A 72,089-nucleotide genomic window follows, 5' to 3' on the forward strand; every position below is an offset into this window, starting at 1 on the left:
GACATTCAACCCGCTGTCCATCATACTTCAACAAAATAGACTTACTGGACCTAATTACATAGATTGGAAAAGAAACCTGGACATTGTTCTGACTGCTGAAAGCTATAAATTTGTACTGACTGAACCTTGTCCTGATGCACCCACTGGTGAATCTACCCAAGAGGAGATTGAATATCATAAGAGATGGGTAAAGGCAGATGAGATGACGCGGTGTTACATTTTGGCTTCAATGTCAAATGTATTGCAACATCAGCATCAAGATTTACCAACAGCTTATGATATTATGAACAATCTCAAGGAACTATTTGGTCATCAGGATAGGGCTTCTAGACAAGAAGCTATGAGAAAGATAATGACAGCCACCATGCAAGAGGGTACTCCTGTAAGGGATCATATCCTAAAGATGATGGCTTATCTGAACGAGATACAGATCCTTGGAGGAGAAATTGATGGGGAAACCCAGATCGATATGATCCTCCAAACGCTACCTAGAAGTTTTGAGCAGTTCCGCCTGAACTATAATATGAATAAAAGGATTTATTCATTAGGGGAACTACTGACAGAACTTCAAGCAGCAGAAGGATTATTTCGTCATAATTCTCAAATTCACTATGCTGAAAATGGTTCTACTTCTAAACCGAAAGGAAAGAAGAAGAAGAAGAAACAAGCTGGCTCAGCAAAGAAAGTGAATAAATCTCAGAGTACGGGTTTTAAAGCTGGAGTAAAGAAGCCCAAGGGCAAGTGCTTCATCTGCAAGCAGGCAGGACATTGGAAGGCGGACTGTCCTCGTAGGAACCAAAACAAAGGTATATCTCATGCTCTAGTTGTTGAAACATGTTTAGCGGTGTTATTTACCAGCACCTGGTGTGTAGATACGGGAGCCACTGATCATGTCTGCAATTCCCTGCAGGGGTTCCAGGAAACCCGACGACTATCTGAAGGAGAGATTACCGTCTACATGGGCAATGCTACTAAAGTGGCAGCTGTTGCAGTGGGAGACGTCTACTTATCTTTTAGTAGAAATAGAAATTTGATTTTAAGAAATTGTCTTTATGTACCCAGTTTTAGAAAGAATTTAATTTCAGTTTCTAAACTATTTTTAGATGGATATTCAGTTTCCTTTAGTAACGATGTAGTTATTAAAAGAAATAAAGTGATTATCTGTTCTGGTGCATTAGTTGGCAATTTGTATACTTTAAATCTAATTTCTTCCACAAAGCATAACATGGAAATTTATAACTCATCTTCTAATTCTAATAAGAGAAAAGAACCTTCGGAAATGAACCAAGCATATCTTTGGCATCTAAGGCTTGGTCATATTAACTTAAGTAGGATTCAGAGGCTTATAGCGGACTTTTGAGTTCATTAGAGTTGGAAAATTTCCCAACTTGTGAATCCCGCTTAGAAGGAAAAATGACCAAGAGGCCGTTCAAGGCCAAGGGTATAGAGCCAAAGAAGTGTTAGAATTGGTTCACTCTGATTTGTGGTCCTATGTCTATCCAAGCAAGAGGAGGTTTTGAATATTTTGTCTCTTTCATAGGCGATTATTCAAGATACGGATACATTTACCTAATGCGCAAGTCCGAGTGCTTTGATAAGTTCAAAGAATACAAGGTGGATGTGGAGAAGCGATTAGGTAAAAGTATCAAGACACTACGATGATCGTGGTGGCGAATATCTCTTAGGAGAGTTTAGGAATTACTTATCGAGGTCGTGATTCAATCTCAATTGTATGCACGGAACACCCCAACAGAATGGTGTGGCAAGCGAAGGAATAGGACTCTTATGGAGATGGTTAGATCGATGATGAGTTATTCGGATTACCAAATTCGTTTTGGGGATATGCTCTCGAAACAGCAGTATCGTTCCGAACTTAGTACCTTCTAAATCAGTTTCTTCTACTCCCATAGAATTGTGGAATGGGCGAAAACCCAGCCTAAGACATATTCGGATTTGGGGTAGTCCAGCACATATGCTGATAAGTTAGAATCTCGTACAGAAGTTCGCGTGTTTGTAGGATATCCCAAAGGAACAAAAGGTGGTTTATTTTATAGTCCTAAAGACCAGAAGGTCATTGTTAGCACCAATGCCCAGTTTTTAGAAGAAGACTATATAATGGATCACAAGCCCAGTAGCAAAGTTGTTTTAGAAGAACTTAGAGAGGACACGTCTACTTCAGTACCAACAGTACAAGATGAAGTACCACAAGAGACTGCAACACGTGTCACACATGATACACAACCACAGATAGTGTCTCGTCGTAGTGGGAGGGTTGTAAGGCAACCTGAAAGATTCATGTTTTTGGGAGAGTCTTCGGACTTGATCCCGGGTAAACATGAATCTGATCCCCAGACATATGACGAAGCACTCCAAGATATAGATGCAGCATCTTGGCAAAAGGCAATGAATTCTGAAATAGAGTCTATGTACTCTAATAAGGTCTAGGAGCTTGTAGAACCACCTGATGGTGTAAAAGCCGTTGGATGCAAGTGGATCTACAAAAGGAAAAGAGGGACAGACGGGAAGGTAGAAACCTTCAAAGCTAGGCTTGTTGCGAAAGGGTACACTCAGAAAGAGGGAATCGATTATGAGGAGACCTTTTCACCGGTGGCCATGCTTAAGTCTATCCGGATACTCTTATCCATTGCTGCTCATATGGATTATGAGATTTGGCAAATGGATGTCAAGACAGCTTTCCTTAATGGAAGTCTTGAAGAGAACATCCATATGAAGCAACCAGAAGGGTTCATTGAAAAAGGCAAAGAGCATCTAGTGTGCAAGCTCAATCGGTCCATTTATAGACTAAAGCAAGCTTCAAGATCTTGGAACATCCGGTTTAATGAAGTAATCCAGTCATATGGATTTATTCAAAGTCCGGACAAGTCTTGTGTATATAAGAAGTGTAACGGAAATGTGGTGGTATTTCTTATACTATACGTAGATGATATTTTGTTAATTGGCAACAATGTCAAGGTATTATCAGACGTAAGGGTATGATTGTCCAAACAATTTGATATGAAGGACTTAGGAGATTGTGCACACATTCTTGGGATCAAAGTTATAAGGGATCGTAAGAAAAAAATGTTGTGTCTGTCCCAAGCTTCATATATAGATACAATCCTTGCTCGTTTTAGCATGCAGGATTCCAAGAAAGGTTTCTTACCTTTTAGACATGGAGTAGCTCTATCTAAAGAGATGTCTCCAAAGACAACAAAAGAGATAGAGGACATGAAAGCAGTTCCTTATGCTTCGGCTGTAGGAAGCCTAATGTATGCAATGCTATCTGTTTTGCCGTGGGCATGGTCAGCAGATATCAGAGTAACCCTGGACAAGGACATTGGACTGCGGTAAAACATATATTAAAGTACCTAAGAAGGACTAGAGATTATATGCTAGTTTACCAAGCAGACGATCTGCTCCCTGTGGGTTACACGGATTCAGATTTCCAATCAGATAGGGATAACAGTAAGTCTACATCAGGCTATGTGTTTACTTTAGGAGGTGGAGCCATTTCATGGAGGAGTGTTAAGCAGAAATGTGTTTCGGACTCAACCATGGAAGCTGAGTATGTAGCAGCCTCTGAGGCAGCTAAAGAAGCAGTATGGCTCAGGAACTTTCTAATGGACTTAGATGTGATTCCTGGTTTGCCCAAAATCATCACAATTTATTGTGATAATAGCGGTGCAGTTGCAAACTCGAAGGAACCACGAGCTCATAAGGCAAGTAAACATATAGAGCGCAAGTACCACCTGATACGAGATATCGTGAAGCGAGGAGAAGTTGTCATCGCCAAGATTACATCAGCAGATAACCTGGCAGATCCTTTCACTAAGGCCCTTCCGGCGAAAGCTTTCGATCGGCATGTGGAGGGAATGAGAATCAGATGTATGGTAGAAGATATGGCAGCTTAGTCATTAGTATAAGTGGGAGATTGTTAGAGTGTATACTGAAAGCCTAAGCTTTTGTAAACATTTGTTTTGAATAAAGAATCACATTTGGTCAAATTATCTACATTTGTTTGTAGTTGTTCAATTAATTTATATTGTAGATAACATAGCATGTGGTGTCACATGCAGAAGATAATGTTATCAGTACCTTATAAATTATAAACAGTAGCTCACGACCAAAATGGAAAGGAACAAACCATTAGAAGGTCGTAGTGTAATTAGGTATTAGTTTATCTTGACTATATAATTACACTAGTACATTCAGAGTGTATTGAGTAGGACCATTTGAGGTCATTTCTTTTATACTGACTTTATAAAGGAACAAAGACCTCGGTTATTATGGAAGTGTGTACTCTTAATCCTAATATAATAACAAGCATATATATTTGATATTTATTTCTTTAATTTATCAATGGGTGAGATTTAGTTCGATGAATCAATAAGTCCGATAAGTTGGGAAATGATATCACTTATAGTGTGTGTTGTTGATTATAGAAGGAAACTGTGTCCTAGAGATACTAGGTTGATAATGTCCCCAAGAGGAGCTCATAAGGATTGTCATGTTAAACCCTGCAGGTGGACTTAGTCCGACATGATGATAAGGTTGAGTGGTACTACTCTTGAACTTAGATATTAATTAAATGAGTTGTCAGTAACTCACTTAATTAGTGGACATTCGATATCTTAAACACAGAGAGACTAACACGCTCATAATAAGAAGGAGCCCAAAAATGTAATTTGGGATTGGTGCGGTAGTTCAATAATAGTTCTCTAGTGGAATGAATTATTATTGATAAAATTAAGTTGTGTGTTCGGGGCGAACACGGGATGCTTAATTTTATCGGGAGACCAAAACCAATTCCTCCTCTCGGTCCCTATCGTAGCCTCTTATTTATAGAGTACTATACCCACCTATACCCACCTTCTATACCCACCAATTGGGGGCCGGCCAAGCTAGGGCCGGCCTAGGTATAAAATTGGGTGGCCGGCCCTAGCTTGACCCAAGCTAGTAGGGCCGGCCAAATTAAATTAAAAGGAATTTTAATTTTAATTTTTATTATGTGGAAGAAATAATTTATTAAAGAGAATTTAAATTAAAATATCTCTCTTATAAAAGATCTACAAAAGATTAAAGAAAGAGATTAGATCTCTTTCCTTATTTGTAGATTGGTGAGATATTTTATTTTCTCTTTAAAATTATTCACTTGTTGATAAAATTAAAATTATAGAAATTTCCTTTTATCAACCATGAAGAGATTTTTGAAGAGAAATTTTATTTTTAAAATTTCCGGAAACAAATTAGGAAGTTTTAATTGTTGATTGAAACTTGTCCAATTTGTTCTTCATGATGTGGCCGGCCACTTGAATTTAATAGGGGAAATTTTATTTTATTTTTCTCAATTAAATCATGTCAAGGAAATTAAGGAAATTTTATTGTAATTAAATTTCCTAATTTGCCTAGGCCAAGGAATATAAAAGAAGGGGTGAGGGTGCCTTCATGAGACACAAACCTCTATTATTTTCTCTCCTTCTTTTGTTCCTTGGTGTGGCCGGCCATCCTTTCCCTCTCTTCCTCTTGTGGTGGCCGAACCCCTCTATTCCCTTGGAGCTCTTGTGGTGGCCGGATACTACTTGGAGAAGAAGAAGAAGAAGGAGAGGAAGCTAGCATCTCTTGGAGCTTGGTTGGTGTTTTGATTTTCTTCCTTGGTGAAGCTTCTTTCTTTGTGGCCGAACCTAGCTAGGAGGAGAAGAAGGTGGTTGGTAGTTTCTCATCTCGGAAGATCGTTGCCCACACAACGTCCAAGGTTAGAAGAGGAATACGGTAGAAGATCAAGAGGTTTTTCTACAAGGTATAACTAGTAATTTTTCTTTCCGCATCATACTAGTTATTTATGGAAATAATACCAAATACAAGAGGCTTACATTCTAGAATTTCGAATATATTTTTCGATGTTGTGTTCTTTTGTTTTTTCTTTTCCTTGTGATTTGATTGTTCTCTTTGGTTAACCTAAAGTTATTTTAGGAAATTAAATATTAGATTTCTATAAAAGGTTTTGTCTAGTCGGTGGTGGTTGCTCCCATATCCAAGAAGGCCATGTGCCTCGCCACATCAGTACTGGGAACCAATTATGGAAAATAATATTTAATGGAATTAATAACTTAAGGAGACTTGGGTCGAACGTGTTAAGTTCCGCAGGAGATCCAAGTCAAAACCTAAAAGAACAAATAGATTAAGTTTTGGATCAAACGTGTTAAGTTCCGCAGGCGATCCAAAATTTAATTTAAAAGAACACATGGTAGCTAGGAAAAGGTTCAGACCTTTGTACAAAATTTTTGTACAGTGGAACCTATAGGTTTTCCGAGTAGCAACCAACAATGCACTCATGATAGTTGTTTACTTGCTAAATAGAGTCCCGACGAACGTAATCTTAACTACTCCATATGAGGTATAGACTAGTAAGAAACCCCTCATATCTTATTTGAAGATATGGGGATGTCCTGCTTATGTGAAGAGGACTATATCAAACAAGTTAGATGCCAAGTCTGATAAGTGTTTATTTATAGGATACCCTAAGGAAACTAAGGGTTACCAATTCTATCACCCCTTGGAACAAAAAGTGTTTGTTTTAAGGCATGCTACCTTCCTAGAGAAAGAATTTCTCTTACAGGAAGCAAGTGGGAGTATGGTTGAACTTGATGAAGTTCAAGAGAATCTAATAAACACTAATGAGATGCCTAGTCAAGAATCACAACCAATTATGACACAACCTCCTCATAGATTAGGTAGGACACGCAATATTCTTGAGAGATATGGATCTCTTATAAGAGAATCGAATGATGTGTTACTCATTGAGGATAAGAAACCTATTGATTATGAAGAGGCTCTGAATAGTTCAGAAAAGGACAAGTGACTTACAACCATGAAGTCATAAATGGATTTCATGTACAAAAAACCAAGTTTGGAACTTGGTGGACCCACTTGAAGGCATTACGCCTATAGGGTGCAAATGGGTTTTTAAGAAGAAAACCAACATGGATGGTAATATTATTACCTACAAGGCAAGGTTGGTAGCAAAAGGCTATCATCAAAGGCAAGACACTGACTATGACGAAACTTTCTCACCTGTGGCCATGCTTAAATTCATTCGGATACTCCTGCCTATATCAGCTCATCATGATTATGAGATATGATAGATGGATGTGAAAATAGCTTTCCTTAATGGAAATCTGCTCGAGGATGTGTATATGACACAACCCGAAGGCTTCACATCTGTCAACAAGAATAAAGTATGCAAGTTTCAACGGTCCATTTATGGACTAAAGCAAGCATCCAGGAATTGGAATATCTATTTTGATGAGGTGATCAAACAATTTAGTTTCTCACAAAATCCAGAAAAACCTTGTATCTATCAAAAGGTTAGTGGGAGTGCAGTCATATTCCTAATATTATATGTTGATAACATATTGCTTATAGGAAATGATGTGCCAGTTCTACAGTTAGTTCAAGTTTGGTTGTCCAATATGTTCTCCATGAAAGACATGGGAGAAGAAACTTACATTCTCGGGATGAAAATCTTTAGAGATAAATCAAAAAGGTTGCTTGGTCTTTCACAGTCAACATATATAGACAGAGTGCTAAAATAGTTTAGTATGTCTGAATCTAAGAAATGTTTCATACCTATGAGGCATGAAATTCACCTTTCAAAGTCTATGTTCCCACGCACAGAAGACAAGAGAATTTGCACGGATAAGATACCTTATGCGTCCGTAATATGATCTATCATGTATGTTATGTTATGTACAAGACCCTATGTATCATATGCTCTAAGTGTTACGAGTAGATACCAGTCTGATCCAGGAATGGATCATTGGGTGACTGTCAAGATAATCCTTAAGTACTTAAAGAGAACTAAGGATATGTTTTTAGTTTATGGAGATAGTGATATGACCATACGCAGATATATACAGATGTTAATTTCCAAACGATCAAAGATGACTCCAAGTCGTAGTCTGGATTCATATTCATATTAAATGGAGGCGCAGTTAGTTGAAAAAGTTTCAAGCAAGACACTGTTGTAGATTCTACCTGTGAGGCGGAATACATTGCAGCTTTAGAAGCAACAAAGGAAGCGGTTGGGATCAAGAAGTTCGTTATTGAACTTGGAGTGGTTCCATCCATTGTTGAAGCATTACATGTTTACTGCGACAACACTGGAGTCATTGTGCAAGCAAAGGAACCGAGGTCTCATCAGTGATCAAAACAAGTGCTTCGTCATTATCATCTAATCAGGGAGATCGTTAGTAGGAAAGAAATATAACTCGAGAAAATTCCCACTGAAAGGAATCTAGCGGATGCTTTGACAAAATACCACAAAGAAAGTTTGAGAGTCACGTCTGTGCTTACGATTTAGGACACTATGGCGATTGACTTTAGGCCAAGTAGGAGTGTTAGAATTTGAGGGATGTCCTAAGTGTTAGAGTGTATACTAAAAGTCTAGCTTTTTGTATAAACATTTATTTTGAAATAAGAATCACATTGGTCAAATGTCTACATTTATATACTAAGTGTAGTTGTTCATTTAATTTATAATGAAGATAACATGGCGTGTGATGTCACACAGAAGATCATGCTACCAGTTCCTTATAAATTATAAATAGTAGCTCATAACAAAGATGGAATGGGATAAATCATTGGAGTGGATATAGTATAATTTGGTCTTAGTTTATCTTGACTATAAAATTACACTAGTATGCTATGAGTGTATTGAGCAGGACCATTTTAGGTAGTTTCTTTTTATACTGACTACATAAAATTACAAAACCTCTGTTATTATGAAAGTGTGTACTCTTAATCATGATATAATAACAAGCACGTATACTTAATATTTATTTCTTTAATTTATCAAAAAGTGAGATTTAGTTTGTTTATTCAATAGGCTCAATAAGTTGGGAAGTGATATTATTTATATAGTGTGTTGTTGATTATAGAATAAATTGTATCCTAGTAATCTAGGTTGGTGATATCACCTTGAGGAGCTCATAAGGACTGTCATGTAAATCCTGTAGGTGGACTTAGTTCGACATGATAATAAGGTTGAGTGGTACTACTCTTGGAGCTAGATATTAATTAAGTGAGTTGTTAGTAACTCATTTAATTAGTGGGCATTCGATATCTTAATCACAGGGAGACTAACGCACTCATGATAAGAAGGAGCCCATATTGTAATATGGGATTGGTGTGGTAGTGCAATAATAACTCTTTAGTGGTATGAGTTATTATTGATGAACTTGAGTTGGGTGTTCGGGGCGAACACGGGAAGCTCAAGCTCATTGTGAGACCAAAACCAATTCCTCCTCTCGGTCCCTATTGTAGCCTCTTATTTATAAAGTCTTATATCCACTTAAAGCCCAGCTTCTTACCCATCTTGATGTGGCTGGCCAAGCCAAGCTTGGAGCCCAAGCTAGGGTCGGCCAAGCTAAAGATTGGAGCCAAATTGTGGCTGGCCAAGCTTGGAGCCTAAGCTAGGTGGTCAGCCACATAAAAATTAAAAGGGTATTTTAAATTTTAAAATCTTTCCTTTCGTGGATGTCATGATTTTAAAAGAGAGTTTTTAAATTTTAAAATCTTTCCTTTTATAGCTTTCTACAAAGGATTAAGAGAGTGGTTTGATATCTTTCCTTATTTATAGTTAAAAGAAAGATTTTAATTTTTGATAAAACTTTCTTTTTTGTAACCATCCACATGTTTTTAAAAGAGAGATTTTAATTTATAAAATTTTCCTTTTATAACCAACAAGGGATTTAAAAGAGAAATTTTTTATTAAAAATTTCTTACCGGAAACAAATAAGGAAGTTTTAATTTTATGGTTAAAAACTTTCCTTGTTTAGAGCACATGTGTAGGGCCGGCCATGACAAGCATTAAAAGGAAGTTTTAATTTTTTGTTTTAAAACTTTCCTTTTTAGTCATTGGCAAGGAAAATAAGGAAGTTTTAATTATGTTTAAAACTTTTCTTTTTTTCCAAGACCAAGGATTATGAAAGAGATGGAGGGGATGCCTCATGAGATAACACATCTTTATTCCTCTCTTCCAATCCTTTGGTGGTCGTCCCTTAGCTTTTCTCTTTTCCTTTTGTTTTCTCTCTTGGAGGTCGGCGGCATCAAGCATTACTTTCTCTTAGTGGCCGGTTGCTTGAAGGAGAAGGAGAGAAGGAAGCTCTCTTGTCTAGCATCCCTTGGAGGTTAGTTGGTGGCAGACTCTTGGAAGCAAAGGAAGAAGCTTGGGTCGATTTCATCTTGGAAGATCGTCGCCCACATGACGTCCAAGTGAAGGAGAGGAATACAATAGAAGATCAAGAGGTCTATAAGCTATAAAAGGTATAACTAGTTATTAGTTTCCGCATCATAACTAGTTCATCTTTTGTATAGATCTTGAAAAACCAAACACAAGAGGTTATCGATTTTAGGTTATCATTTTGTTATCGATTTTATTTTTTGATTTCATGTTTTGATATTGTGTTTCTATTGAGGTTTCTGTAGTTAAACCTAGTTTACTGTAAGAAGTTAAATATCTGATTTTTTTGAAAGGCTTTGTCTAGGAAGTGGTGGATGATCCCATACCCAAGAAGGCCTAGTGTCTCGCCATGTTTAACCTGGAAGCCGATCTTTGAAATAGATATTTGATTGACTTCTGTAATATGGTTTAACTTAGAAAGATCACATCGGTTAAACTTGGAGTAAAATGTTAAGTATCGTTTCCAATCTAAGTTTAACTTCTGAAGGACAATTTGGATTAATAATGTTAAGAATCTTTGCAATCCAAATTTAACTTCAGTAGAGCACATGGGTAGCTAGGATAGTTCTATGCTTATATAAAATATTTGTACAGGGGAACTAGAATGGTATTCCGAGTAGCAACCAACAATTAGTATCAGACCTAGGTTTTACTTCTGTGTGTTTGGTTTTTAGTTTAATTATGCACATGTCATACATATTTTAGGCAGGATAATAGTAGGATGTGAAAATAGATTAACTCTGTGGTTGCAGGCTCCAACTATTATGGCCTATTGTGATTGTGTGTGATTGGACCCTCGGACATGTCGAGGGTATTTTGTGTGTGTGCATGATTGTATTCATTAAATATAGCAGGAGCTATATTAGTTTTAGGATTTTACATTTTGTTCGATCTAGACTTTATGTACATTCCTTTGTGGAATATAGGATCGATATATGTAAAATTTTATTTTTGTCGCAGATCGTATCCTTGCGAGGCGTGGTGCTATTTGAGGACCAGAGGCGCAGCAGAAAAGGAAGCTCGATGGACGTGACGACATGAGCCCTAGGGCTAGCGGCACACGGAGGACAGTGATGGAAGAGGTCATAATAGTTGGAAAATTATTTTTCCATATTTATTGCTTTTATTTGTTGTGGTGTGTGTGTGCATGTTAAAATCCTTATCCTAAATAACTAAGTGGGAGAGGGATTTATAAATAAATTCCATGGTCTCCATTACTGGTTTGTAAGTGTTGAAAATAAACTTGTGTGTTGGCTCTGAGTGCATTCCTCCACATCGGATGAGTTTGTTTGTAGATCACTAGATCAAAGTTCCTTTATGGATGATTATAGGAAATTATTTAGGAGCGTGTGATCTTCTCCATCTGAAGGGACAAAATTCTATTTAATGGATTAAGTATCAAGTAATGGTATACACTTAGGCGCATTTAATAGTATCCTCCCAATCGGAGTCACTGCTATTATTTGTGTGACCGAAGGAATACCAACAATTAATTTTATTTATCATAAAGTTAGGTTGACAAGAATAAAATTAATGGGTAAAACCTCCTCTTACAAATGTTTGAATTTGAATACATCCACACTATCGTGGCATTCAAAATTCACGGTGTTTTGAGGTGTTGATGAATTTAAATGATATTGTTTGAGGAATCAATATTATTCTAAATTCTTAAGTTTTGACCAAAACTTATTTTGTGATTCATAGGATGATTTTCAACCCACTTGCTATTATTCTAAAAGAGAACAAACTTACTGGTCCCAATTATATAGATTGGAAAAGAAACCTGGGCATTGTCCTAACTGCTGAAGGCTATAAATTTGTACTGTTAAAGGTCTTCCCTAATGAGCCTAATAGTGATTCTAGTGGAGAGGAGATTGAGTATCATAAGAAATGGGTCAAGCCAGATGAGATGGCGCGGTGTTACATTTTGGCTTCTATGTCAAATGTGCTGCAACATCAGCATCAGGCCATGACTGCCTATAACATGATGTACAATCTCAAGGAATTCTTCAGACACCAGAATCGGGCTGCTAGGGAAGAGGCTATGAGAAACTTAATGACAGCCACCATGTCAGAGGGAACACCCGTAAGGGATCATATCCTCAAAATGATGGCTTACTTGAACGAGATACAAATCCTTGGAGCTGAAATCGATGGAGAAACCCAGGTCGATATTATTCTCCAAACGCTACCCAAAAGTTTTGAGCAGTTCCGCCTGAACTACAATATGAATAAAATGATTTATTCATTGGCGGAACTACTGACAGAATTTCAGGTAGCAGAAGGGTTATTTCGTCATAATTCTCAAATCTACTTTGCTGAAAATGTTTCTACTTCTAAGTCGAAAGGAAAGAAGAAAAAGAAGAAACAAACTGGCTCAGCAAAGAAAGTGAATCGATCTCTAGGTATTGGACTAAAAGCAGGAGTGAAGAAGCCGAAGGGCAAGTGCTTCATTTGCAAGCAGTCTGGACATTAGAAGGCGGACTATCCTCGTAGGTAAGAGAACAATACTGGTGTTATCTACCAGTACCTGGTGTGTAGATACAGGAACCACTTATCATGTCTGCAATTCATTGCAGGGGTTCCAAGAAACCTGACAACTATGTGAAGGAGAGATAGCCGTCTACATGGGCAATGCTACGAAAGTGGCGGTTGTTGCAGTGGGAGATGTTTACTTATCATTTGATAGGAATATAACTTTGATTTTGAGAAATTGTCTTTATGTACCAAGTTTTAGAAAGAATTTAATTTCAGTTTCTAAACTATTTTTGGATGGATATGCTGTTTCTTTTGATGACAAAGTGGTTATCAAGAAAAATAGGGTAATTATTTGTTATTGTACATTAGTTGACAATTTGTATACTCTAAATCCAATAACTCCCACAAAGCAACAAATGAAAATTAATAATATATCCTTTAACTCTAATAAGAGAAAGGAACCTTCGGAAATGAACAAAACATATCTTTGGCATCTAAAGCTTGGGCATATTAACTTGAGTAGGATTCAAAGGCTAATAGCCGATGGACATTTGGGTTCTTTGGTGTTGAAAAACTTTCCAACCTGTGAATCTTGCTTTGAAGGAAAAATGACCAAGAGACCTTTTAAGGCCAAGGGGTATAGAGTAAAAGATGTGTTGGAATTGGTTCATTCTGATTTGTGTGGACCTATGACTATCCAGGTGAGAGGTGGTTTCGAATATTTTATCTCTTTTATAGATGACTATTCGAGATAAGGGTACATTTACTTGATGCGACACAAGTCTGAGTGCTTTGATAAGTTCAAAGAGTACAAGGTTGATGTAGAGAAACGCCACGGTAAAAGTATCAAGACACTATAGTCTGATTGTGGTGGCGATTACCTCTCAGGAGAGTTTAGGAATTACTTATCAGAGGTTGGGATTCAACCCCAATTGTCTGCACCTGGTACATCCCAACAGAATGGTGTAGCAGAACGAAGGAATACGGCTCTTATGGAAATGGTTAGATCGATGATGAGTTATTCAGAATTACCAAATTCGTTCTGGGGATATGCTTTAGAAACGACAGTGTACATTCTGAACTTAGTACCTTCTAAATCAGTACCCTCTACTCCCACGGAATTGTGGAATAGACGTAAGCCCAGTCTAAGTCATGTTCGAATTTGGGGTAGTCCAGCACATGTGCTGAAGGAAGATGCTGATAAGTTGGAATCTCGTACAGAAGTTCGCCTATTTATAGGTTATCCTAAAGGAATGAAAGGCGGTTTGTTTTATAGTCCTAAAGATCATAAGGTCATTGTTAGCACTAATGCCCAATTTTTAGAAGAGGATTATGTAATGAACCACAAGCCCATGAGTGAAATTGTTCTAGAAGAAATGAGAGAGGACACGTCTACTTTAGTACCAACAGTACAAGATGAAATATCACAAGAAACTGCAACACGTTTCACAAATGATACACAACTACAGGTAGTGCCTAATCGTAGTGGGAGGGTTGTTAGGCGACCTGGAAGATTCATATTTTTGGGAGAGTCGTCGGACTTGATCCCAGGTAAACATGAACATGATCCCCATACATATGACGAAGCACTCCAAGATAAAGATGCAGCATCTTGGCAAAAAGCAATATATTCAGAAATAGAATCTATGTATTCTAACAAAGTCTGTGACCTAGTAGAACCACCAAATGGTGTAAAAGCTATTGGATGTAAATGGATCTACAAAAGAAAAAGAGGGACAGACGGGAAGGTGGAAACCTTCAAAGCAAGGTTTGTTGCGAAGGGGTATACTCAGAAAGATGGAATCGATTATGAGGAAACTTTTTCACCAGTAGCTATGCTTAAGTCTATCCGGATACTCTTATCTATTGCTGCTCATATGGATTGTGAGGTTTAGCAAATGGATGTCAAGACAGCTTTCCTTAACGAAAGTCTTGAAGAAAATATCCATATGAAGCAACCAAAGGAGTTTATTGCAAAGGGCAAAGAGAATCTTATATGTAAGCTCAATCAGTCTATTTTTGGACTAAAGCAAGCTTCGAGATCTTGGAACATCTGGTTTAATGAAGTAATCCAGTCTTATGGATTTATTCAGTGTCCGGATGAGTCTTGTGTATACAAGAAGTGTTAGTTAGGGCCCTAGAGTCAATCATTTGATGATTGCTGTATGGACTCATTATATCATATTTCTTATGTATATAAAGGCATTTGTTTATGGTTATTATGCTTACTTATATTGGTGTCAAATAACTAAGTGTAATAGCGTCCTTGAGTAGAAGGTTCTTACCTATATCAATCGATTGGTTGAATCGATAGTGAGATGATATAGGGAACACTACTCTTAATCATTCCTACTCAAGTATTAACATTCAGGGACAATGTTAATACGATGAGACTAGCATGTAGGTCAACTCGATGACTTGATCTCGCAAGTCATGGATATGGAGATATTAAGTTGACACATGGGTATGCATTGGAGAATGTATACTGAATGACCCGTCATAAGAAAATATCATGGATCATTATATGAGTGTCATACACTTTCTCATGTGGCTATTAGTATGACTTTTAGTCCTTGGACCTGAAGTCACCATGGTTCCTTACATAAGGAGTTACATACTTTGGCTTCGTCAAACGTCACCCGTAACTAGGTGGACTATAAAGGCGATTACTAGGTATGTAACGAATTATACGGAGGGATGTGAGTGATGTAGATGAGATCTATCCCTCCTATATGACGGGAGTGACATCATTATTCTTGATAGAGTGAGACCACTAAGTGCATGGTCATGCCCAAATGAGTCAATATGAGATGTTGAGCTCATTTGATTTAGTGAGTCTACTTGGGATTCAAGATTTAGATTGATTAGAGGATGACACAGTCTATGCCTCATATTGATTAATCTAGATGTCTAGGATAGAAAGACACTTATCATATATTGTGAGGGGTCACAATTAGGAGTCACAAGGTGATGTTGGATCTCAAAATTCTTGTAACTTGGGTAGTAATGATGTGTTGCTAGATACCGCTCATTACCTATCCTTCTAAATGGGTTTAGGAGCATTGCCAACGTTACAAGAACCTATAGGGTCACACACAAAGGGTAATTAGATGGAGATTAGGTTCATATGATGAACCAAGAGGATTAGGTTCATGTGATGAACCAAATTGGATTAAGAGTAATCCAAAGTAAACTAATTGAGTTGGACTTAATTTGATTCATGTGTTAAATGAATCTAATTTGGACTTAGACTCATTGAGCCAATTTAATTTAATGAATAGAGATTCATTAAATTAAAATTGACTTGAACCAATGGTTAGATTTGATCAACCATGGGAGAGAAGTGGTCAAGTTTGACTTGAATTGAGAGGAAGATGAAAGTTCAAGTTTGACTTGACCATTGCCACCTCATTTGTGAGTTGGCATTAAGTGGACTAATTATGATGTGCCACATCATTAAGGCTAGCACATGTGTGTGCCACCTCATGAGGGAGATCAAGAGTTGTGACTCTTGATATCCCATGGAGGTTTAAAAGCCTTCTTGAAGTGGCCGACCACTTAACTCAATGGTGAGTTTCATTTGGTTTTTGGTAACCTCCTTCTTCTTCCTCTCTACCTTTCTTCTCTCCCTCTCCTCCACCATTGCTGATCCTCTAAGGTTGCTAACACATCTTTAGAGGTTCTCTCCATCGATTTGTTCATGTGGATACACATAGAGGGTTGTACACTTGACAACCTTGAGATCCGGCAAACCTTGGACGAGCGAGATTTGCGAAGGGCTTCACATCAAGGGTAATCTCTTTTCTTTGTAGATCTAGTGTAGATCTAGCTTAGAGAAACTCGTACACATAGAAAATTCTGTTTTATAACTTCGCACGGATCCGGTGGCATGGTATTCGGGATTTCCGCAACGCAAAAAGCGGTTTTTGCGGCTTGAAAAACCCAACAGTGGTATCAGAGCCACGTGCGAAGCATGTACGAGTTTCTTTTGTATTTTTATAAAAAATATCAGTTCTGTAACTTTCTGTAAATTTATGATTTTTATGTATTTTATGGGTATTTTTCTCGTAGAAGCGAAGCAACAAGTGTTTGAACACTTGTAGGCTTCGACTACCGAGAAATACCTTCCGAATCGGCAAGGTCTCGCCCAAAATGATTTGGGACAGCGGGCTAAGGCGCTGTAGGATCGCTTAGGAACACTCGCGATGGTTATATCGCAAGTAGGGGTGCTGCCCCTAACCCCGCAAGGGGCTTTGTTCCGCGATCGCGCCCGAAAATCGCTAATCGGGACCGCAGGGAAGTTGCGACTCATAAAATCATAAAAATATTAGAAAAATTAAAGAAATTTATGGAAATCACAAATTTAGAATTATGTATCATTTTGTGATGGTCATGGCCCAAAGAACCCAATTTGATTGGAAATATGTGTTGTAATTCATAATATGGCCTGCGCGTCATTTTGTGTGTTTGTGCGTATTGTACTTGATTCGTAACCTGCGCGTCGTGCCCTTCTATTTATATTTCTGTTGTAAAATATTTTTTAGACTCGAATGTAACTCGAGTTTCACCTTTTGTAATGTACAAAATTGGAGCGGTGGAAGGTCCACTCGAGACGGAGTTACGAGGAGGGTGCGAGCAACACATGACGGTCAAAGGGAGGAGCTTGAGGAAGCTATTGACCCTAGGTTGACCAACCGATCTTCTCATTGGCTTGAGAAGATCGTAGTAGGTCCATGACTAATCACAAAATTTAATTAATTGCTTGTGTGTGTGTATGTGATGCATTCTAGATTAGTAATTAATTAGTGCCTTAACGATTAGATTAGATCTAAATCGCGTACATGATGCACCTCCACGATTAGATTAGATCTAAATCGAGTATATGATACACATCGTCAATTAGATTAGATCTCAATCGCGTCAACTCAAAATGCCTACCATGTCGTGATACCCATCACTACCTCGATCACATGTTGTTGTTGAATCTGCCAAAGCAGAGCAACGCATATTATCTTAGTAGGGTGCGGAGGGACAATTTTGGTCCCGCCTATCAACGCATGGGTGAGTACAACTCAATTAGATCGAGTTTAACTATAGGCATTTTCCAATGGTTGGTAGATAGGTCAAAATCACATTTATATTAACTCTTGGGTGATTTAGCCAAAGCTAACTCAAGTTTTAATATACATGCGGATCTTGATCCTATAAACAAGAGTTGCATAGAGATGTAATTGGTAATTAGTTACCTACCGATCATACTAAGTCTTGGGTGATTTATCCAAAGCTAACTCAAGGCGTAGTATGATGTGGATCTTGTCCCGCACGAATTATAGCTAGTTAGAATCTAGTAAGTGTGGTTTGACCACGACCATGACTTGATTCTATAAAAATTCTATAATGTAGTGGGAGCATCATTTAATTAAAGGCCTAATTAGATGATTAATTAGAATATAATATTTATTTTTCTACTTTTTTCTGTTGTAGATTACCATGTCGTCAAACACAAACTCCTTCTCCCTACGTTCTGTCCTCGATAAGGACAAGCTCAATGGAGCTAACTTCTTGAACTGGTACAAAAATCTGAGAATAGTTCTCACTCAGGAAAGAAAACTGTACGTCCTAGAGCAGCCCATTCCCGAGGCACCTCCTGCCACTGCCACGCGAGCTGATCACGATGCTTACAAGAAGCATCAAGATGACGCATTAGATGTGTCATGTCTTATGCTCACGACCATGAACTCTGAGCTTCAGAAGCACCACGAGTTGATGGGCGCTTATGATATGGTTGAACATCTTCATCAACTATATCAAGGACAAGCGAGACACGAGAGATTCGAGATCTCTAAGTCACTGTTTCAGTGCAAGATGCAAGATGGGACTCCCGTAGGCCCATATGTACTCAAAATGATTGGGTACATAGAAAACCTACAGAGTTTGGGATTCCCGCTTGGCCAAGAGCTGGCCACTGACCTGATCTTGCAATCTTTGCCAGATAGCTATAGTCAATTCGTTCTAAATTATAACATGAACAAAATAGACAAGTCACTGCCCGAGCTACTTAGCATGTTAAGAACTGCTGAGCTCAACCTTAAGAAGGTTAAGCCCAATTCTATTCTGATGGTTCAGAAACACAAGGGAAAGGGCAAGCCCAAAGGTAAGGGAAAGTCCCAAGCCAAGGGTAAAGGCAAGGCACTGAAACTCAAAGGAGGGGTTGCCAAGGATGCTACCTGCTTCCACTGCAGTCAGACCGGACACTGGAAGAGAAACTGCAAAGTGTACCTGAAAGATCTTAAGAAGAAGAGAAGTGAGACTTCCACTTCAGGTATATATGTTATAGAAGTCAATCTATCTATTTCTTCATCATGGGTATTAGATACCGGATGTGCTTCTCACATTTGTACTAATGTGCAGGCGCTGAGAAATAGCAGAGCATTGACTAAGGGCGAGGTGGACCTACGCGTAGGCAATGGAGCATGGGTTGCTGCTATTGCTGTAGGAACTTATTCTCTATCTCTGCCCTCTGGGCTTGTACTAGAATTGGATGATTGTTGTTATGTGTCTGCTCTGACTAAGAACATTATATCAGTTTCTTGTTTAGACAAGAAAGGCTTTTCATTTATAATAAAGAACAAATATTGTTCAGTTTATTTAAATGATATGTTCTATTATAGTGCACCTCTGATGAACGGACTCTATATTCTAGACCTTGAGAACCCTATCTATAACATAAGTACCAAGAGATTCAAGTCAAATGACATGAACCAAACCTATATCTGGCACTATCGCTTAGGTCATATAAATGACAAACGCTTATCCCAGCTCTATAAAGATGGTTTGTTGGACTCATTTGATTTTGAATCATATGAGACATGCAAGTCATGTCTGCTAGGCAACATGACCAAGACTCCCTTTAGTGGACACAGCGAGAGAGCGACTGACTTGTTAGGACTTATACATAGTGATGTATGTGGCCCTTTCAATGTCGCTGCTAGGGGTGGTTATAGGTACTTCATTACATTTACTGATGACTTCAGTAGATATGGTTATGTGTATCTGATGACACATAAGTCAGAATCCTTTAAAAAGTTCAAAGAATTCAAGTATGAAGTACAAAACCAGCTTGGCAAGAGTATTAAAATACTTCGATCAGATCGAGGTGGTGAATACCTTAGCCATGAGTTTCCTGACTATCTAGCTGAGTATGGGATTCTATCCCAACTCACTTCTCCTGGAACACCACAGTGGAATGATGTATCCAAAAGGAGGAATCGTACCCTATTAGATATGGTACGGTCTATGATGAGTCACACAAATCTTCCTACATCTCTTTGGGGCTATGCTCTAGACACAACAGTCTTCATTCTCAACCGAGTTCCATTTAAGGCTGTAATAAAGACACCATATAGGATATGGACTGGGAGAGATGCCCAGGTATCTTTTATGAGAATTTGGGGTTGTGAGGCTTACGTTCGACGTCAAGTCTTGGACAAATTGGGACCCAAATCTGATTAGTGCTATTTTATTAGATATCCCAAGGAAACGAAGGGATATTACTTCTACATTCCCATTCAACATAAGATAGTTGTGGCTAAGACTGGAGTATTTCTAGAAAGGGATTTTGTTTCTAGAAAGACTAGTGGGAGTATGTTCAATCTTGAAGAATTTCAAGATGTGGACCATAGCACTGAAGCCTCGATGGAAGTTGAACTAGAACCACAAAGTGTTGTGGATGATATTGTTCCACAAGGAGTTGAGGAACCACAACCAGTTCAGGTAGACCTACCTCTTCGCTGGTCTGATAGGGTACGTCGTTAACCTGAGAGATACTCATTTCTCTTGTCTGACCATGATGACGTTGTGCTCATTGAGGATGAGTCTACCTCCTATCAGGAAGTTGTGATGAGACCAGATTCCAAGAAATGGCTAGAGGCCATGAGATCCGAGATGGAATCCATGTACACTAACCAAGTATGGACTTTGGATGATCCACCTGAAGGGGTCAAACCCATTGGGTGTAAGTGGGTCTTTAAGAGAAAGACTGACACGGATGGACTTATTTATATGGGTCATATGGTAGCTAAAGGTTTCAAACAAATTCATGGTATTGACTATGATAAAACTTTTTCTCTAGTAGCGATGTTTAAGTTCATTCGGATCATGCTTGCTATTGCAATGTACCACGATTATGAGATCTGGCAGATGGATGTCAAAACCGCGTTTCTGAATGGAAACCTGCTCGAGGATGTGTACATGACACAACCTGAGGGTTTTGTAGATCCACAGCATACTGGCAGAGTATGCAAGCTGCATAAGTCCATTTATGGACTAAAGCAAGCTTCTCAGAGCTGGAATCTTCGATTCGATGATGCAATCAAATAGTTTGGTTTCATCAAGAATGAAGATGAACCTTGTGTCTACAAGAAGGTTGTAGGGAACACAGTTGTCTTCTAAGTTTTGTATGTGGATGACATACTACTCATTTGGAAAGACATCCCTTTGCTGCAGTATATCAAGACTTGGCTAGGGACTTGTTTCTCAATGAAGGACTTAGATGAAGCATCCCGTATTCTAGGCATACAGATCTATAGAGATAGATCTATGAGATTGCTTGGCCTAAGTCAGAGTACATACATTGACAAGGTATTACTTCGGTTTGCCATGCAGAACTCCAAGGGATTTCTGCCGATGTCACATGGTGTGAGTCTTTCGAAGACTCAAAGTCCTTCTTCTAGAGAGGAGAGAGACCGCATGGATCATATCCCTTATGCTTCAGCCATAGGATCTATCATATACGCCATGTTATGTACTCGTCCTGATGTCTCGTATACTTTGAGCATGACGAGCAGATACTAGTCAGATCCAGGTGAAAGTCACTGGATAGGTGTCAAGAATATTCTTAAGTACTTGAGAAGGACTAAAGAATATTTCTTGTTATATGGAGGTGATGATGCGCTAGCTGTAAAGGGTTACAGTGATGTCAGCTTCCAAACTGGCCATGATGATTATAGATCGCAGTCTGGGTTCGTGTTTTATTTTAATGGTGGTGCTGTGAGCTGGAAGAGTTCACAGCAGTCCTACGACGCTTCCATCTCATTCGAGAGATTATCGATAGAGGAGATGTGAAGATTTGCAGAGTACCCACAGAGACTAACATCACAGATCCCTTGACCAAGGCTTTGGCACAAAGAAAGCATGATGGTCACACTAGGTCATTAGGCCTTAGAGCCTACACTGATTGGCACTAGTGATAGTGGGAGATTGTTAGTTAGAGTCCTAGAGCCAATCATTTGATGATTGTTGTATGGACTCAATGTATTATATTTCTTATGTATATAAAGGCATTTGTTTATGATTATTATGCTTACTTGTATTGGTGTCAAATAACTAAGTATAATAGCGTCCTTGAGTAGAAGGTTCTTACCTATATCAATCGATTGGTTGAATCGATAGTGAGATGATATAGGGAACACTACTCTTAATCATTCCTACTCAAGTATTAACATTCAGGGACAATGTTAATGCGACGAGACTAGCATGTAGGTCAACTCGATGACTTGATCTCACAAGTCATGGATATGGAGATAGCAAGTTGACACATGGGTATGCATTGGAGAATGTATACTGAATGACCCGCCATGAGAAAGTATCATGGATCGTTATATGAGTGTCATATACTTTCTCATGTGGCTATTAGTATGACTATTAGTCCTTGGACCTGAAGTCACCATGGTTCCCTACATAAGGAGTTACATACTTTGGCTTCGTCAAATGTCACCCGTAACTGGGTAGACTATAAAGGCGATTACTGGGTATGTAACGAATTATGCGGAGGGATGTGAGTGATGTAGATGGGATCTATCCCTCCTATATGACGGGAGTGACTGTCACGCTCCGCAAGTGTACGGAAATGTCGCAAGTAATATAAAAGATTATCGTATCCACAGGGACTGGAATAAGCACTAGAAATGTCTCAATGCGAATTAGCTAAACAACTATCCAATCGTTTCAAATGCAAAGTGAAGGTAAACAAATCTAATATTATAGATCAACAAACAAGAGTTTAGTGTTTTGGGTTATGATAAGGGAGATTCTAGGAGTTTCGATTTCTTGAATGTAAATGGTTCACCAATTCTTATCCCTCAATTGCCAAACACTTGTAGAAAGTTGTCGGTTCTCTCTTGCAATAGATAACCGGCTAAGGACTGAGAAATGTATCTAAATATGATCAATTAGACATGAACCTACGTTGTCCTTACACAGAAGCGCACCTATTACTATGCCTTCCTCGGATATCAACATAGAAGACCACAACTTATTAATCTATCAAGATACAAGAAACTAATCACAAAATCCATCATACTCTCTTGAATATTCCTATTTCCTCTTCAAGATTATCTCTCAAACGTCCTTACACGGGCTTGCACCTGTCACGTGGATCCCTCGGATGATCGAGTGAGAGTTTATCTTTACAAAGTCCACAAGAAATCCAAACAATCAATCAAGAATGAGAATTAAGCACAAACCACCATTAATCATTCATGATCTAATTGATATAAGCAAGACAATGTCATTGAAACAAGAAAATGACAAATCCATAAGAGATTACATCAATCCATCATACAAATACTTCCTTAATCATAGAATACAAGATCTACTCCATGAATCGAGGAAGAATATCCGAAGAAATGAAGATTACAAGCATTTCTTAAATCCCCAATCCAAGAAACCAAGAAAAGGGGGAAAGAGAAAACTTATCTACGAAGAAGCCTCGTCTTCGGATCCAATCCTCGCTCCGGAGTCGAAATCGTCAACTCCCTTAGAATCGCCCAGAAATCCTCCCAAGAATGGGAGGAAACCACCAAATCTTGCCTTCTCCCAAAGGGGGAGAGATCCCCTTTCAATTCATGAAGGAGGGTTTAAATAGAGGAGGGAATCGGGCGCCACACGGCCCCGTGACACGGCCGTGTGAGATTCACACGGCCATGTCCAGTTCCTTCTCTGCCAAAGCTGCACGGCCGTGTGACTCACACGGCCAGGACCCTTCTGCTCTCTGGAAATGCTACACGGCCGTGTGGTGCACATGGCCACAGCCTGCTTGGTTTCTGGAAACCTCACACGGCCGTGTAGATCCACACGGCCATGTAAGGCTTCTGCTCTGGTTGGCTTCAAATCTTGACACGGCCATGTGAGGTTCACACGGCCATGTCATCTTCCTCTTGTGTTGGTGCCAAACTCCACACGACCCGAGCTCCATACCAGTGCAGGGCCGTGTGAGATACACGGCCTGGTGCTTTCTCCCTTTGTTTCCTCCAAGGCTTGCCCAAAGATGTAGATTCTTCACCAAATCGACTCCTGTGTACAGAAAATGCACAAAAAGTAGATCTCCGAACCAAAAAAATAAATATGCTAAAAGGAAAGCTGAAAGTATAAAAATGCATAGATCAAGCATGCTCAAAGTATGTAAATGTGCGTAAAAACATGCATAAAAGAGTATATAATCTACGCACATCAGTGACATCATTATGCTTGATATAGTGAGACCACTAAGTGTATGACCATGCCCAAATGAGTTAATATGAGATGTTGAGCTTATTTGATTGAGTGAGTCTACTTGGGATTCAAGATTTAGATTGATTAGAGGATGACACAGTCTATGCCTCATATTGATTAATCTAGATGTCTAGGATAGAAGGACATTTGTCATATATTGTGAGGGGTCACAATTAGTAGTCACAAGGTGATGTTGGATCTCAACATTCTTGTAATTTGGGTAGTAATGATGTGTTGCTAGATACCGCTCATTACTTATACTTCTAAATGGCTTTAGGAGCATTGCTAATGTTACAAGAACCTATAGGGTCACACACAAAGGGCAATTAGATGGAGATTAGGTTCATATGAACCAAGAGGATTAGGTTCAAGTGATGAACCAAATTGGATTAAGAGTAATCCAAAGTAAACTAATTGAGTTGGACTCAATTTGGTTCATGTGTTAAATGAGTCTAATTTGGACTTAGACTCATTGAGCCAATTTAATTCAATGAATAGAGATTCATTAAATTAAAATTGGCTTGAACCAATGGTTAGATTTGATCAACCATGGGAGAGAAGTGGTCAAGTTTGACTTGACTTGAGAGGAAGATGAAAGGTCAAGTTTGACTTGACCATTGCCACCTCATTTGTGAGTTGACATTAAGTGGACTAATTATGATGTACCACATCATCAAGGCTAGCACATGTGTCTGCCACCTCATGAGGGAGATCGAGAGTTGTGACTCTTGATATCCCATGGAGGTTTAAAAGTCTTCTTGAAGTGGTCGGCCACTTAACTCAATGGTGAGTTTCATTTGGTTTTTGGTAACCTCCTTCTTCTTCCTCTCTACCTTTCTTCTCTCCCTCTCCTCCACCATTGCTGATCCTCTAAGGTTGCTAGCACATCTTTAGAGGTTCTCTCCATCGATTTGTTCGTGTGGATACACATAGAGGGTTGTACACTTGACAACCTTGAGATCCGGCGAACCTTGGACGAGCGGGATTTGCGAAGGGCTTCGCATCAAGGGTAATCTCTTTTTCTTTGTAGATCTAGTGTAGATCTAGCTTAGAGAAACTTGTACACGTAGAAAATTCTGTTTTATAACTTCGTACGGATCCGGTGGCATGGGATTCGGGGTTTCTGCAACGCAAATAGCGGTTTTTGCGGCCCGAAAAATCCAACAAGAAGTGTGACATAAACGTGGTGTTATTTCTTGTACTATACGTAGATGACATTTTGATAGTTGGCAACAATGTCAAAGTATTGTCAGAAGTAAGGGTATGGTTGTCCAAGCAATTCTATATGAAGGACTTGGGAGAATGCGGATATATTCTTGGGATCAAAGTAATAAGGGATCGCAAGAAAAGAATGTTGTGCTTGTCCCAAGTTTCATATATCGATACTATCCTAGCTCATTTTAGCATGCAAAACTCCAAAAAAGGTTTTCTACCTTTTCGGCATGAAGTATCATTATCTAAAGAGATGTCTCCTAAGACATCAAAAGAGATAGAAGGAATGAAGGCAGTTCCTTATGCTTCAGCTGTAGGAAGCCCAATGTATGCAATGTTATACACGAGACCGGATATCTATTTTACCATGGACATGGTTAGCAAATATCAAAGTAATCCAGGACAGGGATATTTGACTGTCGTAAAGCATATATTAAAGTACTTGAGAAGGACTAGAGATTATATGCTGGTTTACCAAGAAGATGATTAGCTCCCTGTGGGTTACATGGATTCTGACTTCCAATCAGATAGGGATAATAGTAAGTCTACCTCAGGTTGTGTGCTTACTTTAGGAGGTGGAGCCATAGAATGGAGGAGTGTTAAACAGAAATACGATTCAGGCTCAACCATGGAAGCTGAGTATGTGGCAGCCTCTGAGGCAGCCAAAGAAGTTGTATGACTCAGGAACTTTTTGATGAACTTAGATATGATTCTTGGTTTGCCCAAAATCATCACAATTTATTGTGATAATAGCGGTACAGTAGCAAACTCAAAGGAACCACGAGCCCATAAGGCGAGTAAACACATTGAACGCAAGTACCACCTGATACGAGATATCATAAAGCGAGAAGAAGTTATTATCGCCAAGATTGCATCAGCAGATAACCTGGCAAATCCTTTCACTAAGGCCTTTTCGGCGAAAGCTTTTGATCGGCATGTTGAGGGGATGAGAATCGGATGTATGGCAGCGTTTATAGCAGCATAGTCTTTTAGTATAAGTCGGAAATTATTAGAGTGTATACTAAAAGTCTAGCTTTTTGTATAAACATTTATTTTGAAATAAGAATCACATTGGTCAAATGTCTACATTTATATGCTAAGTGTAGTTGTTTATTTAATCTATATTGAAGATAACATGGTGTGTGGTGTCACACAGAAGATCATGCTATCAGTTCCTTATAAATTATAAATAGTAGCTCACAACCAAGATAGAATGGGACAAACCATTGGAGTGGTTATAGTGTAATTTGGTATTAGTTTATCTTCACTATAAAATTACACTAGTACACTATGAGTGTATTGAGCAGGACCATTTAAGGTAGTTTCTTTTTATACTGACTACATAAAAGAACAAAACCTCTGTTATTATAGAAGTGCATACTCTTAATCATGATATAATAATAAGCACGTATACTTAATATCTATTTCTTTAATTTATCAAAGGGTGAGATTTAGTTCGTTAAGTCAATAGACCCGATAAGTTGGGAAGTGATATTATTTATATGGCGTGTTGTTGATTATAGAATGAAACTGTGTCCTAGTAATCTAGGTTGGTGATGTCCCCTTGAGGAGCTCATAAGGATTGTCATGTAAACCCTGTAGGTGGACTTAGTCCGACATGCCAATAAGGTTGAGTGATACTACTCTTGGAGCTAGATATTAATTAAGTGAGTTGTTAGTAACTCATTTAATTAGTGGGCATTCGATATCTTAAACACAGGGTGACTAACACACTCATGATAAGAAGGAGCCCATATTGTAATATGGGATTGGTGCGGTAGTGCAATAATAACTCTTTAGTGGTATGAGTTATTATTGATAAACTTGAGTTGGGTGTTCGGGGTGAACACGGGAAGCTCAAGCTCATCGGGAGACCAAAACCATTCCTCCTCTCGGTCCCTATTGTAGCCTCTTATTTATAAAGTCTTATATCCACTTAAAGCCCAGCTTCTTACCCATCTTGATATGGCCGCCAAGCCAAGCTTGGAGCCCATGCTAGGGTCGGCCAAGCCAAAGATTGGAGCCAAGTTGTGGCCGACCAAGCTTGGAGACCAAGCTAGGTGGCCGACCACATAAAAATTAAAAGGGTATTTTAAATTTTAAAATCTTTCCTTTTATGGAAGCCATGGTTTTAAAAGAAAGTTTTTAAATTTTAAAATCTTTCCTTTTATTGCTTTCTACAAAAGATTAAGAGAGAGGTTTGATATCTTTCCTTATTTGTAGTTAAAAGAAAGATTTTAATTTTTGATAAAACTTTCTTTTTTTGTAATCATCCACATGTTTTTAAAAGAGAGCTTTTAATTTATAAAATTTTCCTTTTATAACCAACAAGGGATTTAAAAGAGAAATTTTTTATTAAAAATTTCTTACCGGAAACAAATAAGGAAATTTTAATTTTATGTTTAAAAACTTTCCTTGTTTGGAGCACATGTGTAGGGTCGGCCATGACAAGCATTAAAAGGAAGTTTTAATTTTTTGTTTTAAAACTTTCCTTTTTAGTTATTGGCAAGGAAAATAAGGAATTTTTAATTATGTTTAAAACTTTTCTTTTTTGCCAAGACCAAGGATTATAAAAGAGATGGAGGGGGTGCCTCATGAGATAACACATCTTCTATTCCTCTCTTCCAATCCTTTGGTGGTCGACCCTTGTCATTTTCTCTTTTCCTTTTGTTTTCTCTCTTGGAGGTCGGCGGCATCAAGCATTACTTTCTCTTGGTGGCCGGTTGCTTGAAGGAGAAGAAGGAGAGAAGGAAGCTCTCTTGTCTAGCATCCCTTGGAGGTTAGTTGGTGGCCGAATCTTGGAAGCAAAGGAAGAAGCTTGGGTCGATTTCATCTTGGAAGATCGTCGCCCACATGATGTCCAAGTGAAGGAGAGGAATACAGTAGAAGATCAAGAGGTCTATAAGCTATAAAAGGTATAGCTAGTTATTAGTTTCCGCATCATAACTAGTTCATCTTTTGTATAGATCTTGAAAAACCAAGTAACACCCATAGGATCCTTAGCAAAATTCTAGAATATTCTATCATGAATAAAGAATAAAGAAAAATATATATGCTTTAGTTGAATTTTTGCTCCTAGCCAAACACTTAAATAAATAAAATAGGAATAAAAATACATAAGGTCTAGGACTTGAACTCTAGATCTCTCATTAGATACCTGAATAAGATAACCACTAGACCAAGAGAAATTATTGCAAGGAAAGAGAGGGAAACCATAATTAAATGTAAGAAGAAAAGGCTCTTCTCTTAGAAGGAGAAGTGAGAGTTGTCTTCTCCCTCTCTAATGAAGAGATGCTCTAGAATATTCCTTTCTTACTCACCAAGAAGGGATGTATCTAGACTTTTCTTAATGATGAAGAGAGTAAAAGAAAGGAGGAAGAAAAATATATTTTTCCTTCCTCCTCTCATGATGAATAAAAGGAAGAAATTAAAATGAGTTGGCATTTTTCTCATTCACTCTCTTACTCCTCCCTCCTTCACCGTGCCCCCTTCTTCACCCATTCTTCTTCTTGCCGAGACCAAGGAGCAAGGAAGCTTCCCCTCTCTAGAAAGGATCCACAACAAAAGGTTAAATCTCTAAGGAAAACAAGCGCAAGGATGTGAGTATCCCCTCACTGCAGTACAAGTAGCTTCGGTTTTTAGAATGTTTTTCTCTTTCGAAACTCTAAAAACTTTTCTTGAAAGAAGATGGTCAAGATAAAGAATAGGTAGTTACTTAGGGTTAACAAGTGATAAGAGATGCTTCATGTTATAAAAAAAAAAAAAAAAAAAAAAAAAAAAAACCCTAGCTATATGGTTCGGCCAAATTGATTATAAGGCCTTAGGTCAAGAATTTTAGTTAGAAACCATACTAGTTGTACCTCTTTGTGATGTATGAATTTTTACATGTTTATAACTAAGGTCTTTATGCTTCATATGGAATGAAATGGTGGTAAACCCTACTGATATGGTTGGAAAAATTGAATAAATGGGTTAGGTTTAAGTTTTTGAACTCAAATATGCTTAGAACATGAAGTACAAAACCTTGTAGGCACTTAGATTAAATGGGCTTGTTATAAGTTTAAGTTTTATACTTCTTATGGAATAAAATGATATGGAACTCTACTGATATGATTCAGCCAAATGAAAATAAAAGGGTTAGGGTTAGAGTTTTGAACTCAAATAGGCTTATTTATGAAGTATGGTTCCTTGTAAGTACTTGTACAATATTCTATAGGTACTTAGATTAAATGTGCATGCTACATGTTTAAGTTTTATGCTTCCTAAGGGATAAAAAGACATGAAAGCCTACTGATATGTTTCGGCCAAATGAAAATAAAAGGGTTAGGGTTAGAGTTTTGAACTCAAATAGGCTTATTCATGAAGTATGGTTCCTTGTAGGTACTTGTACTATGCTCTATAGGAACTTAGATTAAATGTGCATGTTACATGTTAAGACTTATGCTTCTTATGGAGTAGAATGATATGAAATCCTACTGATATGTTTCGGCCAAATTGAAATAAATGGGTTAGAGTTAGAGTTTTGAACTCAAACATGCTTATTCATGAAGTATATTGCCTTGTATGTGCTTAGATCAAGTTTACATGCTATGTGGATAAGTTTTATGCTTCATATGGAACCAAATGATATAAGAACCCTACTGATATGTTTTTTCCAAATTGAGATAAATGGGTTAAGGTTAGAGTTTTGAACTCAAACATGCTTATTCATGAAGTATATTACCTTGTATGTGCTTAGATCAAGTTTACATGCTATGTGGATAAGTTTTATGCTTCATATGGAACCAAATGATATAAGAACCCTACTGATATGTTTTGTCCAAATTGAGATAAATGGGTTATGGTTAGAGTTTTGAACTCAAACATGCTTATTCATGAAGTATATTATCTTGTATGTGCGTAGATTAAGTTTTACATGTTATGTGGGTAAGTTCTATGCTTAATATGGAATGAAATGAGGATGAAACCTACTGATATGGTTCGGCCAAGATGGATAAATTGGGTTAGGAAAGAGTTAAACCTAACCAAACATGCTTAGGCATTTTCATGATATGTAGTCTTTGATATATAAGTGAAGTAAGCTTTCATGCTTTATGATATGTTGCATTTCTATGTCTTATGATAAGATGTGCCATGCTTATGATATGACATGATAGACTTATGACATGATATGCCATGTTAATGATATGATATGCTAGACTCATGATATGATATGTCATGTTCATGATATGTATGTTAAGTTCATGAGATGATATGCCATGTTTGATGATATGAAAATGACATGTTATGCTTTATGTTATGATAAGAACATGTTATGTTTCATAATGCATGTATGAATGGCTTATGTAAGAAGAAAAGCCTAAAGAGTTGCTTCCCTTAAGCTGGGACCAAGAGCACTCTTCATGTTATGGAAAAGAGTTGCTTCCCTTAAGTTGGGATCAAGAGCACTCTTCATGCTATGGTAAAGAGATGCTTCCCTTAAGTTGGGATCAAAGAACTCTTAATGATATGACAAGAATTATGACATGTATGATATGATGAGATATGATATGCATGATATTTTACTTTCTATGGCTTGTACCAAGGGTGGGCTCCATAAGCGCCCCGGGGTCGACGGACTATGAACGGACCTCGTTAAGGGATGGGCTCCTCAGTACGCCCCTAGGTCGACGGACTATGAACGGACCTAGATCCCTAGTAGGTTCGGGGCTAGCTACCCTGTCCTAGGGATTGCGCGCATTTATGTTTACATGTGGTACAAGCCAGGGCCCTTCTCATGATGATGATGATATGATATTCAAGTATGTATACTATATGTTTTGAAAGAAGCATGATGCATATGTGCATTCCATGATACATGTTTTAAAAATATACATATTGCATCTACATGCACATATTTATGAAATTATGTTTATGCACCCTTATGAACAGGTATGAGTTATGATACATGTTTGCATGATATGATAGGCTTCATGATATGTGCTTAAAGAATGTGATATGAATCATGATATACCTTCACATGATAGACTTTGATATGTTATGCTCCTTATGTGATATGATATATTATGTTCTGCTTTCCCTCATGTTATGCTATGAGTTGTTATGGTTTTTACATGATAAGATATGTTCTATGTTATGACTCTCCATGCTATGTTATGCTATGCTATGTTTTCTACATGTTATGTTATGTTATGTGTTTCTTCGGATTTATGGGTAGGCAAGGATCTCACTAAGCCTTTGGCTTATAGCTACACGTTTTCCTTGTACTGCAGATAAAGGCAAGGAATGGATTGTTTAAGGGGAGCAGAGCAGGAAAGGCAAGGAAGATGTGTGTGGAAGTGCTGGTGGATAGATCTATTTAAGTTTCTTTGAATTATCTAAGTTATGCATGTGAACCATGTTGGACCTATGCTTATGCTGATGATTTCAGCTAGTATTTCATACACTTATGATATTTTACTCATGTTAGAATAATGATGATATGATGATAATGTTCAGTATGCTTTGATTCACATGCCATGATAAGTAAACTAAATGCATATGGAAAAAAAAAAAATTTAAAATAAGTCTTCCGCTGCCATGAATCCATATGCATTAGTATAATTGATGTCTATGTTTCAGTGACGTCCGTCCCTCCGGGGTGGCCTTAGTTCTACCTGGAAGGGCGGACGTTACAAACCAAACACAAGAGGTTATCGATTTTAGGTTATCATTTTGTTATCAATTTTATTTTTTGATTTCATGTTTTGATATTGTATTTCTATTGAGGTCTCTGTAGTTAAACCTAGTTTACTGTAAGAAGTTAAATATCTGATTTCTTTGAAAGGCTTTGTCTTGGAAGTGGTAGATGATCCCATACCCAAGAAGCCCTAGTGCCTTGCCATGTTTAACCTGGAAGTCAATCTTTGAAATAGATATTTGATTGACTTCTGTAATATGGTTTAACTTAGGAAGATCACATCGGTTAAACTTGGAGTAAAAATATTAAGTATCGTTTCCAATCCAAGTTTAACTTCTGAAGGATAATTTGGATTAATAATGTTAAGCATCGTTTGCAATCCAAATTTAACTTCAGTAGAGCACATGGGTAGCTAGGATAGTTCTATGTTTGTACAAAATTTTTGTACAGGGGAACTAGAATGGTATTCCGAGTAGCAACCAATACTAAGGCAATCATCTTACGATTTTTTATATTTATTTTATAAGTATAGATTCACTATTTGAGTGCATATTATATGTTTGATTATCTTAAACTCATTTACTGAATGTCCGTAATATAATTCATAGCATGAGAGAATTTGTGATTGGATCACAACTAGTGATTATCTCTACATGTGCAATTATGAATATATTAAAATTTTTCTAGTCATTGAATTGATGCATTCGGACATCATTAATTCTGTAAGACTAGCACGGGTTATACTCCTTGGTTCAGCCAAGCAGCTGTTTTCTCACTGGCTAGAGATATTAGGATATCGAGAGTAAAACGTGGATGTTGGTTATGGTAACTAGTTCATTGGAGCGACTCGCTGTAAGACTTCATATGGTTCTCTACATATATATAGATATGTCTGTGAAGTTCTTAGTGTAGCACGAGTGTAAGTTTCCTTCGACTTGAGGTATATAAGTCATCTTGGTCATGGAGACTTATACTTTGACATCTTAAGCAATCATCTCATTGAGGTGTGGACCTGGGATGATTGGGTATAAGTTGAAGTGCCCGAGATGTTTGGATAGCCCACAGAGGATTCATCGCTCCTTGCGAGGAGACGTATACCCTATGGTCATTCGTTAGGATTATTACTCAAAGTCTTTGGCTAAAGCATCACATGTTAAGAGTGCGAGACTCTTGTACACATGTATGAGTAATTTGAATTCTCGAAATGAGGAAGTATTACTTGGACTAGGTGTGACGTAGTCAGCCTAGTGGGGACAAGACACATAGACCATGTCTTGAACCAAGTGGGTATAAGACGAGTGAAAGGAACAAGACACGACTCACTATAGCTACTGAAAGGTTTAGAATTAATTCTAAGATCAACTATGATTTTTTGACTAATTGGGGATCATGATGTACTACTAGGTGTCACTCATGATCGTTCTATAATTAAGTAGTTAATTATGGATATCTAAGATAAACCGGGAACCTATTGAGTCACATACACTAATGAGTCTCTAAAAGAAGTAAAACAAGTTAAAGAATAGGATTCTTAGATCAAGAGATAAATGTTTGTTTGTACCATATATAAGACAAATATGAAAATATTTGTCGTAATGGAAGCGCGGATGGGTCACATCTCTTATGGAAGAGTTGGGCCATATTTGGTTTAATCATGAATTAGTCATGAACCAACTTGATTTAGTTATGAACCAAACCAAGGGGTTAATGGACTAATTTTTGGTTAAGGGATAATGGGTTGGATTTGGGCTTTCTAATCCAACTCATTTATGAGGACTATATATTGATATGATTGTGAGAAAATTATATACATGAAATCATTAATTGGCTTGTAAGATTTTTGGAAAACCTTAACCCAATTTCTCTTCTCTTCTCCCTCTCCCCTCTCTCTTTGCCGCTGCCAACAAGGGGAAGCCCTTCTCCTTGTTGTCGTGACCACCACAAGGAAGAAATCTCTTCCTGTGTGCTTCTCTTCCTCTTCCTCTTGATCTCTCTTCTTCACTCGTGGCTAGTAACTTCTAAAGGAGAGGCTTGTACTCAAGGAGTTGTCTTGAGAAGCTCGGCGTGGATACGAATAGAGATGAGGTTCGAGAACGTCGCTACAGTTGATGCCCTTCTTATTACAGGTCATCCATAAGGTACACTTACCGTAAATTTATTTTCTGTAAAAATTTAATTATGCGATCATATTTGGCATGTTGTATTCTTGTATGTGTGTGGTGCGTGTGATGTAATAATTTAGGAATGATTATTATTTTATTTTTCACTGTGCATATTTACGAAACGTGTTTTAGCACACACCGGATTGGACATATCCCAACTCTAGTGGCAAGGGTATCTCTTAAACCAGACTTCATAGGAATCACTTCCATTAGGCAGCATTGGATGTTAATTGAGATGACACTCCGATGTGACCACTATGGGGAAGTGTCGGTATTGAATCAAACTTCCTACATGTGTATAGGGATAAAGGATAGGTAATTGGAGATCTTTAGTTCATTGATTATCATTACAATAAAACCGAACTCCTAGAATATTTCCCTCAACCAAAGTCCTCAATCAAACCTCAACTCTCTCAAACTCTCTCTCTCTCTTTCTTCCTCACTCTCCCAATCTTACTTCTCTTTACTTTAGTGCATAAATTCTCAACCATCAATCGTTTAGCTAATTCGCTGTGATTAATCTCTAGTGCTTATATTCAATCCTTATGATTTTGATATCTTTTATTACTTGACGACAGTTGTAAAATTGCGAATTGTACACATCATTGGTCTATACGTAGATTAGAGGTGGGGAAAAGTTGGGTAACCCTGAAGCAAACTTGAAAATGGATCCCATTTGACCTAGATTTTTCAAGTATTTCAGGTTTTGGGTCAACATTCAAGTATTCAAAGGTGGTATTCAGGTTTGGTTTAAAAAAAATCCAACTCGGCCTATCATGATTCCACCTCCACTATGGATCCTTTCTAATGTTTTCTAGTTCTACTTGTTGGCTTGGTAGATTAGGTTATACACATAGTCAATTTGTAGTTCGTGTCTATTCATAGCTTTCAAAATACCATGTAAAATGATTGGTTATGATTATTTTATTAATTATATCTCAAAATTTGGTATAGAGAATGATGTACCCTTCTTTGTCATTGGATGTGCTACAAACATAGAGTTGTTCAGTATTCTGAGATCAATGTGATCATGAATTGTATCATCTTACTAGTGCAGTGGTTTTGGGGATATGAAGTAGTGAATCTAATGACCTGAAATTTAATAGATTCGCCTACACTAATTACAAACATGGAATGATGGACAGAATCATGGTTGTAGATACAGCAGGTGCCTTTTGAACCCACTTAACTCAGCAGTGTTGCACCATAGAATTTTAATCTGCTTCTTGAATGGTAATATTCAAGTTTGATATCCTCACCCACATGAAGGCATTTACCAATGATGTTAAGTACAGTAGAATGTCTGATACAAGAACTTGGCATTGTAGGATGAGAACACTCAACAAGTGTCATTTGCTATAGATAGTGGATATAGTAGAAGTGGAGCCACTCAAAAATGGCTTTAGAACAAAATCTTCTTTAGCCTTATGTCTACAGAATTAATCATTTTTTATTAGTTTGAGTTAGGATGATCATTAGTGATTTCTGTAGATTATATACACTTTTATACACACTTTGACGCACATCTACTTATATTTCATGAGCATAATTTATGTTTATTACACCCTATTTTATTATAATATCATATTTTCACTCTTTTTATTTGGAAATCTGCTTTTTACTTATTTTGATTGATAGGATGTCTTTTCAGAGCAAAAATGGAGTAAAAAAGCTAAAACTTGAAGTCAAAGGAAGGAGCATGCTCACACGAAACATACATAAAGGGAAAATTTTTCAAAAAAAAACCTTTAAATTAGAGATTTAGTTAAGGAATACACTCTAGCAATATTCCTTGACACATACATGATCCTACAGAAGAAATTGTTGGATCGAGAAGCGCTAGATGGGGGGTGAATAGAGCTCGTGGATATTTCGTTCACGGATTCGTAAAACTATCGAGTTATAAAGCAGCGGAAATAGTAAAATGCAAAAACACACAGAAGACACGAGAGGTTACTTCGTTCGGAGCCTATCTCGACTCCTACTCGAAGGCCCGCGGTCGTTGACTACTTTCGGTGGGCAACAACTATAAGTTCGAAAATACTACAGATTAAGTACAATAAACAGAAGTTAAAGTATACTGACAACACTTAAAAATAGCGAATTTGGAGCTCCAGGTCGTTGGGATGTTGCTACAGCACTTCGGGGTCATTGAGTTTGCAGCTTATCGTAAGAGAATCACTTAGGAGCAGTTGTTAAGAGCTGCTGGTCGAGTGCTGCTTATAAAGGGTGTTCAAGGCGCCTTGAAAGCCATCCAAGGCACCTCCAGGATGGTCGAGTCGCCCGCGTGGATCAAGCCTGAACTGGTCGTGACTTATCCCTTCAAGGCGCCTTCTGTGTTCTCCAAGGCACCTTCAAAGCCCGGTCCAAGTCACCTCTGGTCTGGACCAAGGCACCTCCACTGAGCTATGCTGGCAGAAGATGGCTCGCACCCGAGGCGCCTCCACGCCCCATGGAGGCACCTCGGACACTGTACATCCGAGCTTAGCTTGTGTATGCGTTAGTCCAAAGTACCTGCAACACAGAGTTTGTGCACAATAATAATAATGAATTAAAGTTTGACAGTCTTCTGACTGTTCGAGTCTGACTTCAGATTTCCGACTGGAAACCCTAGGTTGACCCGACGCCTACTGTTCCCTCTACGGGGAACGCGTCCTCACCTACTCCACTCAGGAGATTTACCTATTGCTAGTGCGATCCTCCAGATCGACTGGACTTTTGTTCGGTGCTCGATGCTTCCGGACTTTCTGCTGGACGTCCGCTTCTCGGCTGGTCCAGCCTTTCACCTGTTTCGCGACACCATGACTTTCCACCTAGGGTTACCCCCCTAGGACTTTTGCCTAAAGCACTCGACCCACCAAGACTTTCCGCATTGGGTTACCACCCCCTATGACTTAGGGTTACCACCCCCTAGGGTTTTCACTTGCCTAACCACAGCTAGGACTTTTCCTGAAACACTTAAACAGACTTGTTAGATCACAACATAACCTTAACTTTAAATCCTTTGCCATTATCAAAACTTAGGTTCGATCTTCGGATGCTTCCCGCACCAACAATCTCCCCCTTTTTGATTATGGCAACCCAAATTTAAAGTTAAGTAAAACAAATGCATAAATATATTTAAAAGGTTTAAGTGAGCAAGCTTAAGTATATATGTAATACCCCGATTCTGAGATTCTGGTTAAGTATGGTTTAAAAGGTTAGATGGTACTATCCATATTACCAAGGTGCACCTTCTTTTTCGGAAGCCCAAACTTAAGAACTCCAAAGTTAAGCGTGCTTGGCTTAGAGAAATCTAAGGATGGATGACCTCCTGGGACTTTCCAGGGTGCGTGTGAGTGAGGACAAAGCACGCTGAAAGGACCTCGGGTGGTCTGTGGAGCTAGTCGTCAACCCGATGGGCAATTCTAGTGGCGTTCCCGGTTCGGTCTGGGTGGGGCCCGCCCGGGCCGGAGCGTTACAGATGGTATCAGAGCGACCTTGCGACCGTGAGTGCGCCTTTGGCAGGAGCACCCAGGGCACCACCTAGCGAGGGAGATTCTAGGATTTGTCTGTGGTGTGATTCGTGGTTACACAACGAGGACGTTGTGTCTTTAAGTGGGGGTAATTGTAATACCCCGATTCTGAGATTCTGGTTAAGTATGGCTTAAAAGGTTAGATGGTACTATCCATATAACCAAGGTGCACCATCCTTTTCGGAAGCCCAAACTTAAGAACTCCAAAGTTAAGCGTGCTTGGCTTGGAGAAATCTAAGGATGGGTGACCTCTTGGGACTTTCCAGGGTGCGTGTGAGTGAGGACAAAGCACGCTGAAAGGACCTTGGGTGGTCTGTGGAGCTAGTCGTCAACCCGATGGGCAATTCTAGTGGTGTTCCCGGTTCGGTCTGGGTGGGGCCCGCCCGGGCCGGAGCGTTACAATATAAATTCAAATACAAGGATAACTTAAGCTAACACTTAAACTTTGTGAATCTCCCCCTTAATACAGGGCTTTCTTTTTGAATCAGACTTTCTTTTACTTTTGAATTTCCCTAATCTCCCCCTTTGCCATTTATCAAAAATAAGCCAGTTTAAAACAAGTTTTAACAGATTAGGCTTTGAGAGAAGGGAAAGATGCTTGTGTAACACTTAGCTTATAATTAAATTTTACTATAAAAATTGTTAGCTAAGTGAGATAAAGGACTTAAAAGGAATATTTTTCACCTAAATTTAAAAGACTAATATATGGTTTACTTAGCAGAAATATTTTGAAAGCAATGAGTTAAATTTTACAAGTAAAGAAATATGCTTTTTAATACTTTTAGCTAAGTAAAGAATGAATCTGAGAGGTAACTTAGAAAAATATTTTAGCAAAAATTTATAAAGTTAGATTTCAAGGTTGGCTAAGTTTGAGAAAGTTTGAAAGTTGCTATATGAATCACTTAGCTAAGCCTTTTGCAAACATTGAATTTTGAAAATGTAGCTTCAGTTTAAAAAGGTACTTAGCTTAATTTTAAAAAAAACTTAATTTTGAAAAAATAGGAGTAAGAACTTGTTAAATTTTAGGACGAAGAGGGAGTAACTAAATATTTAATTTAGGTTATTTAATCAAATTTAGTTAGTCCTTAAGTCCAAGCATGAGTCAAGTTAAATAGATGTTAAGTTATCCAAATTGTTTTGATCAGGTATCAGAGCCCTAAAGTACAAGCATGCTCAATCTTAAAATCTCCATTTCCTTCACCAACTGTCTAACCTTTAGCTACTTGCTGATTGCCTAGAGGGCATCAACTTTCACTCGGTTAGTCAAGTTAAGTCTTTTGGTCCAGTTAGATTTTACTAAGGCTGGATGACTTAAACTGATTACTGTTAATAAAGTATTTAACGCCCAGACTCATAATGATGCACAGATATAAGCATACTGGAGTCCAGGCTATACCCTATGCATCTCATGCCGTTCTATGTTTTATAAACACAAGCAAGGTATACCTAGGTGTTTGTGAGATGCTCTGGCTTAAATCTAGGGGAACATGATTTCTAGGGTAGAGCCTAAGCTAATTCCATCTTTTTGAAAGTCTAGTAAAACTGGAATTTTAAAAACAATATTTTCCTAGAATTTTTAAAACATGAGATGAGCAAATTTAAAATGTAGAAAAAGTGGAGATTTGATTTGAAAATCAATGTCTACTCTACCCAGCACATTCCTATTTGTCTTCTTGGTGCACTGAACTCAAGTTCAGGCAAATGTTTTGTAAAAATGTCAGCTAGGTTTGATTTGGCCTCAACATGGTTGAGTGCAATTTCACCTTTAGCTACGTGAGCCCTTACAAAGTGGTGTTTTACCTCTATGTGTTTAGTCCTAGAGTGGTGAATTGGATTTTTTTGTTAGATTAATTGAGCTTATATTATCAATTAAAATTTTTGTATTTTTGTATTCTAATTGATAGTCTTTTAAGGTATGCATCATCCATAAAAATTGAGTGACACACTCTCCTAGGGCTATGTATTCAGCTTCAGTGGTGGATAGAGCAACACAATGTTGCTTTCTGCTTGACCAACTTACTAGGCACTGACCTAGGATTTGGCAGCTACCACTTGTACTTTTTCTGTCTAATTTGCACCCGGCATAGTCTGAGTCAAAATAGCCAAAAAGGTCAAAGGTGCTAGTTCTAGGGTACCAAAGTCCTATATTTAGGGTGCCCTTAATATACCTAAGTATTCTTTTAACATATGTTAGATGTGATTCTTTTGCACAAGATTGGTATCTTGTGCACATACCAACTGCAAATATTATATCTGGTCGACTTGTAGTTAGGTAGAGTAGGCTTCCTATTATACTTCTATAGTATTTTGGGTCTACTAGTTTTCCTTCTGGGTTAGAGTCAATGTTGATGTTAGTGACCATTGGGGTATTTATGATTTTTGAATTTTACATGCCAAATTTTTTAATTAGTTCTTTAGCATATTTAGTTTGGTAAATATAGATTCCATCTTTCATTTGTTTAATTTGTAAACCTAAGAAAAAATTCAGTTCCCCAACCATAATCATTTCAAATTCATTTTCCATTAATTTAATGAATTCTTTTAGAAATTTAGAGTTAGTTGAGCCAAAAATTATATCATCAACATAGATTTAGGCTATGAAGATGTCTTTTCCTATAGTTTTTACAAATAGGGTCGGATCTATGTGACCTTGGTTAAAGCCTTTGGATGTTAAGTAATTGGATAACCATTCATACCATGCTCTAAGAGCTTGTTTAAGTTCATATAAGGCCTTTTCCAATTTAAATACATGGTTAGGGTAGTCTAAGTCCTCAAATCCTGGAGGTTGGTTTACATAGACCTCTTCCTTAATGAACCCATTTAGGAACGCAGATTTTACATCCATTTGGTATAACTTAAACCCTTTATGTGCTGCATAGGCTAATAGCATCCTAATGGATTCGAGTCTAGCTACTGGTGCATAGGTTTCGTCATAGTTTAAACCCTCAACTTGACTAAATCCTTTGGCTACTAGTCTAGCCTTATTTCTAATTATTTCACCCTGATCATCCAACTTGTTTCTAAATACCCATTTGGTATCTATTATTGATTTATTTAAGGGTTTAGCTACAAGTTGCCAGACTTGGTTTCTATCAAATTGGGCTAACTCTTCCTGCATAGCAATGATCTAGTCTGGGTCAGGTAGGGCTTCTTCTATAGTCTTAGGTTCAATTTTAGAAATAAGGGCAATCTGACTAAGGTTTCTATAAGAGGATCTAGTTCTGACTCCTAGGTTTGGATCACTCAAAATTTGGTCAGGTGGGTGAGAAGTACTTGCTCTAGTTGGTCTTATGTTTGGGTCAGAAATTGGTTCCTCTAGTTTATTAGTGTTAGGTTGAATTTCATCGTCTTCAATAATTCTTGGATTAATGTCAACATTTTCATTTAAGTTAGGTAGATTATTTTCTTCATCAAATATTATATTAGTTGTTTCTTCAACTTTTAGGGTATTTTGGTTATAGACTCTATATGCCCTACTGGTTGTGGAGTACCCTAAAAAGATTCCTTGATTTGATTTAGGTGTAAATTTTCCTAAGTAATCTTTAGTATTTAAAATATGAACTTTACATCCAAAAACTTTTAAATAGTTTAGGTTAGGAATTTTATTATAATACATTTCATAAGGAGTTTTTTTGTGAAGTTTGTTAATTAGAATTCTATTTTGAATATAAATTGTTGTATTTATGGCTTCGGCCCAAAATTGATAATTTAAGTTATATTCATTTAGAATGGTTCTAGCGGCTTCTTGTAGGGTTCTATTTTTACGTTCCACTAGACCGTTTTGTTGGGGGGTTCTAGGTAGGGGTGTCAAAAATGAACCCGACCCGACGACCCAACCCGAGTCGACCCGAAAAAAATCGGGTTCGGGTCGGGTTCGGGTTAGAGGGTTGGAGAGTAAAAGAGTCTCGGGTTGGGTCGGCTTGGGTTCGGGTTGACCCGGGTTGACTTAAATATAGGGTTTTGTGGATTTTTTTGGGGTTAAATCAAATTTTATTTTAAAAATTTAAATATTTTTATGTATATTAATATCATGTTTGTATGATAATGATGGAATATTGAGATAAAAGTGAAGAATTATAGGGAAAATAGCCCAAAAAAGTCGTTTTGAATCGGATTTTCGGGTTATATGGGTTGGGTTCGGGTTGATCGGGTTGGTCGGGTTCGGGTTCGGGTTGAGGTGTTTTGGGTTAAAAAAAAAAAAAAAAACTCAACCCGACCCAACCCGACCCACCCGAATTGACACCCCTAGTTCTAGGACATGAAAATTCATGTTGATATCCATTGATTTTACAAAATTGAATAAACCTATAATTTTCAAATTCCCCCCCATGATCACTTCTTATTCTTTTAATTTTAGTATCTTTTTCATTTTCTGTTAACTTGCAAAAATTACTAAATTCTTCAAAAGTTTCATCTTTTGTTTTTAGAAATTTTACCCAGGTGAACCTAGAGTAGTCATCAATTATAACTAAGCAATACTGGTTCTTGCTTAGTGACTTGGCTCCATGTGAATCAAATAGGTCAAGGTGAAGGAGCTCAAGTAAAGAGTTAGTTCTTTCTAGATTAGTTGATTTGTGGGTTGACTTGATTTGTTTTCCTTGTTGACAAGCATTACAGATTGAGTTTTCAATAAATTTTAATTTGGGCAAACATTTAACTAGACCATTTTGACTCATTTTTGAAATGAGTCTGGTGTGAGTGTGACCCAATCTTCTGTGCCACAACTCAGTTTCCTCTTCTTGTGTTAGAAAACACTTTATTGAGGAAGTGGGTAGATCAATTGAGTACATATTATTTTTCCTAAGCCCCTTAAGTGTGATTTCAGGGTTTTCAATATTTTTAACTAAACAACTAGATTTGTCAAAGGTAACTAAGTATCCACTATCACACAATTGACTTATACTTAGAAGATTAAAATTGAAGTTTTGAACTAATAGAACTTTTCGAATAATAAAATCGGAACTAAGTTCGATGTTACCTCTTCCGATTACCTTAAGTTTGTCGTCGTTGCCGAATGCAACAGACCCTAAATTCTTTAGTTTGAGCTTTGTGAACTTTAGTATATCTCTAGTCATGTGTCTGGAGCATCCCCTATCTATCATCCACTGATCCAATTCTTTATATTCCTAAACATAAATTGTTTGAATTGGACTCTATTTAATGAAAAGAAAGTGAAGTGATTAAGTTTGAGTTTGTATTCGTTGAAACAAAGGTTAACTTTAGGTTAATTTATTTTGAAAGTTTATTTTAAGTTAATTAATTTCGAAAAATAATTTAAGTTAATTAATTTGAAAAAACTAATTTAAGTTAAATAATTTTGAAAAATAATTTTAAGTTAATTAATTTTGAAAATAATTAAGTTTGATTGATTTTGAAAATAATTAAGTTTGATTAATTTTGAAAAATAATTTAAGTTAATTAATTTTGAAAAATAATTTAAGTTAATTAATTTGAAAAATAATTTTAAGTTAATTAATTTAGAAAAATAATTTTAAGTTAATTAATTTTTGAAAAATAATTTTAAGTTAATTAATTTTGAAAAAATAATTTTAAGTTAATTAATTTTGAAAAATAATTTAAGTTAATCAATTTTGAAAAATAATTTTAAGTTAATCAATTTTGAAAAATAATTTTAAGTTAATTAATTTTGAAAAATAATTTTAAGTTAATTATTTTTGAAAAATAATTTTAAGTTAATTAATTTTGAAAAAATAATTTAATTTTTGAATTAAATTAATTAAAAAAATAAATTTAATTAATTTTAATTTTGAATTAATTTTAATTTCAAATTTAATTTTGAATTAATTTTAATTTTGAATTTAATTTTTAATTAATTTTTTATAATCCTTAGTCATCTCACCCGATCTAAATTTTCAATCAGAGGATCCTAAAATTTTTGTGAGATGAATTAGTTTCAATTTAAAGGTTTTAGTTTAACTTTGTGTTAGATTCAGGTTTAGCTTTGGGTTCAACAAGTAGGCGTTCTTTGGATAAACTTTTGATTATGGTGAGTTAACCATGCCTTCGAGGTTTTCCAAATAGTCCTACCCATTGAACTTAGTACAAAATCTTGGTCTAACTGGTTAGGATCCATAAAGGGTAGCTTCGGTCAGTTTCCCTTAGCCAAATGCACCAGGTCGAAGCCATATCTTCCTAGACATGCGATGACTAAGTTTCCCCAACATACTATCATCCAATACTTCACCAGTACCGTGGGTCAAGTTAAACCTAGCCCATTTTAATCTAACCCTATTTACCCTGTCGGGTAGGTAAAGTTCGGTTACCCTGTCAGGTAGATTAAGTTCGGTTACCCAGTCGGGTAGTTTAGTTGGGGGTGCCAGCTATTCTGGATCCTCCTCCTATTTTTATTTGATTTAAGTTGAATTTTACTTTTAATTTTGAATTAATTTTGAATTGAGTTTCGAATTTTGAGTTTTTAATTTAATTTCGAATTTTTAGTTGAATTTTTAATTTTTAATTTAATTTCAAAATTTAAATTTTTAATTTAATTTCGAATCTTTAATTGAATTTTGAATTTTTTATTTCGAATTTTAAATTTTTAATTTAATTTTAAATTTTTAATTGAATTTTGAATTTTTAATTTAATTTTGAATTTTTAATTGAATTTTGAATTTTTTTATTTAATTTTGAATTTTTAATTGAATTTTGAATTTTGAATTTTTTTTTTTTTGAATTTCTTAATTATGTTCGTTTTATTAATATCGTCTTTCTTTTTGCTCCCCCTAGATCATAGCCTCAATATGGTCTATCGAGCTAGTGTATTTGATCCTTGGGGATCCAATATTGACCGAGTCCAACTTGATTAATCAATTTGGACTTGGAGACTCATGCTTAGATTGTTTTTCTATTTGCTCTTTGTACAAGAGATAAATAAGATTTATATTTTTTCTTTGGTTTAAATCCTAGACCAGTTCTATTGTAAACGGCTCTTTGTGTTCCAAGAATTAGGTCAAGATTCTTGGAACCTAAAGAAAACTGTTCTAGTGTTTTCTCCAGATCCTTGACTTGAATTTTTAGGCTGGAATTCTCTTCTACAAGTTTTTAAACTTGAGTTGAGTTTCCAGTCTGAACTGGTTCAGTCAAAGATTCGGAGTTAGTCACTTCTTTAAGGACTTCTACTTCCTTTAGAAGTGACTTGACTCTAAGGTTTGATTTAGCTAACTTTCGTAACAAATATTCAACTAAATTATTGAGTCGAGAGATACTTACAAAGCGATCGGGCCCTTCGGAAACGGATACAGATCCGTGGCTTTGCTCGGACTCGGCCTCCTACTCGCTCTCACTCTTGGACAGGTTGATTTGATCCCGGGCCATCAGCGCAAGTAAACTCGTCTGATCGAGTTCATCATCGTCGTCTTCTGAGAAAGATTCATCCCATGTCGCCTTCAGGGCCTTCTTCCTTCTCTGCTTCTTGGCTTCCTTTTGGTTAGGGAAGTTGGCCTTGATGTGCCCCTTCTGGTTGCATCCGTAGCAGATCACCTCAAATTTTACCTTAGAATTCAGTTGGGCCTCCTTGGATTGGACTGCGTTCTTTAGGTCCCTCTTGTTGAAGCCTTTCTTCTTCTTGTAGAGTCTTTTCACAAGGTTCATGAGTTCAATGGTTAGTTCATTGTCTTCTTCTTCTGAGTCAGTTTCTACTTCCGGCTCTTGTTCAGTTCTTTGTCGTGATCTTGATTCACGAGCTCCACCGATACCTGCAAGCAAAGCAATTCCTTTCTCGGAAGGCTGTGTATTAGTCTTCTCATGAAGTTCAAATTCTGAAAATAGCTCGTCTAATCTAATTGAAGATAAATCTTTGGAGACTTTGTAGGCATCTACCATTGATGCCCACAATGTACTCCTAGGGAAAGAGTTGAGTGCATACCTTATGATGTCCCTATTCTCGACCTTTTGACCGATTGCGTGGAGGGAGTTGAGGATGTCTTGTATCCGTGCGTGGAGTTGACAGGCCATCTCATCTTCCTGCATTTTTAGGTTATACAATTTATTAAGCAACAAGTCACGTTTACTTACTTTTGTGTCGGAGGTTCCCTCGTGGAGTTCGATCAGCTTCTCCCAAAGCTCTTTTGCGCTGGAGAATGCTCCAACTCTGTTGAGTTCCTCCTTGGTCAGTCCGCATTGGAGGGTGCAGGTTGCTCTGGCATCAGCTTCCACCTTCTTGATTAGGGGTGGTTCCCATTTTTCGCAGGGTGTTGGCTTGCCGTCTTCGTCGGATGGCAGTTGTAGTCCAGTCTTGATTATCATCCACGTGTCGAATTGTGTCTTGAGAAAGGTTTCCATTCGCCCCTTCCAATATCCGAAGTCTTCTCCAAAGAAAAGTGGGGGGCGAACGGTGCTGAAACCTTCTTGTTGGGCCATTTAAAATCCTGAATGACAAGAATAATAAAACTGGTTCCAAGATTGGGTCTTGGATTAGTAGTGCGCGGGAGAAAGAAGGGAAAACGAGCTCAAATGGTATTGTACCAACCTCGAGCAAAACCGATTCAATAAAACAATTAGAATGTAGCTATTAAGCTAATTCTAATTTGACTCCGAAAAATATGAAAATACCACGAAAAAAATGTTTTGAATAGTAGTTGCACTGATTCAAAACGACTCCGCTCTGATACCAATTGTTGGATCGAGAAGCGCTAGAGGGGGGTGAATAGCGCTCGTGGCTATTTCGTTCACGGATTCGTAAAACTATCGAGTTATAAAGCAGTGGAAATAGTAAAATGCATAAACACACAGAAGACACGAGAGGTTACTTCGTTCGGAGCCTATCTCGACTCCTACTCGAAGGCCCGCGATGGTTGACCGCTTTCAGTGGGCAACAACTATAAGTTCGAAAATACTACAGATTAAGTACAATAAACAGAAGTTAAAGTATACTGACAACACTTAAAAATAGCGAATTTGGAGCTCCGGGTCGTCGGGATATTGCTATAGCACTTCGGGGTCATTGAGTTTGCAGCTTGTCGTAAGAGAATCGCTTAGGAGCAGTTGTTAAGAGCTGTTGGTCAAGTGCTGCTTATAAAAGGTGTTCAAGGTGCCTTGAAAGCCATCCAAGGTGCCTCCAGGATGGCCGAGTCGCCCGCGTGGATCAAGCCTGAACTGGTCGTGACTTATCCCTTCAAGGCGCCTTCAAAGCCCAGTCCAAGGCGCCTCCGGTCTGGACCAAGGCGCCTCCACTGAGCTGCGTTGGTAGAAGCTGGCTCACACCCGAGGCGCCTCCACGCCCCATGGAGGCGCCTTGGACACTGTACATCCAAGCTTAGCTTGTGTTTTTTAGTACTTGCAAGATGTGTTAGTCCAAAGTACCTGCAACACAAAGTTAGTACACAATAATAATAATGAATTAAAGTTTGACAGTCTCCCGACTGTCCGAGTCTGACTTCAGATTTCCGAACGGAAACCCTAGGTCGACCCGACGCCTACTGTTCCCTCTACGGGGAACGCGTCCTCACCTACTCCACTCAGGAGATTTACCTATTGCCAGTGTGATCATCCAAATCGGCTGGACTTTTGCTCAGTGCTCGATGCTTTCGAACTTTCTGCTGGACATCCGCTTCCCGGCTGGTCTAGTCTTTCACCTGGTTCGCGACACCAGGACTTTCCACCTAGGGTTACCCCCCTAGGACTTTTGCCTGAAGCACTCGACCCACCAAGACTTTCCGCATAGGGTTACCACCCCCTATGACCTAGGATTACCACCCCCTAGGGTTTTCACTTGTCTAACCACAGTTAGGACTTTTCCTAAAACACTTAAACAGACTTGTTAGATCACAACATAACCTTAACTTTAAATCCTTTGTCATTATCAAAACTTAGGTTCGATCGTCGGATGCTTCCCGCACCAACAGAAATTTGATGGAAAATAAAACTTAAACAGAGTCTAAAGCCTTCAAAAGGTTTGGGTCATGCCTTTGAGACATGACCATGTGAAGATCATGTTTTTCCCATGCTTTGGCCGTGTGAATTCACACGGCCGTGTGAAATTTTTTATACTGCAGGCTGAAAGTAAAATGACTATAACTTTTTGATCATTTGGAGTTATGGGTTGTTCTTTATATCAAAATGTAGATAACGTCAAGATCTACAAGTTTACTGAAGACTTCAACTAGAGAAAACCAAATATTAATGGTCTAAAAGATATTTCTATGAGATATAGCCATGTAGAGCCATGCCAGGACTATGTCAGGGTCATGCCAGAGCCTTGCCAAGGTCATGTGGATTCCACATGGTCATGACACAACCATGAAAGGGCTATACCAGAACACGCCCGTGTCCCCAGGCACGATCGTGTGGAATTTCTCGTGGCCAACAACTTCAGGCCGTGTAGATCTCCACGGTCGTATGGTTCCTCTAGAGCTCAATTGGAGGGGGGCCATGCCTTTGGCACAACTGTGGCTGACCTTCAGAAACCAACTTTACTCAGGTCGTGTGGATTCCACACGGTTGTGCACCAGTCTAATAGCTAACAGGCCTTGGCTGTGTGGATGGCACACGGTCGTGGCAGGGGTCATGCCAGGCCCATACCCAACCCTATTTTAGGGTTTTTTCTCCCCTTTTCACTCATCTTGGGATTGGAGATTTTGCCCCTCTCCTTGGGGAAGCCCTAAAGCTCTTCTTCGTCAAGATTCGTCCATCTCTAGAGCAAGGGAGTGCTTCCAAGGACGATACGCTTCAAAGATAAGCATCTCTTCTCTCTATCTCCATATATTGAGTTGTAGTATACTTTTTTTTTATCTTTGGATTGTAATCCCTTGTAATAGAGTAGATTCTCTAGATCTAGGATGTAGAAAGTAATTATGTTGTGATGCTAATGTATGAACTATGTTTGTGGGCATATTCCTATGCAATGATATGTTTACTACTTGTTCTATTATGTTATGCCTTTTTATGTGTTTGACAAAATGTGTGAATGATACAAATATGTAGATGTATGGGATTTTGTCTCTTTGTTAAGCTTGCTACTAGATTGGATAATCGGGAAATTCTTAGTGACAAAGGATACTCATTCAACCGGACATATTATGCCCTTAGTGACAAAGGACATCGATACTTATCCACTTTCTAGAGTCAAAAGATCTTAACATATGGGCTAATCTGTAAGGGGTTTGTCACCATGTAGAGGAGGTGTCGTGGATTGTGAGATCATGGGACTCAGTGATAGGGGTATCCCTTACTTTCTTCAGTATGCCCTTGAAATGGGGATCAATGCTCTACTAGGGAGTTTAATTAGAGTTTCAAGAATTTTTTCCAAATTAATATTAGGAAGTGACTTGTGTAATCTAGGAACATATGGCGGGGGGTCCTAGTGACAGGGATTCCCTCTTAACCAGACTTTCTAGGTCACCTCTTTACTTAATGGCGTTAGAACTTGGGGTAAATTCTCTAATGCAGCCATCGTGGCGGTTGTGCTAGACTCTAGTTAGAATCCCTACACGAGTGTAAGAATGGAGTTAGGTATATGAACAATGTATAGGGACATTAACTAGTATTATAATGAAATCAAAATCCTAGCATCTATTATTCACCATCCACCTTCTTCTCTGCTCTCTATTCCCTCTCCTTCTTTCAATCTTTCTCGTTAGTTCGCAAGTGCCAAAGTTAACTTTCGACCGTCTAGATAACTTACTTTACGACATCTCTGGTTCTTAATCAACGGTTCCTATGGATATGATAATTTTTTATATTACTGACGACGTAGACGTGCACTTGCGCTTCGTAACAATTGGTCATTAAGTTTGATAAACTTAGCTGCAAGTCTCTTTCTAGAAAAAAAAAGATAGGTTTATATTTTCAAATTTTATTTTGTTGTCAATTTGAAACATGGCATTTCATGCCCCCCTCCCAACCAACCCAAAGCTATAGTTTTGGTCTAGTTTCAAACCTAGAATTATTTTATTTTATTACTTTTATTGCTTAACTTAATATGTTTTACACCCAGTTTTACATGATAGATTGTTGTAAGACCTAGAAAAAGGACCCTTACTAATCATTCATTTGATTAAATGACTTTTAATTTGGAGATTTTTTTTTTGCCCAGAGATAGGCAACTAAGGCATGAAACCTAATGAAATCCTAGCGTGAGGAAAATCAATTTCTCCCCTCATTGAGTCTAATTAGAACCATGAGATCACTAGGTGACACACATGATTCCCTTACTCATGTTGTTTCAACGTTCTTGCGTCCATAAACATCAGGTCATAGTGTCGATTTGGTAAATCATATAAAAAAGGTTTGGCATATCAGGTCATAGTGTCGATTTGGTAAATTATATCAAAATGGTTTAACTATGCCAATACCATTACCACAATAGGTGAATTTAACCGATGCATCCAACAAGTTGTCTAATGCGATTAGGGTAAATCTATTTTATGTTTCAATGTCGAGACTGACATGCATAATTTATGGCCAATCTATTAATTAAGTTAATTATGGTAAATTAAGTTCATTATGGGGTTAATTAAGTATACTAAAGACTGGTTTTAAAGATGTAAATGAGACTCTCTAATTGTTGATTGTGTGTTCTCGAGACTCATCTGATTATAGAAGACCAACACTGAGAAACACATCCATCATGATTCATGGGTCATTTGGGAGATATTCATATGTATCAAAACCTAATGTGCTCTTACTAGTAGAGTGGTAGGAAGGAAGATATTGCAGACTATGCAGTCTAATGCTTGGTATGTCAACAAGTGAAGATAGAACATCAGAGGAACATAGCAGAAGCATGGTGGGTCATAACCCACAAGGAGCATCAAACATCAGCAGACTTATTTTGAAAGATTCTTGTACCTACGTAGGAAGGAAAACATAGGACGATGGATTTTGGGAGGGTGCATGATTCAAATTCGATGATCGTTAATCAATTAACTAAGTTTGACCATTTCTTATTGGCACGCTATATTGCCTCTAGGGATCACTTGATGGAGTTTCCAATGAGTCGTGTATACAGAAGTTAGTTTTGTGCAAAATTACAAACATATAGACGAACGAAGCGCACCATTAAGATACTAGAAGACTGCATAGATGTCAATATCAACAAACAAATAAGGACAAGCAATAAAGATCAATCGTAAGACTTACATAGACCACGTGTGATGGATATCAGAAGCAGTTGGAAAGATCATCCACGTCTAGTGGGATTCATCTACTGTTACATATAGCAATATCAGAGTAGCAGAAGTAGGATGAGTTCATAACTCATAGATTAATGATTATCTACTTAGAAGTATATCATCATGTAGCTTTATAAGGGATCTCATACTGTTATAAACTTTTTAAGATACTAGAATAGACTAGTATAGGTGTGTATTGCCTAGTTGTTACCATTAGATGAGGATATCTTAGTATTACAACTTAAGTAGAAAATTTAGGGACCAAATTTTTAATTAGTGGGAAAGAATGTATATATATATATATACATACATATATACATTCTTCCCCATTAATTAAAAATTTAGTCCCCAAATTTTCTATTTAAGCTGTAATACTAAGATATACTCATCTAATGGTAATAACTAGGCAATACATCCAAGAGGAAAAGACTAAAATGGTTAAAATTGGATCAAATATAATTTATAGATAAAAATAAGGATAAAATAATTAATAATAAATAAATAAATGTAAAAGAGTATATGTGAATTTTAGGAATTCATTGAGATTTTTTTTAGAATTTAAATTGAATTTATTATGAGGATAAATTGGTTGGGTTTTGAGAAAGCTCGTTTAGAATACTCATTTAAAGTGGGAGTTGATTGAACCTAGCTATTATTATTAAAACCTAACTTCATTAATTAAAAATCGAAGCCCTACATATCTCTTCTTCATGCTCGCGATGTGGTATCACCATGCTCCCGACACGATGATGCTGCTACTCGCGGATGGACGTCGCCTCTCCACTCCCTCTTCTTTGTCTCTCCTCATGATGAAAGACCCGAACGTTGGCAAGTTGCCTTGCCTGTGCCGTCTCCCATGAGTGTCTACCTTTGCCAACGTTGCCGCGTTGACTACCGCGGTCCGTCGCCACTGCTCCTTGCCTTTCCTGTATGCACGGCGTTGCAAGTCTAGACCACCACAACCCTCACCTCCTGTCACCAATCATGTGCCACGACCGGTCACCTACTACCGTGAGTCACTATTAGGGAAGAAGATCCACTACCAGTGAATTAAGGTAAAGTTTAATTAATGCAATTATACATTGGACTAATTACAAAATTAGTTGATCAATTAGAGTAATAACTGATTGATTAATTAGGGTTAATTTATTAAAAAATAGTAACTAATCTTTTTGGGTTTAGATGATTAATCAAGACATTAATTAATCAAACTAGAAACTTATGGGATCAAGCAAGAGTTAATTAACTTGACAGCTACTGGACAGTTTGATCAACAAATTAGTTGATAAGAGATTAATTAACATATGAATTAATGCATAAGTTGATCAACCAATTAGACTTTATGACTAGGATTCCTCTAGTACTTAGAATTGCCTTTGTATCATGTACTTGTAGGATTCGAGTTCGATGCAGACCGGTTGAACTTGAAAAGAGGGCATGCTACAATAGAGGTGGGTAGTTCCTGCTTTAACCTCTACAATTCTCTTAATCTTAATGCATGATTCTATTATCTATATTTCATACGTAATAGTTATTTACGTTACCTTGACTCTACTCTATGTATTCCTTGAGTTGACCTTTACTACTTGCATTCATTTTAGTCTATTTTGATATCCATACAGTCTCATTGTTATCCATGCTATTTATGGTCATTTATAGTTGTACTATTATGCTAGTGATACTATAACGTGAAATAGTTATAGAATATTGAACTAGGTTACCAGCTAGATATTTATTCATGACTGTGTATTAGTAAAATCATACCGTAATGTAGGATATCGAGTATCCTACTAGATATTTGTTTATTATGTTAGCTCATGTCTACACATTAGTAAGATTATATCGTAGTGTAGGATATCGAGTATCCTACTAGACCTTTGGTTATTATTTAGGCTCATGCCTATATGCTAGCGAGGTTAGATCGTAGGGTAGCTTAAAGAGCATTATACTTGGATAGATTGTTATTGCATATTTTGTTATTATGGCTTGGTATATGTATATACCCTGTCTACCCACAGGACCATCCTTAGTAGAGTGCTCTCCCATAGATAGTAGTCATTTATACATCTTGTTTGCCCATAGGACCATTCGTGGTAGATAGTTCTCCCACGGATCGTGATTATTTACATACCCTAACTACCCACGAGACCATCCATGGTAGAGTGTTCTCCCGCAGTCAGTGGTTGAGGAGTTAGATAGCTACCTCATCCTGTCCGACCACGGAACAATCCATAGTAGAGTGTTCTCCCAGGAATAATGACTATTTATATACCCTGACTACTCATGAGACCCATTCATGGCAACATGTTATTGCGCATAGTCAGGACTTGTTAGGTGCTTGCTATATGCTGATTGCACATTTATTTGTGTAGGATTTAGATATACTGTATATACTCATGATTTATTAGTTATATCTGGTTTAGCATGTTAGTGGAGGATTATATAGTTGTCTATGCTTTCGTTAGCGGTTGCTTATATAGACTCACTTACTTTTGTAGTAAGAATTTACCTAAGATTGCATCCTTTGATCTCCTTATAGATAGTATCATGCACTATTTTTTATACCCACTGAGTTGTTGTACTCACTATCCCTTGCTTTTCCTTTGACTTTCAGGTTAACAGATAGAGGATGTGTTGTGTTACTCGGATATCTTGGCTGTCAGTCCCACTCGAATTTAGATTTCCTTTGGAGTTGTTGGGTTATTTTCCACTGCTTAGCATTTACAGTTTGCTTTATGTATCAGTTTAAGTTTTGTTAGAATAATATGACTTTTATTTTATAGTATGATCTCATATACATGTATACATATACACATCAGTTGTTATGAGTTTGGTGATTTTATATTGCATCGATGGTTGTGTTAGCTTTTATTAGTTTGATATCAGTTATTTCATATATTATTACTAGGGGGTACCATCCGATTTGGTGGACAAATATACCCTTGGGGTGTGACAGTTATCTTCCAGTTTAGTTTGCTACTCTTGAGGTTCACCATTCTTTGTTTGATAGCAGGTTGATGAAATTGCTATTTCTGATATTGCTAGCTCTTTTGCATTGATTTTTCTAGTGTGCCATGAAGTACTAGGGTTGGGATTGGTCATGGTGTCACGGAGATGGAGGTGTTGAGTGACACTTAATTGCCTGCTGGGAGAAGTTGTTGAAGATTTACCAACCCTATTCCTAACCTAATAATATTGTATGTGATTGATAACAAACTTATAAAACTTTGATGATGCAATTGTAAGACTTGTAATACATCATATATGAACTGAAGGATGTATATATAACAAGATCTTGCTTCTATCAATCTCTAAGGCACAATACAAATCGAAACAATAGCACACGAATGGTTGACCTGAATCCATCACAAAGGCTAATGCTTCTTACTTGTCGTCGATGTTCCTGCTATTACGGAAATGTCTTTTACAGGAGTGGGCGGTGGAAATCCTTATCTCTTTCTTGATGAGGAAGAGAAGAGGTTGAAGAGACTCTAGAACATGCCCTAATTCATGAGTCTCATCCTTTTTATACCAAGCCCATCCTATAGGGACTATCCTCCTTAGAGTCCATCCATCATTAACAATCAATCAATGTTAATGAACCGGATTTTAGATCTATACATTGAATCCACATCCATTTAATCTAAACCCTCCTTATATGAAATGAAGCATTGGATCACTTAATCGGGTTTAGTCACTTTAATAGAAATTAGTTGTGTGTGTGTGTGTGTGTGTGTTAATCAAGTGTAAGTCCAACCTTATGGAGATTAAGTCCACCCATGTGGACTCAATAAGATCTAGTCCACCCATGTGAACTTAATCTTACAATCTCCCACTTGGGCTATACTTGATTCATGATACACCACACAACCCCTAAGTTGAGCTCAATATGCCAAACTTTATGGGTTAAATACCCATTTAAATAATCTCTTCCATTAAATCAATTAGTACAGACTAAAGAAGTCATAGCTACTATAACTATAACAAGACCCAACAGTAATCACAGTACTAATATCATTAATGGCATAGATCAAATGTGGATATATAGTACAAGAATGACACAAAATACAATCTACAAGTACCCATTCTCAATAAGTCCTCTTTATGACCCAAACCGGATCTGAATCATATTTACCAAAACTTTATGCAAAACTACAGTGATAAATCATGATTCAACTTTATGACTCCAAATATAGTCCATATCATATTTACAACAACCAAATGCAAAATTGCAATAGTAAATATGATATTCATATATCAAAGAAAAGTCAAAATTATACACACATATAGAAAAAAACTGCAGTATATACAGTGAGTTATAGAATATGTGTTCATGAACATAGAGCATCATACAAAATACAGATTACTACATAATGGGTACTTCATCAAAAGGAAGAACCCTCATATTTAGCACATGCTAATGAAACACCTTAGGTGGCAAACCCTTAGTGACTGGATCCGTTAATATGAAATATGTCCTTATATGCTTTATCATTATTTGACCGCTCTGCTCTAAACTCTTTCTTTAAACGCCAAAAGCTTTATGTCAATGTGTTTAGATTTTGATGAACTGTGGTTGTTCGTGGAATACAATTCTGCAACTTTGTGATCACAGTTGATCCTTAATGGCCTGTCAATGCCCCCAATGATCTATAACCCTGTGATGAGATTCCGTATCCATATCCCATAGTTGGAAGCTTCATAGTAGGCTGTGAACTCTGCCTCCATAGTGGAAGTGGCTATTAGTGTCCGTTTGACGCCTTTCCATGATATAGCCCCTTCCACCAACATGAAGTTATAACCTAAGGTGGACCTCCTGCTATCCAAGTATCCAGCAAAATCAGACTCTGAATATCCAATGATCTCTAGATGACTCGATCTCCGATAAGTGAGCATATAATCCTTCGTTCTTTATAGATACCACATAACCCTCTTTACGACTTTCCAATGCGTTGGTCCAGAGTTACTCAAATATCTGCCCAACATTCCCATAATGTACGCAAGATGCGGACGTGTACATACCTGAGCATACATTAAACTCCCTACTGCTGATGCATAGGGGAATTGTTGTATTTCCTTAATCTAAAGTTCATGACGTGGACATTGTTGCAAGCTAAGTTTATCACCCTTTGCCACCGGAGTGTCGCCGGGAGCACAATTCTGCATGCCATACCAAATGAGCACCTTTTCTATATAGGCCTTTTATGATAGTCCAAGTGTGTACCTCGAATGATCACGAACAATCTGTATGCCTAAGACAAAAGATGATTCACCAAGATCCTTCATTTCAAATTCACCGGATAGAAATGACTTGGTTTCTAGTAGCAAGCTCATCATTACTTGCAAGCAATATATCATCCACGTAAAGAACAAGTATAATGAACTTGCTTCCACTAAACTTAATGTACAAACATTGATCAACTGGATTCTCCGTGAAAACATATGAATAAACTACTTGATAAAACTTTCGGTACCATTAACGAGATGTCTACTTAAACCATAAATGGACTTCCTTAGTTTACATACTAGGTGCTTTGAGTCATCTGACTCAAAGTTCTCCGATTGCACCATGTATATAGTTTCTTTAATGTCTCCATTGAGAAACATAGTTTTAACATCCATTTGGTGTATCTCTAGGTCATAATGAGCTACAAGTGCCATGATTACCCTAAGGGAGTCCTTCGTCGAAACTGGCGAAAAGGTCTCCTTGTAATCAATGTCCTTATTTTGAGTGAATCCCTTAACGACTAGGCATGCTTTATACTTTTCAACATTGCCATGTGAATCCCATTTGATTTTAAATATCTATTTACAACCAATGAGTTTCACTCCCTCAGGCAATTCTACAAGTTCCCAAACGTCGTTATTTGTCATAGATTTCATCTCTTCCTTCATGGCATTGATCCATTTTTTTAGATGAGGGCATTGTTTGACTTCTTGGAATGATGTGGGATCATCTTCCAACCTAATGTTAGACTCATGTTCAAGAGATAAACATAATCACGAGACATTGTGGATCTCCTCTCTCTAATGGATCTTCTTAGTGGCACTTGATCTTGAGGTGGTTGGGAGTTATTCTCAATCATAGGAGTGAATACTTCTATTTGAGATGATGTACCTTCCAAATGAATTAGAGGTGACATGGGAATATCATGGTCAACCACCCCTTCTAGCTGTGCAGCTTCAACTATATGTGGGACGGTAACCATTCCACTATTAGCTGCATCAATAGTTACCATATTAGGATTATTAATATTCTCCTCAAATGATATTTCCCTAGATTTATCACTCCCACCGTCCTCAATAAATTAGGTATTACCCATCTCGAAAAAGGATCTAGTCAAGGGGTTATAGAACTTGAAACCTCCTGAGTTTTCAGAGTATCCTACAAAATGGCAACTAACAGTTCTTGAATCCAATTTCCTTTCGTTAGGCATATATGGCCTAGCTTCAGCTGGATAACCCCAGACATATAGATGCCTAAGACTAGATGCTCTACCTATCCACAACTCATATGAGGTTTTTATTACTACCTTACTAGGAGCTCTGTTGAGTAGGTAAACTGCAGTCTTGAGTACTTCACCCCACAAGAACTCCGGTAGAGAAGAAAATATAATTATACTTCTCACCATGTCCTTGAGGGTTTGGTTTTGTCACTCTGCTACACCATTTTACTTAGGTGTCCCAGGCATGGTGTATTGTGTCACGATACTGATGTGCGCAAATATTATGATCAATTACGCATATTTTAGCACACATTCACGTACTTTATGCATATATATTCATTGCATGATTTCCTATTTCATCTTGTATTCATTATATATACTCTTTTATTCGGATATCTGCTCTTTGTTTGGTTTTGTGTTGACAGGGACAACTTTCGGAGTGAAAACGACGATTATCAACGCACTGGAACAAGCCGAAGAACACAGTCGTGCACTCCTTGCATGGCCGTGTGACCAGACAAAAGGGGAGCAGTGCACGGCCGTGCAATCCTTGCACGACCGTGCAGCCAAGATCAAGGCAGATCAACACACGGCCGTGCAACCCTGCACGGTCGTGTCACCCCGAGACCGAGAACAGGAAGTGTCCGGCCGTGCATCCTTGCACGGCCGTGCGGCAAGGACCGAGGCTAGACAACACACGGCCATGCCAATTGGCACGACCGTGCAGTGCCATCAGAGAAGGAAATGAACACGGTCGTGCCATCTCGGCACGGCTGTGTCACCGCAATCGAACCCTAATCTAATTAAGGGTTTTAACCCTTTTTCTCGAGGGGGGAGCGCCAGGAAGCGAGCCATCAGTTTGGGAAACATATTGGAGCCATCCCACGCCGTCTTAGTGTTAGAGTGTATACTGAAAGCCTAAGCTTTTGTAAACATTTATTTCGAATAAAGAATCACATTTGGTCAAATCATCTACATTTGTTGTAGTTGTTCAATTAATTTATATTGTAGATAACATAGTATGTGGTGTCACATATAGAAGATGATGTTATCAATACCTTATAAATTATAAACAGTAGCTTATGACCAAAATGGAAAGGAACAAACCATTGGAAGGTCATAGTGTAATTAGGAATTAGTTTATCTTGACTTTATAATTACACTAGTACACTTAGAGTGTATTGAGTAGAACCATTTGAGGTCGTTTCTTTTATACTGACTTTATAAAGGAACAAATACCTCAGTTATTATGGAAGTGTGTGCTCTTAATCCTAATATAATAACAAGCACATATATTTGATATTTATTTCTTTAATTTATCAATGGGTGAGATTTAGTTCGATGAATCAATAAGCTCGATAAGTTGGGAAATGATATTACTTATAGTGTGTGTTGTTGATTATAGAAGGAAACTGTGTCCTAGTAATCTAGGTTGATAATGTCCCCAAGATGAGCTCATAAAGATTGTCATGTTAAATCCTGCAGGTGAACTTAGTCCGACATGACGATAAGGTTGAGTGGTACTATTCTTGGATTAAGATATTGATTAAATGAGTTATCAGTAACTCACTTAATTAGTGGGCATTCGACATCTTAAACACAGGGAGATTGATACACTCATAATAAGAAGGAGCCCAAAAATGTAATTTGGGATTGGTGCGGTAGTTCAATAATAGTTCTCTAGTGGAATGAATTATTATTGATAAAATTAAGTTGTGTGTTCGGGGCGAACACGGGATGCTTAATTTTATCGGGAGACCAAAACCAATTCCTCCTCTCGGTCCCTATCGTAGCCTCTTATTTATAGAGTACTATACCCACCTTCATACCCATGAGAAGGGGGCCGGCCAAGCTAGCTTGTGGTTCAAGCTAGGGCCGGCCAAGCCTTGGTTCATGGGTGGCCGGCCCTAGCTTGAACCCAAGCTTAGGTGGCCGGCCCCCATTAAATTTAAAAAAAAATTTTATTTTTTATTATGTGGAAGATATAATTTATTACAGAGAATTAAAATTAAAATATCTCTCTTTAAAAGATCTACAAAAGATTAAAAGAAAGAGATTAGATCTCTTTCCTTATTTGTAGATTGGAAAGATATTTTATTTTTTCTCTTTGAAAATTTATTCACATGTTGAAAATTAAAATTATAGAAATTTCTTTTTATCAACCATGAAGGGATTTTAAAAGGAAATTTTATTTTTTTAAATTTCCAAAGACAAATCAGGAAGTTTTAATTGTTGATTAAAATTATCCTATTTGCTCTACATGAGGTGGTCGACCACATACAATTAATTAGGAAAATTTATTTAATTTTTCTTAATTAATTGTTGTCAAGGAAAGTTAAGGAAATTTTATTATAAATAAATTTCCTTATTTGCCAAAGTCAAGGAATATAAAAGAAGGGGTAGAGGTGTCTTCATGGGTAACAACTTCTATTGTTCTCTTCCTCTTCTCCTTGGTGTTGTGGCCGGCCATCATCCTCTCCCTCTCTTCCTCTTGTGGTGGCTGAATCCTTCATCTCCCTTGGAGCTCTTGCGGTGGCCGGATACTACTTGAAGAAGAAGAAGGAGAGAAAGCTTGCATCTCTTGGAGCTTGGTTGGTGTTTTGTTCTTCATCCTTGGTAAAGCTTCCTTGTTGTGGCCAAACCTAGCTAGGAGGAGAAGAAGGTGGTTGGTGGTTTCTCATCTCGAAAGATCGTTGTCCACACAACGTCCGAGGTTAGAAGAGGAATACGGTAGAAGATCAAGAGGTCTTTCTAAAAGGTATAACTAGTAATTTTTCTTTCCGCATCATACTAGTTATTTTTGGAAATAATACCAAATACAAGAGGCATACGATTCTAGGATTTCGAATATGTTTTTCGATGTTGTGTTCTTTTGTTTTTTCTTTTCCTTGTGATTTGATTATTCTTTTCGGTTAACCTAAAGTTATTTTAGGAAATTAAATATTAGATTTATTTAAAAGGTTTTGTCTAGTCGGTGGTGGTTGCTCCCATATCCAAGAAGGTCATGTGCCTTGCCACGTCAGTACTGGGAACCAATTATGGAAATTAATATTTAATGGAATTAATAACTTAAGGTGACTTGGGTCGAACATGTTACAAACATAAGTCTCAAGAACCTAAATAACATAGATTGTAAGTTTTGGATTCAAAGCATGTTTTAATTGATCAATTATAATTTAAACACATGGTTAGTTCCACCTTTGTACAAAATTTTTGTACAGTGGAACCTCTAGGTTTTCCGAGTAGCAACCAACAATTGGTATCAGAGCAAGAGTTTTGCCTCTGTGTATTTGGTATTAGTTTAATTATGCACATGTCATACATAATTTAGGTAGGATAATAGTAGGATGTGCTAACTTTGTGGATGCAGGATCCAACTATTATGGCTTATAGTTTTATGTGTGTGATTGGACCCTTGGACATGTCAAGGGCATTTATATGTGTGTGCATGATTGTATTATAAAATACAGCAGGAGTTGTATTTAGTTTTATTAGGACTTTATTTTTTATCTAGATACATGTAAATTCCTTTTATGGAATATAGGATCAAAATTATAAAATTCTATTTATGTCGCGGATCGAATCTTGCAAAGCGTGGAACCTTCTGAGGACCAGAGGCGCAGCGGAACAAGGAGCAAGATGGATGCGACAGCTAGACCCGGTGGCGGTGGCCAAATATGGCAGCAGCTTGGGATGATAACACACGGAGGACAACCATAGATAAAAGCCATAATAGTTGAAAATTAGATTTTCTATTTATTGCTTTTATATTGTGTTGTGTGTGTATGTTAGTATACAGTTTTAGTAGGCTAGCATAGTTAAAATTCCTCATTTATAAATAACTAGGTGGGAGAGGGATTTTTAAATAAAACTCATGGTCTCCATTACTGGTTTGTTAGTGATGCAAACAAGCTTGCGCGTTGGCTCTGAGTGCCTTCCTCCATATCGGATGAGCTTGTTTGTGGATCACTAGAACAAACTTCCATTTGGGATGACTATAGGAAGTTAATTAAGAGCGTGTGATCTTCCCCATTGGAAGGGGCACAATCTTATTAATGGACTTAGTGTCAAGTAATAGTATACACTTAGGCACAACTAATAGTATCCTCCCCATCGGAGTCACTGCTATTATTTGTGTGACCAAAGGATACCAACTATTAATTTTATTTGTCAAAATGTTACGTTGACAAGATAATAAAATTAATGGGTTAAAACCCTCCTTTTACAAATGTTGAATTTTTATACGTCCACACTATCGTGGCATACAAAATTCACGGTGGTTTGAGGTGTTGTTTAATTTAAAATAATATTGTTTGAGGAATCAATATTATTCTAAATTTAGAGTTCTGACCAAAAGTTATTTGTGATTCTTAGGATGACTTTCAACCCACTGTCCATCATACTTCAATAGAATAGACATACTGGACCTAATTACATAGAATGGAAAAGGAACCTGGACATTGTCCTTACTGCTGAAAGCTATAAATTTGTACTGACTGAGCCTTGCCCTGAAGCACCTACTGGTGAATCTACCCAAGAGGAGATTGAATATCATAAGAAATGGGTAAAAGCAGATGAGATGGCGCGGTGTTACATTTTGTCTTCAATGTCAAATGTATTGCAACATCAGCATCAAGATTTACCAACAGCTTATGATATTATGAACAATCTCAAGTTTGGTCATCAGGATAGAGCTTCTAGACAAGAAGCCATGAGAAAGATAATGGCAGCCACCATGCAAGAGGGTACTCCTATGAGGGATCATATCCTAAAGATGATGGCTTATCTGAACGAGATATAGATCCTTGGAGGAGAAATTGATGGGGAAACCCAGATCGATATGATCCTCCAAACACTACCTAGAAGTTTTGAGCAATTCTGCCTGAATTACAATATGAACAAAAGGGTATATTCATTCATGAACCACCGATGTAACGTCAAAGCAGAAGGATCGTTTCGTCACAACTCTCATATTCACTATGTTGAAAATGGTTCTACTTCTAAGCCGAAAGGAAAGAAGAAGAAGAAACAAGTTGGTTCAGCAATGAAAGTGAATAAAACTCAGAGTATAGGACCTAAAGCTGGAGTGAAGAAGCCGAAGGGCAAGTGCTTCATCTGCAAGCAGTCAGGGCATTAGAAGGCGGACTGTCCTCATAGAAATCAGAACAACAAAGGTATATCTCATGCTCTAGTTGTTGAAACATGTTTAGCGGTGTTATCTACCAGCACCTGGTGTGTAGATACGGGAGCCACTGATCATGTCTGCAATTCCTTGCAGGGGTTCCAGGAAACCTGACGACTATCTGAAGGAGAGATTTCTGTCTACATGGGCAATGCTACTAAGGTGGCGGTTGTTGCAGTGGGAGACGTCTACTTATCTTTTAGTAGAAATAAAAATTTGGTTTTAAGAAATTGTCTTTATGTACCCAGTTTTAGAAAGAATTTAATTTCAGTTTCTAAACTATTTTTAGATGGATATTCAATTTCTTTCAGTAACGATGTATTTATTAAGATAAATAAAGTGATTATCTATTCTGGTACATTAGTTGGCAATTTGTATACTTTAAATCCAATTTCTTCCACAAAGCAAAACATGGAAATTTATAACTCATTTTCTAACTCTAATAAGAGAAAAGAACCTTTGGAAATGAACCAAGCATATCTTTGGCATCTAAGGCTTGGTCATATTAACTTAAGTAGGATTCAGAGGCTTATAGCCGATGGACTTTTGGGTTCATTAGAGTTGGAAAATTTTCCAACTTGTGAATCCTGCTTGGAAGGTAAAATGAACAAGAGGTCATTCAAGGCCAAGGGGTATAGAGCCAAAGAAGTGTTAGAGTTGGTTCACTCTGATTTGTGTGGTCCTATGTCTGTCCTGGCAAGATGAGGTTTTGAATATTTTGTCTCTTTCATAGACGATTATTCAAGATATGGATACATTTACCTAATGCGCCGCAAGTCCGAGTGCTTTGATAAGTTCAAAGAGTACAAGGTCGATGTGGAGAAACGACTAGGTAAAAGTATCAAGACACTACGGTCAGATCGTGGTGGCGAATACCTCTTAGGAGAGTTTAGGAATTACTTATCAGAGGCCGGGATTCAATCCCAACTGTCCGCACCTGGTACACCCCAACAGAATGATGTGGCAGAATGAAGGAATAGGACTCTTATGGAGATGGTTAGATCGATGATGAGTTATTCAGAATTACCAAATTCATTTTGGGGATACGCTCTGGAAACGGCAGTTTACATTCTAAACTTAGTACCTTCTAAATCAGTTTCTTCTACTCCCAAAGAATTGTGGAACGGGCGAAAACCCAGTCTAAGACATATTCAGATTAGGGGTAGTCCAGCACATGTGCTGAAACTAGATGCTAATAAGTTAGAATCTCGTACAGAAGTTCGCGTGTTTGTGGGGTATCCCAAAGGAACGAAAGGTGGCTTATTCTATAGTCCTAAAGACCAAAAGGTCATTGTTAGCACCAATTCCCAGTTTTTAGAAGAAGACTATATAATGGATCACAAGTCCAGTAGTAAAGTTGTTTTAGAAGAACTAAGAGAGGACAAGTCTACTTTAATACCAACAGTACAAGATTAAGTACCACAAGAGACTGCAACACATGTCACACATGGTACACAACCACAGACAGTGCCTCGTCGTAGTGGGAGGGTTGTAAGGAAGCCTGAAATATTCATGTTTTAGGGAGAGTCTTCAGACTTGATTCCGGGTAAACATGAACCTGATCCCCGGACATATGACGAAGCACTCCAAGATATAGATGCAGCATCTTGGCAAAAGGCGATGAATTCTGAAATAGAGTCTATGTACTCTAATAAGGTTTGGGAGCTCATAGAACCACCTGATAGTGTAAAAGCCGTTGGATACAAGTGGATCTACAAAAGGAAAAGAGGGACAGACAGGAAGATAGAAACCTTCAAAGCTAGGCTTGTTGCGAAAGGGTACACTCAGAAAGAGGGAATCGATTATGAGGAGACCTTTTCACCGGTAGCCATGCTTAAGTCTATCCGGATACTCTTATCCATTGCTGCTCATATGGATTATAAGATTTGGCAAATGGATGTCAAGACAGCTTTCCTTAATGGAAGTCTTGAAGAGAACATCCATATGAAGCAACCAGAAGGGTTTATTGAAAAAGGCAAAGAGCATCTAGTGTGCAAGCTCAATCGGTCCATTTATGGACTGAAGCAAGCTTCAAGGTCTTGGAACATCCGGTTTAATGAAGTAATCTAGTCATATGGATTTATTCAGTGTCCGGATGAGTCTTGTGTATACAAGAAGTGTAACGGAAACGTGGTGGTATTTCTTGTACTATACGTAGATGATATTTTGTTAATTGGCAACAATGTCAAGGTATTATCGGACGTAAGGGTATGGTTGTCCAAACAATTTAATATGAAGGACTTAGGAGATTGTGCACACATTCTTGGGATCAAAGTTATAAGGGATCGCAAGAAAAGAATGTTGTGTCTGTCCCAAGCTTCATATATAGATACAATCCTTGCTCGTTTTAGCATGCAGGATTCCAAGAAAGGTTTCTTACCTTTTAGGCATGGAGTAGCTCTATCTAAAGAGATGTCTCCGAAGACATCAATGGAGATAGAGGACATGAAAGCAGTTCCTTATGCTTCGGCTGTAGGAAGCCTAATGTATGCAATGCTATGTACAAGACCTGATATCTGTTTTACCGTGGGCATGGTTTGCAGATATCAAAGTAACCCTGGACAAGGACATTGGACTGCGGTAAAGCATATATTAAAGTACCTAAGAAGGACTAGAGATTATATGCTAGTTTACCAACCAGATGATTTGCTCCCAGTGGGATACACGGATTCAGATTTCCAATCAGATAGGGACAACAGTAAGTCTACATCAGGCTATGTGTTTACTTTAGGAGGTGGAGCCATTGCATGGAGGAGTGTTAAGCAGAAATGCGTTTCGGGCTCAACCATGGAAGCTGAGTATGTAGCAGCCTCTGAGGCAGCTAAAGAAGCAGTATGGCTCAGGAACTTTCTAATGGACTTAGATGTGATTCCTGGTTTGCCCAAAATCATCACAATTTATTGTGATAATAGTGGTGCAGTTGCAAACTCGAAGGAACCACGAGCCCATAAGGCAAGTAAATATATAGAGCGCAAGTACCACCTGATACGAGATATCGTAAAGCGAGGAGAAGTTATCATCGCCAAGATTGCATCAGCAGATAACCTGGCAGATCCTTTCACTAAGGCCCTTCCGGCAAAAGCTTTCGATCGACATGTGGAGGTAATGGGAATCAGATGTATGGCAGAAGATATGGCAGCTTAGTCATTAGTATAAGTGGGAGATTGTTAAAGTGTATACTGAAAGCCTAAGCTTTTGTAAATATTTATTTCGAATAAAGAATCACATTTGGTCAAATCATCTACAATTGTTGTAGTTGTTCAATTAATTTATATTGTAGATAACATAGTATGTGGTGTCACATATAGAAGATGATGTTATCAATACCTTATAAATTATAAACAGTAGCTCATGACCAAAATGGAAAGGAACAAACCATTGGAAGGTCATAGTGTAATTAGGAATTAGTTTATCTTGACTATATAATTACACTAGTACACTTAGAGTGTATTGAGTAGGACCATTTGAGGTCGTTTCTTTTATACTGACTTTATAAAGGAACAAATACCTCAGTTATTATGGAAGTGTGTGCTCTTAATCCTAATATAATAACAAGCACATATATTTGATATTTATTTCTTTAATTTATCAATGGGTGAGATTTAGTTCGATGAATCAATAAGCTCGATAAGTTGGGAAATGATATTACTTATAGTGTGTGTTGTTGGTTATAGAAGGAAACTGTGTCCTAGTAATCTAGGTTGATAATGTCCCCAAGATGAGCTCATAAAGATTGTCATGTTAAACCCTGCAGGTGGACTTAGTCCGACATGACGATAAGGTTGAGTGGTACTATTCTTGGATTAAGATATTGATTAAATGAGTTGTCAGTAACTCACTTAATTAGTGGACATTCGACATCTTAAACACAGGGAGATTGATACACTCATAATAAGAAGGAGCCCAAAAATGTAATTTGGGATTGGTGCGGTAGTTCAATAATAGTTCTCTAGTGGAATGAATTATTATTGATAAAATTAAGTTGTGTGTTCGGGGCGAACACGGGATGCTTAATTTTATCGGGAGACCAAAACCAATTCCTCCTCTCGGTCCCTATCGTAGCCTCTTATTTATAGAGTACTATACCCACCTTCATACCCATGAGAAGGGGGTCGGCCAAGCTAGCTTGTGGTTCAAGCTAGGGCCGGCCAAGCCTTGGTTCATGGGTGGTCGGCCCTAGCTTGAACCCAAGCTTAGGTGGCCGGCCCCCATTAAATTAAAAAGAATTTTTATTATGTGGAAGATATAATTTATTACAGAGAATTAAAATTAAAATATCTCTCTTTAAAAGATCTACAAAAGATTAAAAGAAAGAGATTAGATCTCTTTCCTTATTTGTAGATTGGAAAGATATTTTATTTTTTCTCTTTGAATAATTATTCACATGTTGAAAATTAAAATTATAGAAATTTCTTTTTATCAACCATGAAGGGATTTTAAAAGGAAATTTTATTTTTTAAAATTTCCAAAGACAAATAAGGAAGTTTTAATTGTTGATTAAAATTATCCTATTTGCTCTACATGAGGTGGCCGGCCACATACAATTAATTAGGAAAATTTATTTAATTTTTCTTAATTAATTGTTGTTAAGGAAAGTTAAGGAAATTTTATTATAAATAAATTTCCTTATTTGCCAAAGCCAAGGAATATAAAAGAAGAGGTAGAGGTGCCTTCATGGGTAACAACTTCTATTGTTCTCTTCCTCTTCTCCTTGGTGTTGTGGCCGGCCATCATCCTCTCCCTCTCTTCCTCTTGTGGTAGCTGAATCCTTCATCTCCCTTGGAGCTCTTGCGGTGGCCGGATACTACTTGAAGAAGAAGAAGAAGAAGGAGAGAAAGCTTCCTTGGTTGTGGCCGAACCTAGCAAGGAGGAGAAGAAGGTGGTTGGTGGTTTCTCATCTCGGAAGATCGTTGCCCACACAACGTCCGAGGTTAGAAGAGGAATACGGTAGAAGATCAAGAGGTCTTTCTAAAAGGTATAACTAGTAATTTTTCTTTCCGCATCATACTAGTTATGTTTGGAAATAATACCAAATACAAGAGGCTTACGATTCTAGGATTTCGAATATGTTTTTCGATGTTGTGTTCTTTTGTTTTTTCTTTTCCTTGTGATTTGATTGTTCTTTTCGGTTAACCTAAAGTTATTTTAGGAAATTAAATATTAGCTTTCTATAAAAGGTTTTGTCTAGTCGGTGGTGGTTGCTCCCATATCCAAGAAGGCCATGTGCCTCGCCACGTCAGTACTGGGAACCAATTATGGAAATTAATATTTAATAGAATTAATAACTTAAGGTGACTTGGGTCGAACGTGTTAAGTTCCGCAGGAGATCCAAGTCAAAACCTAAAAGAACAAATAGATTAAGTTTTGGATCAAACGTGTTAAGTTCCGCAGGCGATCCAAAATTTAATTTAAAAGAACACATGGTAGCTAGAAAAAGGTTCAGACCTTTGTACAAAATTTTTGTACAGTGGAACCTCTAGGTTTTCCGAGTAGCAACCAACACTTAGACTTTCGTCTAGTGATCTTCCACTACCGCATCGATTCCAAAAGTAGAGGATTGGACCCGAAGGCCACTCGTCGACATAGGATAAGCATATTCTTTCCTTCTTTCCCCGTGTCTGAAGATTGTATGTTTATCTACGTTATGTTTTTGGGTATTTCTCCGACACTTATGGAGTAGATCCTTTGTTCAAGGATTAGGGAGTAGTTATGGATCAGTTTGATGTAAAACTCGTATTATACTTACACTCGTTAGATGATCTTTTATGCCTTGTCTCAATTGCACGTTGCTTGATTGCGTAGAACTTGTTAACCTCGTAGAGGGATTATTCCTAGATCGTACACCCAAGGGGCCCTAGTGACAGGGGTAACCCGTTCACGAACGTCTAGGATACTTCCTTGAAATGAGAGGAAAATTCTTCTCAAGGAAGCGAGAGACCAAACCTAATTCTTAACCACTATTCTTAACTTATCAGTAAAAGTCGTGTCCTCAAGATTTACTGAGGTGCCCTAGTGACAGGGGTAAACCGTGACAGGACTCCTTAGGGGCCTTCTTTACTCTGATACTTAAGAATAGCCTCTTTAGCTTCCGATAATTGCATATTAAAGGACAGCGAGTGTAGAATAAAGCATGACACAACAATACCACCACAACGAAATTGACCTCCTAGAGCTCCTCATAACCAAGAGAACACTTCGCCTCACCAGCTCTCGACTCTTCTCCCCGACCTTTCTTCCCTAGATTATTCACAACCATTGGTAGTCTATCTAACCCTTAGTGAACAATTGCTGGTGCTTATAACTAGTCCCTGTGGGATCGATATTTTTATTACTGACAACGAATCCGTGCACTTGCGGAAAAGTAACAAGTTTTTAGCGCCGTTGCTGGGGACTGCGTCTATAACATTAGCAAAATCATATTGGATTATATTAGACTAGGCTTTCTCTTCCTTTCTTAATTTTTAGCATTCATTTCTTCTCTTTTATTATTTTCTACTCCGCTATCACACTTCATATCTTATTATTGCATGCGTAGAGCTAACCTTCCAGGAAAGCTACTACCCTTTGATCCAGAGATTGACAGGACCATTTTGAGGAGGAGAAATCTACAGAAGGCATTCCAAGCAACACAAGAATCCTCAGAAATGGCCGACAAACTGCTGAAAGATTATGCAGCACCATATGCACGAGGGGTACGGTCCAGCATCACCCGACTGCCCATTGAAGCCAACAACTTCGAAATCAAGCCTGCAGTAATCCACATGGTCCAGCAAAATTAATTCGGAGGAGAACCACATGATGACACAAACCACCACCTAGAGCTGTTCTACGAGATCTGTGGTACTATAAAGGTGAACGAGGTCCCTCCAGAATCAGTCAGACTACTTCTCTTTGGGTTTTCCCTAAAAGATAGAGCCAAGCAGTGGTTGAACTCCCTTCCAGTGAACAACATATCATCCTGGGAGCAGTGTGAGCAGAAGTTTCTGGATAAGTTCTACCCACCTAGCAAAACTGCTCGCATGAGGAACCTAATTGCCAGCTTCAAACAGATAGACTTTGAATCATTATTTGAAGCTTGGGACAGATTCAAGAATATGCTAAGACAGTGCACCCATCATGGCCTGGAAAAATGGTTGGTTTTGCACACCTTCTACAATGGGATAAAGTATCACACGAAGGTATCTCTTGATTCTGCAGCACGAGGAGCACTGATGAACAAAAGCCTCAATGAAGCTGAAGAGATCATAGAAAATATGGCGCAGAACCACCATCAATGGGCATCTGAAAGATCCAATGGCCCTTTTACGGGGAATCCAATTAAAATGTTAAGGAAATTCGACGTAGATGCAGTTACACTGATGTCTGCAAAACTGGACGCTCTGACTAAGAAATTTGAAGCCATGGGGAATAACACAGCTAATGCAATAGCATGTGTTTGCGACACTTGTGGAGGTACGGATCACGCTCAAGACACTTGCCCCTTTGGGCCGATACAGGCACAGATGAACCAACTTGAGCAGTGTGATGCAATAACTAGCTACAATTAGAGGCAAAATAATCTGTACTCCAATACATACAACCCTAGATGGAGGAACCACCCCAATTTCTCATACCGAAATAATCCGGATCAAGGACTAGCACATCAGAATTATCAGCCTGGGTAGCAGAGCCACCAATCTGGATAACAGACCTATCAACAACAACAGCCTTCACAACTGTCCAAGATCGAAAAGATGCTTGAGGAAGCTCTCTCAGAGAAAAAGGAGATGAGGAGTGAGATCAAACAACTGACTTAGAGGCTGGAAAACTCCGAAAAACACCAGAAAATGCAAGACAGCCAGATAGCTCAGTCCGTCTCACGAGCACAGGGTACATTCCCAGGGAAACTAGATTTAAATCCAGTGGAACATTGCAACCACATTGAACTGAGGAGCGGACGTACTGTGGGAGATCCCCAAATCACTACTCAGAAGGAGCTTGACTCAGAGAAAGAGCCCTCTCTCCTGCTGCCCAATCAGACTCAAAATAGGGATGGAGAAGAGGCTACTAAAAGGGTTGAAGAAACTCTTCAAGCTGCCCCATAGAATCAAGTGATCCCTTTTCCTCAGAAGCTTATAGCATCCCAGAATGACGAAGAGTTCAACCGATTCCTGAAAAAGATCAAAGAAATCTATATAGAGGTACCACTGATTGATGCGCTGCACCAAATGTCGAAGTTAGCAAAATTTTTAAAGGGAATCCTATCTAACAGGAGCTAAAAAGATGACTTCGAGACCGTGGCATTGACAGAGAATTACAGTGCTCTCCTTATGGTGAATTCTCCACCAAAGCTTTAGGATCCAGGAAGTTTCTCCATACTGTGCAAAAGTGGTCCTGAACTCATACCGAGAGCTTTCTGCGACTTGGGGGCCAGCGTCAGCCTACTTCCGTACTCCTTATCCAAGAAGTTGGGCCTCCAAAACAAAAAATTGACCACTATGGCACAGCAATTAGCGGACCATTCATGCAGATACCCGATGGGAATAGTGGAAGATGTGCCAGTTGAAGTGGGTGGGTGTATAATTCTCACAGACTTCATTATTTTGGATATAGAGGAAGACCCTAAGATACCGATTATCCTTGGAAGTGTTGGAGTGTATACTGAAAGTCTAAGCTTTTGTAAACATTTGTTTTGAATAAAGAATCACATTTGGTCAATTTATCTATATTTGTTTGTAGTTGTTCAACTAATTTATATTGTAGATAACATAGCATGTGGTGTCACATGCAGAAGATAATGTTATCAGTACCTTATAAATTATAAACAGTAGCTCACGACCAAAATGAAAAGGAACAAATCATTAGAAGGACGTAGTGTAATTAGGTATCAGTTTATCTTGACTGTATAATTACACTAGTACACTTAGAGTGTATTAAGTAGGACCATTTGAGGTCGTTTCTTTTATACTGATTTTATAAAGGAACAAAGTGTTGGAGGATCGGTGGCCGGCTTGAAGGGGGGTTGGATAGACGGCACCCCCAAAACTCGCTTCCTACGTATTCGTTAGTGCGCAAGCGGAAATACAAATACTAAAACAATGAATACGAAAGCTAAAGGCAAAGAAAAGAACTAGCAAACCAATAACACGTTCGTTTAACGTGGTTCAGAGATGATGCTCCTACTCCACGGCTGTCCGTAAGGTGGACGATCCCTATCCGTCGGTGGATTAGCCCCCGGCAAACTCCGGCTATCTCAAGTCGCTCCTTGTGGGTGGAGAAACCTCACCACAACACACCAAGACCTCTTGGATTCCACAAACACTTGAGCACTTGTAGACTACTAATTAGACCTTAACCAAGTCTAATTTCATCGCCTTGGCCGGCCATACCAAGCTCCTTCTTATAGAGCTTGGAACAAATCAGAACCTGATTTGCCCGTTACCAGTCGACTGGTCCTTGCACCAGCCCAACGGCTCTCTCAATGGCTATCTGCTACAGTGCATCAGTCGACTGGTC

The sequence above is a fragment of the Zingiber officinale genome, chromosome 1B (assembly GCF_018446385.1).
Source record: "Zingiber officinale cultivar Zhangliang chromosome 1B, Zo_v1.1, whole genome shotgun sequence".
Lineage (NCBI taxonomy): Eukaryota > Viridiplantae > Streptophyta > Magnoliopsida > Zingiberales > Zingiberaceae > Zingiber > Zingiber officinale.